This window comes from Aulonocara stuartgranti, assembly GCF_965226115.1.
Source record: "Aulonocara stuartgranti genome assembly, chromosome: 9".
NCBI lineage: Eukaryota > Metazoa > Chordata > Actinopteri > Cichliformes > Cichlidae > Aulonocara > Aulonocara stuartgranti.
Window position 1 is genome coordinate 8,039,864 of NC_138960.1, and position 72,089 is coordinate 8,111,952.

General features: G+C 40.0%; 1 pseudogene across 1 annotated transcript; it reads left to right on the forward strand.

The window, feature by feature from the left end:
• Positions 1-23,271: 23,271 nt before the first annotated feature.
• Positions 23,272-58,326, forward strand: LOC309714579 (outer dynein arm-docking complex subunit 2-like; annotated as a pseudogene). The gene is made up of 11 exons: positions 23,272-23,495; positions 23,817-23,974; positions 24,332-24,549; positions 29,199-29,315; positions 34,148-34,359; positions 36,919-37,037; positions 44,649-44,787; positions 45,487-45,685; positions 46,732-46,826; positions 57,108-57,145; positions 58,179-58,326. The product of its transcript is annotated as an outer dynein arm-docking complex subunit 2-like (transcript).
• The last annotated feature ends 13,763 nt before the right edge of the window (positions 58,327-72,089 follow it).

A 72,089-nucleotide genomic window follows, 5' to 3' on the forward strand; every position in this document is an offset into this window, starting at 1 on the left:
TATGCCTTCAAAAATAAAAAATTGCAGACTGAAAACCAAATCTGTACCATGTCCATTTTTGTCAGCTTTTACTTCAGTGTGAACTCCAGTAGAGTTGGTGAGCTGTGCAGGAAGTTCATACAGCCCAGACTCAGTGCTGTCCACAAGCTGTCATTTCCCCATCGTGCATATAAAATCCAGACTGGCAATGATGTATGTTTTACATGTCTGCATTTTGTAAAATGATGGTTATGTTTTGTCCTTAGCTTATTTTTAAGATATTTTCTTTTCTTTGTGAATTGGATGACCATGTGTATTTGGTGCAGGAAATAATGAAAATTCCTTGAGGTCAAGTTGTATGGAGAGGTTTTAGTGCGTGGTCTGTGCCAGGGTTCATGTGTGGGTGCCATGTCTTTGGGAGTTTATATCTGGTGCTTTGTGTTTATTGTGCGTTCAAGGTTGTGCAATTTGTGTTTACAGCATGTGAACTTATCCCCCATCTTGTTTACTATGGCAAGTGTTTTGTTTTTGCAGCAGATAGACTGTATGGGATTCTCATTTCAGGGTCTCTGCTTTTATCTGTTTTGTGTTTTTAACTTCCATCTATTTTGTCTCTTCCCTCTTTTCCCAGGAGGAAGATTTTCAGGAGATGGTGAACACGGCCCAGACAATGGAGACTCAGTACAGCCATCTCTTTGAGATGGTTATAGTCAACGACAACCTCGATGTTGCCTTCAGCGAGCTGCAGTTGGCACTAAAGAAAGTGGAGACAGAGACACACTGGATTCCAGTCAGCTGGACTCACTCCTGAGAGACATACTGACTGTAAAAGGAGAAAAGGGAAGTGCTTTGACAAAAATATGCAGGTTTTCTATCTTTTTAAAAAAATATTTGCCAGGTGTTGGGAAGTAAATCAGGAATAAAACAGTGCCTGGCTGCTGTGTCGCCATACCTGAACTGCATCGAGCTAAAAATAAGCTTCTGCCTGGGATCAGGTTGGATTTAGACCTCAGCTGTGGTCTGGAAGCTCCAGGTCTGACCAGATGTGATCGGGTTGTGGCTGCAGGCTTCTTTCCAGAATCTAAGACTTTGACATTGATCAGGGTCTCAGTCTGGGTCACACATCCATGGCCACAACTTGGAGCGCCTTGGTCCAAACCGGAATGTGGAACAAGTTTGGACCATTGTAGCACCAGCTGTCCTGCCAGCACATCAGTAATCCGGCCAACCAGGACTCCTTCTTTAGTGGTTTTATAACATTAGACCATTAGAAACCCAATGACTGATGTATTTCTTCTTCGTGGACAGCTTACATGTGTTTGTCTGTAAAAGAGCACAGCACCAGGGAAAGAGGAGAAAGGAAAACATACTTGCCTTCTGTCTTACTAGACTTTTGTACATCTAAAATTTTCCATGACTGTTATTTCAAGCAAAACACTGTCAGGTACACTCTTGAGAAAGGGCAATAAGTGTAATTTTATTTAAAATAAATTAATATATTTTCTAATATCTGCTAGTAGTTTTTTTTTAAAAATACATTTCATATACAATTATTGTGATTTTAACATTATTCTGTTCTTTCACTAGAAGAATCTCTTTTTTCAATCTAGTGTTTTGATCACTCCAGTCTAGTTTTTTTCTCTTTTTCTTACAGAGCACACACAGTTGTGTTATTTGGTGTTGTAATGTCCATTCAACAGCATTGCATCTTTATCATTTGAAGTTCCAAAACTGGACACTCTTGGATGTCAGGTGGAAGAAAATATTCACAACTATGTTTTATTAGGGTGGAGTCCTTAGTTTTACTTACATAAAAAAGCTTGATCAAAGCTGCTAATACTGACTCCAAGTACTCTTCCAGGACTTCAACTTAAGTAGCTGGATCTGATTTTATGACTATTAGGAGTTTATTGTTAATTTGAGTCACTCTCTCTAGGCCTCCCTTCCTCATTTTTAAACTAGCACTTTACTTTGTAAGATTCATAGATTAACATAACTTTAACATCTGGGATATTGATTTCCAACATAGCTAGCCACTTAGTATGACTCTATTATCAACATTGCTACAACTCTTGTAGCTTCAGATTTTTCTTTCTTCTCAATTCTGGTATGAGCTGATTGCCCTTTATGTCTTTAAAATCAAGTGGACTCATTTAGCTAAATTTCAGCTATATTCTTTGTTTTCTAGAATATAAGTCTCAGGAAAAAATCCACTCATATTTCATTCAGGAAAACTCCAGGCAAGTGTAATCTATTTACACCCCAGCGTCCAGCTATAGATGTGTGCCAAATTACTAACTCAGATGTGACTGGACCTTTGAGAACCAAGGTTGTGAAAAGGTGGAGTCGGTGGGGGTGGTAAAGGGGAGCTCTTGAGAAGTTCAGCTAGCAATTCACTGGAGGATTCAGCAGGCCTCCGCTTGATGATGTTCCAAAGAAATCCCTCACAGATCCAAATCAGGTTCCACTAGCCTTAATGTTTCCTCTTTTCCACAGTGCTCACTTTGAGAAAAGAACAGAGCAGAAGGAGAGGAGGGGGGTGTTACGGTCATGGCGGATAAGGACACAGCAAGGTGAGGGAGGAGGAGGAGGTAGTGGGAAGGTCAGGAGAAGGTAATGGTACTTACTCAGGCCAAAGGGAGGAAGTAGTTAGTCCATACATTGCTTCTTTTAAATGACTTCCACTTACTTTTTCTTCCTAATTAGGATAACAGAGAAACATATCTACTCTAAGGCTGCTTTTATATACAGTAATATGACACTAACCCTCCATGCTCCCCAGGCTAAACACAGTCTCAGTGAATGAATGGGCAAATAAGCAAAGTTTTTCTCTCCAAAAGCTATCAAGTTGTCCAGGGTACAAATACTTAACTGTGATAGCTTTTGATATTCTGGAGGTGTTAAGGAAGTAATATGAAAAGCGCTCCAGTGCTCTACATCATTTTAGCAACCATCTCTAGGCTAGAGACTGTCACAGACTTGAAGCAGCCTAGCTGCTACCTAGCTTTTATCTAAGGTCTTGTTGCACGTCATGGTTTTGCTCGGCATACTCCAGTTCATGTCTTTATTCACCTACTATCTCATCTGCTGCAGGTTTTTCCAAATGTTTATTTGACTCTGCCTGACTTAAGGCTGACAAGCTATGTTTTGATAGCACTACAGTTCTCCTAGAAAGGAAAGTTGCTCCCCACACCCCCGAGACATTTGTCAGTAACAAACGATGAGCTCCTTGATGCTGTGTCATGAGAGGTAGTGACTGACATACTGTTTTGTTTCCTGGTTCCTTGATGCAGTTAGCATGAACCTAAAGGAGCCCACACCATTTTCAGAGTGATGAGGGGTTACATCTGCCCAGATGCTGTGCTTTATTCACTTCCAGCTCTGGAGGCCAGAAACATGTGTTCACAGATTAGGTTTCCCATGAAAGTGGATAACAAAGGGAGGAGAAACAGCCACATATGCCAAGGTACTTTAGAAGAGCGATGATGTAATACTGAACAATACTATGTATATACATACGGGTCTGCATATATGATGAAGGTAAGTGGCAGTGCAGTTCTGTAAGTAGTAGCAAAGAATGATTTGAGCTCATAAATCTTCATATAAAAATTATAAAAGTCTGCCTGTAGTCCCTGACTGATTTATGGTAACAAATCTTCTTCTTCCTCTTTAATCATCTTTCTTTGATATTCCTTGAGAAGTGAGCTGCCATGTGAGTAAAAAGCCAAGCAGTGCCTTCTCCAGCTCTCACATGAACTTGCTCCCTCTCTATTCCCCATTTAAACAGAACTTGTAATGAATCTGAGGATTTATAGGAAGCAAAGTTCTGCTTTTACCTTAAATCTGTAAGATTAATGTTGCTCTGTTGCAGTGCAGTAATATCTCACAAATCTTTTGATGTACTTGATGTATTTATTTTCATGTCCATAAATCCATGCATTAACTGAACCCACTGTTTAGCAGATTATGGCCAGCGCAAGGAGGAGTAACATTGTAAAAGTCAGAAAGCCCATCCCATCCTGAGCCCAGCGATGTGTCACAGAGGTTCCTTGAACGTCCCTGATTCTGAAATTGTTAAAGCAAAATTTTTCTGCCTCGCTTTACGATATGTGCTGCAATCATTTTGATTTACTGCCTTAAAATGACTGTGTTGAGGCCAATATCCTAAAAGCGGCTCAATGAGATACGTCCTGCCTCTGTAACATAACAAACTGTACATCATGAGCATCAGAAGAATGCCGTGTGCGTAAGAAGGAAGAGGAGTCCCGCTGAGAGTCTCCATCCTTTTCCTGAATGAGCCTTTCTCTCTGGGTCTCCTTTTTCTCTTTCGTTCCACTATCGTCCCCGTGCCCAGTCTTTCATGTGGTGACTCAGTCCATCACCGCAGCTTTACCATAGCAGCCAGCCTGGGACGCTGCTCTGTTTTCCTCATCCCAAAGTAAATGCCCTTGACCATTGGGAGACTGTACTCTAGACTAATGGTGCTTCAGGCCAGGAGCTTCCGCCAACACTGTCTCCTCAGCCTAATTAGCCTCACCATTACCTCATGTCTGTGGGCAAAGGGTCTTTGGGGCATGCTACCGTTAGACGTATTTCTCAGTCGCAGTGCTTTAGGAACCTGAGGGTGGAGAGTAAGACGTGAACAGGGGATGCTCTTCATTCTCTTTTGGCATGAAAATGTGAGAATGTGTGGAAATCATAACAACATGTCTCAGTCATTGTGCAGTCGGCCATTCATTAACACAGGGCAGTGTATGTATACACTGATGATGGAGCTGAGCAGGTTAAATTAACTCTGCGCATGTTTGAAAATTAGAATAAGGGGTAAAAGTTCATCATGAGGGTTCTTGCAGATGAAGAATTCCTGCTACACATGCGGTGCGATAGAAGGGTCAAGGGACCAAGGCACTGTCTATGTTAGAGCTGTCCACTTGTATTTTCTTAAACTTTTGCTGTGGCCCTCCCCCAAGTCTTTTACTGGCCTCTGTTAAAGCAGTTTTAATTGCACTGATTTGGAAACGTAATCTTTAAGGTTAGAGTGCTCTTTGGGTCAGGAACTATCTTGTGTTTGCTACAAATTGGTCACAGTGTCACAATGAAGCATTCTTTTAGTAGTCTGTGTTATTCTGTTGGGTTTCTAGCAGCGTCCTCTTTTGAACAAGTTTGTAGAACCAAATATAAATTTAAGTAGCAAAACTGGTTTTCCATCTTCCAGCAATACATCACTCAAATGGAATGTAGCACCGTGTCCAGCTAGGGTATGAGAGCCCTGCAGCAGTAGCCATGCCGACCCTGTGTGACGATGTTAAGTGGATTACAAGAAGGCCACGGACACTGGTCATTAATACTAAGTCTTCTAGAGTTACATCCATGTGGCAGCAGCTATACCACAGGGATGGAGCTCAGGACCTCCAAGATGTGTTGTTCCATGTAGGCGCCTCAGATGAGGTTACAGGTTCACAGAAAGCTGTGTGGAATATTTTAGATTTTCATGTTTCAGTTTACAGTGATGGAATAATGATTCAAACAGCTTTTTATTTTAAAATTTTAACAAAAATCAGAACCTGACAGTCAAAACCTTTAACAAAGGCTGCTAAAGAACTCAACATTCAGTCTAAAAGAGAATTTTCATTAGTGAGCCCACATCTGAAGCAGACAAGCTGTATGTCACATGTGAAAAAGGCCAACGATGTCTTCATCTGACATTTTACAATCAATATTGTCAAATTGTCCAGTCCATAAGGGCCATGATGCATGGTATCACTAGTGACCTATTAATGTAGTTACAATATAGAAACATTTTAGTGATTAGATCTTAGGGTGGAGATTGTGCACTGAATCCTTTGAGCAAAACACAATTCTTAGAGCTAAGTGCTTATTTGCCCATTGCGTCACAGCAATTTTCACAGGCACAAATACTTATATCCTGACAGGTCACTGCCTGTAAACTACATGAAGGCCACAAATACAGTTCTCCAAAGGCAAACAATTATAGGTAAAATTCCAAGTTTGTTTATATGTTTATAGATGGTAATGGAAATGGAAACTGCTGGTATACGAACAGGATGTAATTTTACTGATGAATTTTGCAAGCCTGTGGTGTTTTGTATGGGATATTTATATCCAACATGGTGGAAATGTTATTATTTGTTCCTGTTCAACCCCATGCTCAAATTGATCCATACAACATGGACAAATATTATTAAATCTATATACATACTTTACAAACCTGGTCTCTCAAGGTGAATTCAGAGCATTTCAGGTTTCTTGTTATTTGCAACAATGTTGGACTCAATCTGGTTCCTCTGGTTTGCGACTCGGTCACTCACCACCCACAGTCTGCAGCTCTCTGCTGCTGTATTTTCTTTCTCTGGATCCAAAAGAAGAAATTTTACACCATGGCAATGGAAGACGTAAGACTGCAAAACCTATTCACACTTGACTTTCCTGCATGCAGTGGAAGATACATGTGGTGACGCTGATGTATGAACCACTAAAGATTTCACCGCCGTTCTCTTCCTCATCTCTCGCTGTCAAGCAAGAGAAAATGTAGCATGAAGCCTAGATGAGGTACTGCAGTCTGACTCCACTAGGAGATAGAAAATGAAATGATTAGAAGTCAAACTGAGTCGTAGTTTGTGAAGAAGACTTATCAATGAATGTAGCTTGATTTGGGTTTGACAAACATTAAGTAAAACTGGATTTATGTTTTTCACATCCAATTGAGTTTTTCCTCAGTTGTGAGAGTTGTGTGCATGTGCACATGTGGCACAATAATTCATGCACCACACACACATGTATACTCTCCTACAGTCATTTTTATAGTTATCTAATTTGTTAACAACAACAACCTTCCTCAGGCTGAATCGTGAACCTTTTGTAACTGATAGGAGATTTTTATTTACTTGCAAAAGTCACTAAAGACAAATATTATTTGGTACATGTTTATCAATTTTCAGTTTACCTTAAGCATCATGACCTTTTTGATTACTAAATTAAAAAATAATGCAGTAAATGTTTGGCTCACAGGGCATGACTTGTCTTGCTAGTTGCTAACATGTTAACCAGTAGCTGTTAGCAGTTGATGATGGCTAATGTAATGACTACCAATTCGGGTGTAATCATTCTCTTAAATAGTCCACTTGACCTTCTCAGAATATTTATTTATTGCTAACATGATAGTGTTAGCAATATAGTGTTAGTGTTAGAGGAAATATTTGAGCTAATAGTATGACAGTTTAGGATTTCCCATAGAATTTTGTAGACATGTTTGTTTTTAATATACTGCTTGTTTTAAAACCCCACGTGCCTTTACGAAAAGAGAGGTACACGTACTGAAACATATCCACAGATGTAACAAGCCTTCTTGTGAACCCCTAGAGATTGAAAAAACGTATTTCTTTTCACCAGTGTGAATTCTTGCTGCACTCAAAGACCTAGTAACAGTCAGTCAGACGTCAAGTTGTTATTACATTGTTCTGGGAAACATGGGGACATGTCAGAAGCTTTTGGCATCTTTATATCAACATGGTGCAGGCCCAACATGGACTCATGACAATCACACATGTATCCTTCATCATGTTCTCAAAGCCTTTGACCTCGAGGCCATGCACTCTACACATCATGTTTTGACATATTGTCGTCCTTGTTTATGGATAGTTAGGCATGAAGAAGAGCACGTGATGGCTGCACACACTTCCTTTGTGCTTACTTTGTGTGTTTCTAATCAAGTAACTGCCCTGGCTTGATGGTCTTTTTTTTTTTGCAAACTGCATTTCGTTGCCCTGTACCTGTGACATGTGCAATGACAATAAAGTTGAATTCTGTTTTAATTTATTCTATTTTATATCATTTGGTGCGAACGCAAATGATAAAAAAACAAACAAAGGGACTTCCGGTTTATGTGAACATGGCGTAGGTCGCACCGAATGCAGCTCCTACAGTGTCTAGTTATTATCGAGTGTTTCCAGGCACATTTTGACGTTTTTTTAAAATATATCAACTGTTTTGTATAGTTCTGAGACAAAACAGTTTTTGCTTTTTGCGTTTAGAATGTCGCGTAAGGTTAATAAGAGCGCAAACACCTCTCAGCCGAACTTGCGGCCTGCTGCTAACACTGCATCCCCGCCTCGTGGTAAAACTTCGCCACTGCCTGGGTCGCCCGACACGCTGCTCGTCGATACGGAGAAGTTCACGAAGGCTGAACTCCTCTCTGAACTTCGTGAAGAAATTTCAGCACTGTTTAAAAAGGAACTGACGGCAGCGTTTGAGGAGAATCTCAGGTCTATCAGGCATAACGTCCATGCGGCAGGAATTCGCTGGCCTCAGAAGCACAGTTACGGAGATGGAGCAGTCTCTCTCTACATGCACGGATGATATTGTCCACCTCCAAGCCAAAGTGAATGCGATGTCAAAGGAGTTGGCCAAATTGGAGAATAAATGCAAGCATTTGGAGTCCAGGTCTCGCCGCAATAACATACGCATTGTTGGTTTGCCAGAAGAGAACATCCTGTCTGCTACAGATGTGTCCGTGCTGTTGATGGAGACATTTCAGCTTGGGAAGGAGCCGCTTGTAGACAGAGCCCACCGAACTTTGGCCCCCAAACCTAACACCGGTGAACGTCCCCGACGACACCGCTAAGACAGCGCGGGCCCGTGCGGCTTTCAATGAGGTCCGTCGCCAGCTTCGTGGCATCCAGGAAGTCCGATTTGGGATCCTCTATCCGGCAAGGCTACGAATCACTTATCAAGGAATGCAGCGCGACTTCGTCTCGCCAGAAGAGGCCAAGGAATATATTAAGGCAATAACCACGCGATAAAGACATAGCGGGACAATGTTTATTTTGTTTGTTTGTTTGAAATAGCGAATGATCCAAATCCAAACGTCATTGTGGTAAGTTAAGTTTGTTACTCTGCCAAACACTTATTTTGTTTTACCTGTCTAATAGTAAAATATAATTGTGTTATTTTTATTTTATTTGTGCCTTTTAATCCATTGAGAAATGACTCTGTTGGAGCTTTAGTTTGACACGGTCGTTTTGTAGTCGGCAGAAGAGTACAGTTTACAGCCTCTGAGATTAAAGCTGACAAAAACGGGAGATATTTGGTTGTTGTAGGCACCATGTACAATGTACCCGTCCTCTTAGTCAATGTGTATGCGCCGAATTTTGATAATCCAGGTTTTACAGATGCACTTTTGAGTAGTCTCCCTTCCCTTGATACTCATCTTTTAATATTGGGTGGTGAGTTTATGTTCCAGGATGATTTTGAAGATCCCTGGAGGTTTTCTAACCATACTACCAGAGCGTACTCTTTCTTTTCTCAGGTACATCAGGTACTTTCTACGGCAGATGCTGAAAGCCTTTTACTTCGTGCGCATATTATGAACATGGTGATAAGCCCCGAAGGCCTCTTCTCGATTAATTTCTCAAATTAAAGATGCGGCAGGCAACTTGGTCTCTGATTCAAAGGAAGTAAATGAGGTGTTTAAGACGTATTATTCCTCCCTATATGAATCTGAATCTGCTGCTGACGCCTCTGAGGTGGATTCTTTTTTTAACGGTCTTATAATGTTGATCCTGTTATGTCTGAATAATTAGATGCCCCTTTTAGGTTGGATGAAATAGTGCATGCCATCAAGACCATGCACAATAGTAAGGCACCAGGACATGACGGGTTTTCAGTTGAATTTTTTAAAACATTTATAGACAAGTTAGCCCCACTACTTCTTTCAGTGTATAATGAATCTTTTGAACGTGGTCTATTGCCCCCTACATTGTCTCAAGCACTAATTACTGTTCTCTTAAAGAAGGGTAAGGATCCTACGTCTTGCACCTCATATAGGCCTATTTCCTGCTGAATGTGGATGTTAAAGTCTTGGCTAAAATTTTAGCAATTCGCTAAAATTGGTGGTCTTGCCTTGCCTAACTTTTTATTTTACTATTGGTCCTCTCATATTCACAAATTGACCCATTAGCTTCAATCTCAAGAACTGCTGTGGTGTAAACTGGAGCGCCTGTTGTGCACTTCCTCATCCTTAGAAGCTTTATTGTTCTCTCCACTACCACTTAAGCCTTCTCATTTCACGAAAAACCCCGTGGTACAGTGTAGTCTAAGGATCTGGTCACAATTCAGGAGTCATTTTAAGTACATCTCTGCATCAGTACAGATGCCCATCACACAGAATCATCTGTTTACTCCTGGTGTCATTGATGGTACCTATGTACAGTGGAAGCATCATGGTATTAATACCTTTAAGGATCTCTATAAAGATGGCACTTTCTTAACTTTTTTAGACCTGTGTTCAGAAACAAATCTTCTGGCTACCAATCTATTCTGTTATTTTCAGGCACGGCATTGCACTTCTGCTCTCTTCCCCTCCTACCCTCTTCTTCCAAATGTCCAACCGTGGGAGGAATTCTTATCCCTTAAACTGAATAAGAAGTCAATTATATCTTTAATATATGAACAACTTATGGATTTAAATGTCCATTCAGTTGTTAAAATTAGCAGGGCTTTGGAGCGGGAGTTAGGAGTAATTTTTTCGGATCAGCAATGGGAGAAAGCAGTATCCAATGTCCGTTATAGTACGTCCTGTGCCAGGTTGCAACTTATCCAGTTCAAGGTATTGTACAGGGTTTACTATTCAAAATGTCTTGTCTTTCTGAGGTTTACCCACAAGTGATGGATCAGTGTGAGAGATGTCATGCCACCCCATGGGACCTAGGTCATATGTTCTTTCTGTACCCAAGACTCCATGGCTTCTGGAGTCAGTATTCAGTTATTCTTTCCAAGGCTCTTGGGACCCAAATCTGCATGGACCCTTTTCTAGCTGTTTTTGGGCTTCCAGTCAACACTGGTCTAACCGACCCTACACACTTCAAAATATTAGCCTTTACATCATTTTTGGCTAGACGTTGCATCTTACTCCTTTGGAAATCTTCAAAGCCACCTTCAGTTTCTTTTTGGTTTAGAGATGTGATGTCATTTCTTAAATTGCAAAAGATAGGCCTTGTGGCGAAGGGCAAATACAGAGACTTTTATCGTATCTGGGGCCCCTTCGTAAACTATTGCAAGTCATTAAATGTTCTACCTGCTGATTAATATCATCTCCCCCCCCCCCCCCCCCCCCCCTTTTTGTGTGTGTTTTGGGGTTTGTTGTTTGTTTTGGTTTTGGGTTTCTTCTTAGTTTTTGTTTTTGTTTTATTTTTATTTTGTTTTTTCTCAATTTTATATAAGCGTGTGTGTGGGTGTGCCTGTGTGTGTGTGTGTCTGTTATTGTATCTGTTCATGTAAGAAAAACTAACAAATATGTGAGGGGAACAGATTGTATTGTCATTGTAAACTAATGCACATTTGTCTCTCAATAAAAATATTTATAAAAAACAAACAAACAAACAATTAAAAGGGGACCAAATGAAAATAGGATGAGAGACTTTCTTTTTTGTAAAGGAAAAATAACGACAAGTTGTGTGATTTTGTAATGGGTCATGTCCCTTTACGACGTGATGTAATTTCCAATAAAGAGCCATTGGTCCAGTGAGGATGCCAGTATATTATGTGTTGAGCAGACAGGAGACTGGGCTACCAATTCTTGTGCAGGCTAGATCTAGTGGACAGATGACAAAAATGTAAAAACGTCTGTTCCGCATGACATGTTAAACTGTCAAAGCAGTCATGACTCATATGAAAGAAACCATGTGGCGGGGTCTTAGGACAAACAAAGCCTAAAGCAGTTCACCTTTGGCAACTAATAATAGTTAGTTTTACACTCCAGTGTGATGACTTTCGGAACTCTAAGGCGAGTCTATGGAAATATAGCATGGGGTCAAAAAATCAAAAGTGGATCTAATGACGTGTAGAGGCGCCAGGAACAGAAAAAGATGCTTTGGGTCTTGTTAGGCAAAGGCGGGAGATCAGAAGGGAGTTCCTTGCAGCAGTCAGCTGGAGCATATGTGTCATGTGTTAGCAGGTGTTGATGGCGGGGAGTGGTGCTGCAGTGGCTTGGGGAGTGATTGAGGTTTGGCTGTGGACAACATACCGTAATGAGTGATTCTTCAGAGAGGCTGTTTTACAGCAGCCAGAAGTTGAGAGAATGAAGCACCCTTTTAACTGAATCCATCTGAAAGGAGGAAATGCCCACGGTCCAAAGTCTGGCTGCCTGGCACTCAGACGACTCTGCTAAGAGATCTCCCACGGGAGAGTATCCTGCCTTCGAGGCTGAACTCAACCCCCTCTCCAGTCTGTGTAGAAGGGCTCACACGCAGGCCACAGACAGACTGATTAGTCCTCAGAGGTTTGTGATCAGCCTACATTGTTAGCACTGGAACAGCACTGGCTTTGACTACCCTTTCTTGGCTTGTTGACAACTTGTAAAGAGCAATATTTATTTTCAGAATTCTTCAACCTCAGTAGCTAGTGGAATACTTCCTAAATACAGTGGTCCTTTTCTTTGACCACTTTAGCAGTAGAAATACAGAATGCTACAATAAGATATACCTATTAACAATCTTATAAGTACAGGGTGGGCCATTTATATGGATACACCGTAATAACATGGGAACGGTTGGTGATATTTAAGTCCTGTTTGTGGCACATTAGTATATGTGAGGGGGCAAACTCCTCAAGATGAGTGGTGACCATGGTGGCCATTTAGAAGTTGTATCTTGGATACAACTTTTGTTTTTTCAATAGGAAGAGGGCCATGTGACACATCAAACTTATTGGTAATGTCACAAGAAAAACAATGATGTTCTTGGTTTCAACATAACTTTATTCTTTCATGAGTTATTTACAAGTTTCTGACCACTTATAAAATGTGTTCAGTGTGCTGCCCATTGTGTTGGATTGTCAATGCAACCCTCTTCTCCCACTCTTCACACACTGATAGCAACGCAGGAGAAATGCCAGCACAGGCATCCAGTATCCGTAGTTTCAGGTGCTGCACATCTCGTATCTTCACACCATAGACAATTGCCTTCAGATGACCCCAAAGATAAAAGTCTAAGGGGGTCAGGTCGGGAGACCTTGGGGGCCATTCAACTGGCCCACGACGACCAATCCACTTTCCAGGAAACTGTTCATCTAGGAATGCTTGGACCTGGCACCCATAATGTGGTGGTGCACCATCTTGCTGGAAAAACTCAGGGAACGTGCCAGCTTCAGTGCATAAAGAGGGAAACACATCATCATGTAGCAATTTCAAATATTCAGTGGCCTTGAGGTTTCCATTGATGAAGAATGGACCCATTATCGTTGTACCCCATATACCACACCAAACCCTCACTTTTGTTGTTCCAACAGTCTTGGAGGGATCCATCCAATGTGGGTTAGCATCAGACCAATAGCGGTGGTTTTGTTTGTTAACTTCACCATTCACATAAAAGTTTGCCTCATCACTGAACAAAATCTTCTGTGTGAACTGAGAGTCCTGTTCCAATTTTTGTTTTGCCCATTCTGCAAATTCTGTGCGCCGATCTGGGTCATCCTCGTTGAGATGCTGCAGTAGCTGGAGTTTGTAAGGGTGCCATTTGTGAGTAGCTAATATCCGCCGAAGGGATGTTCGACTAATGCCACTCTCCAGCAGTGTTGGGGAGTAACGGAATACATGTACCGCCGTTACGTATTTAAAATACAAAATATGAGTAACTGTATTCCGTTACAGTTACCGTTTAAAAGGGTGGTATTCAGAATACAGTTACTTTGTTGAAATAAATGGATTACACTGCGGTACTTTCCTGTTTCATTTTGTCGCGGGTCAGGACTGTTTGGGTTTTGTTTGACAGCTATGTTCTGTTGTTCCAGGCGGCAGCCTTATGGTTGCCATGGTTACAGGGCGACGCTCTCTCTCTCTCTCTGCGACTGTGTGTTTCCTGGGTGAGAGAGCGCCTTTTCGTTGTTGTTGTTGTTGTGCTAAGCTAACAGGCAGAATGCTACAAGCATAGCTCTAAAGAATGTAGCATCATGGGCAGTGTAGTCCGTGTTGCAGGGAGAATGGACTGCCATACACGTTATGGGTCTGTGAGCGCGAGGAGGGAGAAAAAGGGGAGTGGAAAGGTACGAGTTGTCATCGAGCAAAAACGGGAGCTGGAAGCATGTAAATATAATAATAACCACTTCAGCCAAGAAGAGTGCCTGACGAGCCCAGTTGTAAGTAAGATATTAAGACTCGACTGTACACCGTGTTCGTGTTTTCCTCCGAAAACAATAAGTTCCGTTGGAGCAGCCTTTCAACACCTCTCTCTGTCAAGAAAAGTTGACCCACACAACAAAGTAAAGCTATTTTTCGGCTACGAGCCGACAGGGACCCCGCCGTATTAGTCAGAGGTCCCTTTACTACAGTTCGGAGTCGCGGACCTTCAGTAATAGTAATAAATCACACAGCAATAGTACATTCACGTTGTTGTAAAAAGCATGATAATATATTAAGTAATCCAAAGTATTCAGAATACGTTACTGTCATTGAGTAACGTAACGGAATACGTTACAGAATACATTTTGGGGCATGTATTCTGTATTCTGTAATGGAATACATTTTAAAAGTAACCTTCCCAACACTGCTCTCCAGTGACATGCGAGTGGCGCTGTGGGCTCTTGCTGAATGAAGCTAGCACAGCCACTGATGTTTCTTCATTAGTGACAGTTTTCTTGCGTCCACATTTTGGCAAATCCAACACTGAACCAGTTTCACAAAATTTAGCAAGCAGTTTGCTAACTGTAGCATGGGAGATGGGTGGTCTCGTAGGGTGTCTTGCATTGAAATCTGCTGCAATGACCCGGTTACTGCGTTCACCAGATATCAACACAATTTTGATCCGCTCCTCACGTGTTAACCTCTTCGACATGTCAATGGCTGTGAACAAAGAAAAACTTGTAAATAACTCATGAAAGAATAAAGTTACATTGAAACCAAGCACACCATTGTTTTTCTTGTGACATTACCAATAAGTTTGATGTGTCACATGGCCCTCTTCCTTTTGAAAAAAACAAAAGTTGTATCCAGATGGCCGACTTCTAAATGGCCACCATGGTCACCACCCATCTTGAGGAGTTTGCTCCCTCACATATACTAATGTGCCACAAACAGGACTTAAATATCACCAACCGTTCCCATGTTATTACGGTGTATCCATATAAATGGCCCACCCTGTAGTATAATAGCAATAGAGTATTAGAAAAATCATAAAAGATAAAAACAACCAGACTCAATCACCCTGATGGAAATAACTGTGTATCCCTTTTGCTAAATGATAGCCTGTAGTCATTTGTTGCAGTTTTCAACAAGAGTCACACATGCCTCCTGAGCATTCCCAATCCATTCTTCTTTGACAAAATGTCAAGCTCCTCCTGATTTGATGGACCTTGGTCTTCAGTTCACCCCACAGATTTTCAATGAAATTTAACTCAGGGCTTTGTGCATCTCAGTCTGGAGATAGTTCTTTGCCAGGAGTGACGTATGTTTTGGGTTATTATTATGTTGAAAGACTTCAGTTAGTTCTGTTTAAGTCTATGTTTCCCTATTTATGTTCCTCCCATGTCGGTGTCTTCCCTACTATGTAGGTTAGTGTTGTGTCTTCAGTGTGTCAGTCTGACCATGGGGTTGAGTGACCCAGTGACACTCAATCCCTCCGATGAGCTCCTAGAGGAAATAATCCAGACTGTGGAATCACTATGCAGTGAGTGGTTGGAGCTACCCTTCACGACCGGAAGGAAGTGAATTGCCAGTTGCATGGATGTATCTTAGGTTTTCCCTGGTTGATGGAGTCGGTACACCCCCTGGTAAGGGACTTCATATCCACCGCCTCGGCTTTCCCTCCACCGTCCACAGAGATAAGAGTCAGCTCACTGAGACTCTCCCCATTCCCAGGCTGACCTGCTGCTATGTCCATGTTACTACAGCAAAGGGACACCTTTGTCATTTTGGAATAGGCTTGGACTGCCTTGGGCCTCCCGTGATGCACTGAGCTGTTCTTCTTCACAACGTTAGTGCACTGTAGATCACTGTATTTTATCAATAGTAATTATCAAATTCAGGCTTTTCCTCCCATAGTGTGTCTTTTATTCTCTCTCTCGCTCTCTGCTCTTTTCTCTTTCCCCTCTCCCTCAACTGGTCATGGCGAATGCCTGCCCCTCCCTGAGTGTGGTTTTTCTGGCTTAACATTGCAGCTGCAGCCATGAAAGTGGATTCTTTGATCTGAGAAGTTGAAACCGTAACAATTAGGGCAGAAATCTAAGCACTATCTCTGTGGAACGACAGTCGATGCTTATGATCCGACTAGTCATGCTTACTAGTCACTACTGATCTAGATGGACAAAAACAGCAATTTCATTGAAGAAAACCTAAATCAAAGTGCACCCACCCGAAATTAGTGCACTGGTTCACTTTTTAATGTAACCAAAGCAGTCCACACAATCCAGAAGTGGCTCACCATCTAAAAATAATTGTATTCAAACAAAAAAAAACCATAGACTACCCTTTGATCAGACTGTATGGAAGTCAATGCTGATTTGTACTAAGGGGTCAGAATTGAAAGTTTTAAGTTAGATCAGATGGATAGTTTCAGAAAAATTAAATAAAAGCTAGAAGGAAAATTACAAAGGCCAACATTTATTCTGGGCTCAGAATAAATGATGTGATGAACAACAGAGTTGTCTCCAGGCAAAGTCTTCTTTAAATTCTATCTGTTCACAAGAAGTTCATATTTTTCTTTTCGTGGCCTGGCGGCGCCAACACTGGAAGCGCACCAACATAAAGGTCTCAAGCAGCACCTCCTCTAATGATGGGAGGACAGGAGACCAATGTTAAATAAGTTGCCCTCTTTGTCTGTTGTCGCTCCTTTTATTCCTCTCCTCACCTTTTCCGTTTACATTTTCCATTCAACATCTATCTTCATCTCAGTTCACGTCTAAGTTTTCCTCAACGTGTTCTTCTTCCCAAAAACAAGCCGACCACTCCTTCACTCTACCCTTCGGTCATTTTATTGCCTCTTGCCTAGCCTATTTTCTCTTTTTCAACACCTCAAACTTCCCATCTTTCAAACACAGCAGAGGGACAGAACAAATGTCCTCTGATGTCTATAATGCAAAAGTCAAATTGTATAATGATTAGATCCCCAAGCATTAACAAGTGTGGCAATGCCAAACAATGATGGTCTCTTAGACTGCTGTCTCAAAATGATAATTATAGTATAAAAGATGAAGTGAGGGGAACAGAGGAGCAAGGAGGCAAAGGGAGTAGGAAAGGAAGAGTGAAGATCTGTGTTTCTATTTAAGTGTTCTGAACATTTTAAAAGAGTAGAAGCAGCTGCTATCTGCAGGCAAAAAGAGGCAATCAGTCCAACAAAATGGATTTTGGCAGCTCAAGGTTACTCATAGGACTTTATGAACAGGTCAAGGTGGGGGCAACATAACCTCACATGAACTACACAAAAGAAAACCATTATATTAGTTTTTTTGTTCGTTTTTCAGTTTGTTTGTTTTTTGTTTTGTTTTTTTTTAACTTAATTTAAAAAAGGCCTTTTTTGGAGCATTTTGGCTATTACCTTAGCAGACAGACAGAAACAAGGTAGAGGAAAAAAGGCATGCAACAAAGATAACCAGACAAACTTGGACTGGGACAGCTTAATCTCCAAGTGATTAGTATATAGCACACATAGCCACCACTGCCGAGACCAGATTAATAACTGGCTGAATCAGATAGCTGCAATTAGCCCACTGATCTGGACATTTGATTAACTGCATTTTTTTCTGTGAATTTATACAACTTAATTATAACATAAACTAATTAGTGGTACTCTGGCAGAGAGGCTCATAATTCAATGTTAATTGTTTTAGTTTACTGGAATAGGGTTTTGGGATTATAATTTAATATAACTTAACTTAATATCAGTTGAAAAAATGCTGTTGTCTGATGTCAGAAGAGAATGGCTATATGTCCAGTTGCTCAGAAACACTGGAACTTAAAGCAGATGAACTACAGTAGCAGAAGACCAAGTCCACTAGTCCTCGGCGGTCGACCTGCCATGTCTATGTTGTGTTTGATGTCCTTCTCTCTTGGCATCTCGTTTCCTACTGTACATGTTTGTATGTGTCTGTGGTGGCATTCGCGTTTCTCTGCAACATCAAGCCAGAGAGTGTTTCCCATCTTGGAGCCATACACCTGTAGAGCAATCACACTCACCTGTTGCTGATCAACCAATAGTGTGCTACTTAACAGAGTAGCTGAGCTACGGGCAACGCTGGATCTTTGAGAAACACAGCCAGTTTTCCAGCTAGAAGGTGAAAGTGTTTTGCGTTGGCCGGTTATGTGGATTGTACTAACTGCAGTTAAAATACAGTTTATTTCTGGAAAACATTATTATTTTTAATTATTATTATGGGGTGTTGTGTGCAGAATTTTGATGTGAAAATGAATTTAATCCCGTTTCGAATGAGGCTGTAACATGACAAAATGTGGAAAATGTAAATATTTTTCAGATGCATTGTAAATTGACTCACTTTTCAGGAACATGAGAGAAATGTGAGAGCAGATAAGGTTGCAGTATTCGCCCAGGATACCCAAAATCTGCTGCAGGGAGTTTGCTTGGAGCTTCACCTAGCTACTTGGCATGAAACACTTCATATATGGATAGTTCACAGAAAATACCATGGATATGTATTTTACAACATGCTTACAAGCTTACAACGTGCAAGACTAAATGTTAAGTATGTCCAGTAGTGTTTAATATAGGTCACATATATAAGAAAATGATTGAAATTCTATAATTATAAAATTGAAATCCAAACAGTACTCGTGATCTGTTTTGCACAGCACAAAACTATGCTCATGACATCCATGATGTTAACATGGCCTCATATTTGTCCTACTATTTTTACATTAAATGACAACGTGCACATTTAAAGCAAACACTACATACCCATCAGCCAGTCAGTGGGTCTGAGAATATTCTAGTTCAGGGTGATATGATTTTCTCAAAGATATGTTTTGTGGTTGCATACGCTCATTCAGCCTCTTTGGAAATACATAAAAGTTCGAGTAAAGTCCCTCAATGAATTCCTAGAGGAGCCAAGTGTCGCCTTGCAGAATTGCAACCTAAATATACAATATATGCTTTAAGTCATGTAGATGTAGACTTTGTCATTGGTTTTCCCCATAAAGCCTATGGTCATAAATCTTGTATTACTTCTATATTTGACAAGAGTCTGTTCATTCCAAAGAAAGCACTGGCACTAAGCGATAGCCACTTGAAATACATACTGTACACAGTATTTGGAAGCCACAATTGCAGGTTTATGTCCATAAGAAGCTCAAGCAATGACATAGTTTCAAAAAAATACAATTTCTCAGCAGTATCGGATTATGTTTGCTGAGATTCGTTTGGAACAGATTTTTGATCATTTTCATGTAGTGATTGTTATGACTCCAACGCTTACCTCACATGGTTCAGGGGCGTTTCCAGGATTTCTGAAAATGGGAATTCACAGGGATAGGGGGCAGTCAAAGGGGGCCTATTAAATTTATTTGAATATTTGGTGAGATACAATTATTTGATGTTTCAGCAAATATACTGGTTCCATTTATTCATTGGGCAATATGGCTGCACTGCCACAATAAAAAACAAAATTAACATGGAAGTAATGGAGCTTGGAAAATAAAGGGAAAAAAGCAGATTATAACTATACTATTACTATACTATAGGCAGTTGAGACAACCACTGTGAAAAATATAACAGGAGTTGGTTTTTCAAAACTTCTAAAATGCATTGTTTCTCATCTATAAATAGCACAAGATAAATATGCACTGTCTGTGCATATTTATGGGAAGGCAACTAAAGTCCTTCCCATCGTAGGCCTGTGTTGGTTGGTTTTGCCTGAATTACCTTTATTTCAGTCTATTGTAACATCACAATATGATTGTTTAATGCGGGTAAAATCTCTGTGTGTGCTGAGGCATAATTATGTTCAATTTTCTTTGGCAGTGCTCTGTTTGCTTCTATCACTGTTCTTTACAATGTAATGGGGGACTAATGCATCTTTCCATTGGCCTCTTGCACTAGTGCCTATTTAAACAGTCAATAAGTCAGGCAGTTCTTATAGCCACCAAATGACCTCACCATTGTCTGTCATATTCAAACAAGATAACCAGAGCAAGGCTGCTCAATAGAGTAGTACATATGTGCCATGAACTGTTCCTTGGGGAAAAAAATTATATGACATGTCTTCAAGCTTCCTATCAATCATAAGTCACCCATGCTGAATCCAATTTAAAAGCACTTGCCCGCTGTTCTCCATGCCTAAAAACACAGAGGATTATGGGAAAAAACAGACAGGCTTCTGGAGCTTTTTACAAGTTGGGGATGTGGTCACAGCCTCTTCTTAGAGTCCCTTAAACTGTTTTCTATTTCAGAAACTCACATGAATTAGTGAGACACATCTCGCAGGTGCTCATTACAATGACCAGTGTCACCCTTTTCCTTTCCTGCTTTAACCGCACAGCTATAAGCTGCGCTCAACTGGATTTGACAAGATGCCTGTAAAAACATCAGAGCTCTTGCCTGAAAAACAAAGAAAGAAAGAAATACAGGAGACACGCTTTTCCAGCTCTTTTCAAACCAGGAGCAGGAGCAGGAAGGAGTCTGCGCACCTCCACATCATCACTCTTGTTACGCATGCACAACCTTAGTGTATGTTTAATCTGGGTGTTAATGGAGTGTTGTGGCGGCTGGACGAACAGTGAGCGGATGCAATCACGATGTCAGTGTGTACAGACACAACTTTGACTTTCTTAGTGTGTCGTCAGTGTGTTTCCATGCAGTCCAATCAGTAACTCAACTCACTCTGCAAAGAAAAAGCACAGAGAGCAGTTGTGTTTATTATGCTGTATTAGGTTTTAGTCTGAGAAGATCTAAGAGTGAGCAGGTGCTTCTGAGCACAGTGTATATTTGTTTTACTTTGTAAAAGACCCAGGCTGTGGGGAACATTTCATTTAATCCCCTTTAAGGAACAGCAATTAGGCAAGTTAATGAGACCCTGAGTATTAAGACCCTCATTTATCCTTCTTTTTCCTTCACTGTTTTCTTTTAGTCTTCCATCCGTCTTCACTAGATTTTTTTCTTCTTACTGCCTTACACACAGTTGCATGTGGTTAATGTCAGAGTTGGTGTCTGAGCTTCATTGCCTGAACCAACTCTCTAACTCAAGCAACATTGGAAGTGTTTTTAATGTACAAGCTGTCTAAATTAAAAACACTTCCAAATGTGATACCTGGAGGGCAGCAAATCATAAATCCACAACAACAACAACAGTGAGAATCCTCTCTCTTGATGCACTCTGAGGCTCTCTTCTCCTGAGAGACTCAGAGTGATTTGTTCAATTCAACTCACCCCAATGGTGTAAAAATAATTCCACTTTATTTAGGTAGGCATTGCACCAAGGCTGTAGACATGCTGGTTGGCTACCTGTCTGACAATGAAGACACAATTTGTTCCCAAAGACAGATAATTGCCCACCTATGAATCACAAATAAAGCACCCCAGGCAATGGAAAAAAATGCCTGGGGTGCTTTAAAATTTGACAAGAACAGCAGAGGTACTGTCAGTCTACACATACAAAGGTAGTATTTTATCAGAGTTCACATACCTGCATTGACAGGCATATTAATAACTTTGAGTGAATTGCGTGAACTTATTTGCTGTGCCTAAATACAGCATATCCTCTCAAATAGAATGTTTTCACTACCCAGTGTTTGCCTGCAGTACAGTGCCAAACCAGTACTGAGAGAGGAAATAGGCTCTCAAATATGCGGTCATGTGGACACTCTAAAAAGGAAAGCATACAGGGTTTTTTTTATTATTGTGACAACATTTGACTTGACATTTTAGAGTCTCTCACAATTGCAAGTCTAACTGTAAAGTTAGACTTGACACAGGAAAAGTACCACTGCTGATAGTGTACACACGCACACACACACACACACACACACACACACACACACACACAGATATGCAAAGCTGTCCTTAGTTTGGATTTGGTAAGTTTTGACTTAGCTCGTTTGCCATCATGTTTACCAGTATAGTGCAAAAAAAAATAAAAAAAAGAGGCAGAGTAAACTGTGTCAAAACAAAAACATGCCTTCATTTGTTTTGAATGAGTCCTCATGGCCAGTCTATTATCACCAGCAAAGTTTCAAATAACGACGTCAATGTATGTAAGGCAAAAACTCAGACTTCAAACTGCACTAAATACCCAGGTTAGGACATTTTTCTGCTCTTGGCTTTCTAAATATCAAAGGCCACATTCCTAATATGGACATCTAAATGAAGCTGTTATGATACCAAGCACAGTTGACTATGCACATAAAGATCAAACCTTTATAGGGGAACGTCAATCAGGAGAAAGATGGCTTGAAAGGAACCAAAATCCACACAGTCTGAACATGTAAAGACTTCAGTTCCCTTTTAAATATGGTAAATGGCCTGTATTTGTATAGCATCTTACTAGTCCCTAAAGACCCCAAAGCGCTTCACACTACATTCAGTCATCCACCCATTCACACACACATTCACACACTGGTGATGGCAAGCTACATTGTAGCCACAGCCACCCTGGGGCGCACTGACAGAGGCGAGGCTGCTGGACACTGGCGCCACCGGGCCCTCTGACCACCACCAGTAGGCAACGGGTGAAGTGTCTTGCCCAAGGACACAGCGACCGAGACTGTCCAAGCTGGGGTTCGAACCGGCAACCTTCCAATTACAAGGCGAACGCCCAACTCTTGAGCCACAATCGCCCCCAATATGACAGTGATATAGTTCACATGATATATTTCTAATCAGATTAATTGTTTAGAGCGAGAAGACCCTGGTTGGCGAGGCTGCCTGCATCCACGAGGTCTTAAAAGCTCTGCTATATAAGCCTGTCCATGTAGAGCTCTATGTTTTTATGCTAATAGTAGAATTTTAAAGTAGATTCTGAATTTCACAGTGAAGGGAAGCAAGGTTTAATATGTGACCGCCGGATATTTCCGTTAGCAGCCTTGCTGCTTTGTCCTGAACTAACAAGCTATGGAGGACTTTGAGATGCTCATGAAAAGTGAGGCAGGAGAAAATTAAAGTGTGTATTAAAAGTCCAAGAACACCGATTGACAGTAAAGGTTTGAATATGAAACAGCTGACCTTTATGTTTTTTTTAATGAAGGTCCACATGGGGCTCCAAACTCGGAAACGAAGAGCCATGCTGAATCTTTAAGAACCACATGCTGTTAATGTTAAGTTTTAGAGTATTCCAGACACAGCGATGGGGATATCATTGACCAGGGCTGCCCAGTGGACCATGGCCAGCTTTAGTACTGGCAAACTGGCATCCACACCAATGAATGAGTCCTTGTTGAAAGAAATCCTGCACTTTGTGGAGCGCTTTAGTTCCCAACACCCACAGGAAGCTGAACATGTGTTTGAGGAACCACTCCAGTGGAGTACCACTTTAGTGCCGTCTGATTTCAAAACAGACTACGACATCAGGTTGGTCTAATCATGAAGCGGGCAGCTGGCTGGCTCTCAGTATTATGTGTCTGTGCAGGATTTTCTGTCACCATGGTGTCCAAATGTTTTTACCTTAGACATACTCAAAGCTGCATGTGGACTGTAATTAATTTGTTTTTCAGCTTCAGTAAGATTGAGAACGTTCCACTGTATTTCATCAGAATGTCTGCTCTACTTTAAGTGTGTGGTTTCCTTTGTGTCTCATAGTATGAACCTGGAAAAGTACAAAAACAAAGACTCAGATCTCCATTAAGCATTTCAGGCAATTAAAGTTTCTTTTTTGTTTTATTTCCTACTTTGTGACTCAGATGTTCAGTCCCACGAAAGAGATAGTGAGGGCCATCCACTCCTGCAGCTCTCTCCACCGACTGTTTATGTACGCAGCTTCAGCCAGCTCTCTAAACTGCTTCATCTGGCAGATGATAAGAAGTTGGCGGAGGTTCGGGCATGTCTAGAAGGTAAATTTGAGTCCAATTTGCATCCTAAGCAGTCCAACCACCAGCATTCCTCCATAACCCACAGACTTAATTTGTTTGTCCTCCTTGTTACTCTGTACAGCCATCCAATTATGCCGCCATTGGTAATTCTTTACAGATATGCATTTACTTTAGGGCCACTGCCAAGAAGAGATAAAGTAATATATATTTCTTTGACAGATGGATACATGATGAATATAGTAATACTTATTTCATACTGCCAGTGGATTTGTTATGGAGAGATAATATTAGCTTAGCTTGTAAGAAAAAACAGAGTACATTCAAGACCAGCTGTTTTGATAGATTAAAATGAATCCAACTCACCTCTTGTGTTGTCAGAAAACAGAGAGCTCGTGGTTAGGATTCTTGGTAGGAGCTTTGCCTTTGGCCTGGAGAGAGAAGCCCGTGCTGATGCAGTAAGTGTGGTAGACAGAAAGGAGGAAGGCCTAGCCAACGACTTGGGGGTCAAGGTCAAACTGTTTCTGTTGTTCCAAAACGTGGACAAACAGATCCTTGAAAACCTTCTTAAAGAAATATTTGATATTTATTTGTATTCAGTAATCAGTTATTACACAGACTATGTAAAAACATTTTTAAATATATAAATTACCCTCTCACCCCTGCGTGCAGTCTTTTATGCTTCAAGCTTGGGTCTTCTGCTGGCAGCCTGGGAGCTTGAAGTTCCCATGCAGTATCTTTGCTGTTCCTAGGACTGTGCTCTTCTGGAGAGAGATCTCAGATGTTGTTCCTGGGATCTGCTGGAGCCACTCCCCAAGCTTTGCCTCTGTGCTGTCTTTCAGTCCAGCTTTGTCCAGCCACTGGTAGGATTTCTGGATGTCAGCCACTTCCTCTAATTCATTCAGTTTTTCATTATATTAATTCATCATTGAGATTCAAACTCATCCAAGATTTTTAATAGATACATTTGTGGTATCAATTTCAAACACCTACATGGCTTCGTTCTTGAGTTATCACATCCACAAAATTGGGTGTCCGCTTAGCCCAACCACTGGTCTGATGGGGTGATGACAATACCTCAGATTTTTTTTCCCATCTGCGTTTTACAAAGGGTAAGAATAAAGCACCTAGGCATGCAGACTGCTTTCTGCAAAGCAGTCTGTGAAAGAATGTGTTGCTCAGTCTTTTCCAGCATGCTACTGGATGCTATATGTGGATAGTCAACTGTGATTGGTATTATAACAAACTGGAAGCGATTGGGAATGACAACAACTCACCCATGAAGTTGCAGGGCATGTAAAATCCCAGAGTATGGTCAGAGAATGCTGAGGCACATAATGCGCAAAAGTCACCAACTTTCTGCAGAGTCAATCACTAAAGACCTCCAAAACCATATGTGGTCTTCCATTTACTTCAAGAACAGTGCGTAGAGAGCGACATGGAATGGGTTTCTATGGCTGAACAGATGCATCCAAGCACATGTTGATGCAGTGGTGTAAAGAATTTCCCCACTGGACTCTAGAACAGTGAAAATGCAATATCTGGCACAAATCAAGTGACTGGCGATTTGATAGATAAGTCTGGGTTCAGCGGTCACTGGGAGATCAGTACTTGTCTTACTGAATTGTGCCAAGTGTACAGTTTGGGGGAAGGGAGGATTCATAAAAGGAACTCTTATGCTTCAGTATACCAAAACATTTTGGACAATTTCATGCTCCCAATTTTGTGGGTACAGTTTGGGGTTGGCCCATTCCTGTTCCAACATGGCTACCTGTGCACAAAGCAAGCTCCATAAAGACATGGATGAGTGAGTTTGGTGTGGAAGAACTTGACTGGCCTGCACAGAGTGCTGACCTCAATCTGACAGAACACCTTTGGAAGAAATTAGAGCATAAACTCTCAGTCAGGCCATCAATGTCTGATCTCACAAATACACTTCTGGAAGAATGGCCAAAAATTCTCATAAAAACTCCTAAGCTTTGTGGAAGGCCTTCTCAGAAGAACTGAATCTGTTGTTGTTCCAAAGAGTGGACAGAATAGGTGTATCTGTTAGGCAATATAGGTGTATAGGTGTATCTGTTAGATTCCAGTTTTGCAAGTCATTTTTCAGTCACGCTATTTGCTTCATTGCAGCGGATTTATCATGCTCATAAAAGCATTCAGCAGCATTTATCACACACCAAGTGATAAATGCAGTCTATGTCCTGTGTTCTCTGGTTAAAGTGACACCCTCTACTTCCAAAAAAAAGTACTCTCCAAATCAGCGTTGAAAGATGATGTTGTCACTACGTGGCTTAGTTTTTTAGTGAATGATTTATATTACAAGTAAAACCATGGCTCAGCCTTGGGCTCATGCTGTTCTCCTTCTCCTCTTTAGCAGACCAAACACGTGATGATTTCACCTTTTCCTTTTCCTTCCTTCCTTGGGGACAAATCTGTTGTGAAATGATATCATGCTGCCCTTCATAACTTAAACAATTTAGTAGGAGTAGTAGGAGTTATTTTCCTGTTTATTTTTATTCATCTATTTATTTATTTATTTATTTTTGGTGGGGGTGGGGCTGTGGTGCACCATCTTGACAGGTGCAGGGTGAGATTTGCTACCTTGTGATTGAGCCCTGTGACAGTGCAGCACAGCTGGCACAATGTGCTAAAACTATGTTTAAAGGCATTGTGATCCACATTTTGATCTTTTATATTTCTATCCAAACCTACAACATAGTCACATTTTCACACAAAGCCAGAAAGCAAGGAAACCAATTACACAAATAACACAAAACCTTTAAATTATTTGCCTTCAGTGACTGTTGGTCAGTCTTTCACATCAGCTTGGAGGAATGAAAGTGCAGCTGTAACTCCAGGATGTTGATTGGGGGGTGGTGCGGGGTGGGGGGTGTTATATCAAATTCAAAATTTATTTGTCACGTACACAGTCATACACAGTACGATATGCAGTGAAATGCTTAGACAACTGCTCGTGACCTAAAGAAAAAAAAAATCAACTTCTTGAAGTGTTTCCACATCATTTCTGTTGGTTAAAGATCAATACTTTGACAAAATACAAAACATTTTCTTCATCCTTCTTTGACTATTCTCTGGCAAGATGGGATTAGTGCCTAGATGCTTGACCCACTTTCTCTTTATGTGTAATTCAAGGAGAACTGTCTTAAAATTTTCCATTAGAAATCACTGATGCAATTCAGAAGATCCAAACTTTGATACTTCCACCATATTTCACAGTTACAGTGAAAGTCATTCATTGCAGTGCAGTGTTTTCCTTTCATGGAACAGAATGATTTTCATTTAAACCAGCAGGATCTATTTTGGCTTTGCATTGTTCCAGATGTCTTCTGGCTTGTCCATGTGACCTTTCAGAAACTACAGTTTCTCATTGGGGTGAAGTCGCTTTCTTCTTGTGGTCATGAAATACAAACCATTGTTGTTTAGTGTTCTCCTGATTATGGACACATGGACACTGGCCAGAGTTAAAGAGATCTTTAGCCATTTAGAAGTTACTCTGGCTTCCATTTTTACCTCCCAGTCTACCAAAACCCCCACTGTTTAAATAACCTTGGTCTGTTAACCACTTCTGTGCAATAGAAGATGGGCTTCAGTTTCTTCCATTCATACACAGACTGTCATCATCAAAACAGGGTGATCACTGACACCTGTTTGTCATCCCATTTATTGCAATTGATAATTCAAATTTTATCTTTAAATTTGCTAATTTTCCTTCTGCAAACACTGGATTTTTTTTCTGGATTTAAAAAAACTGTAATTTATAAAATCTTTTTCTCAGTTCTTCAGTTGTCTTCTATTTAACTCATTTTAGAAGTCAAGTAAAAATTCTGTGATTGGGTTGCATTTAAACAGAAATTGTCCACAAACTTTAATGCTCTATTATTATTAGACTTTCCTTTGATCTAAGCAGAAATATTTTAGTGAGTTTAAGACAAGACTGCAGAAAGTACATTATTATAGCAACAAACAAACAATGTGTGTGACACATAGCAAAAGAGCTTAGACAATATTAAGTTGGGATGTATAAGCAGTTTCTAAAACTACCAGAACAAAGCAAAGACAATAAAGAAGCAGATGCATTCAACACAAGTGCTATTTTCCACACCATTAAAAACTGACACCACCAGTAATCTCTTCTGACATTTTTAAGTCCCTCTGTACATTGTTCCAGCTGGAAGAGGCAGCATATTGCAATAAAGCACAGTGCAAACGTATAATCAGATATGAAGCACTGTGCTATGCTGCATCTTCAGACAAGGCTATTCTGTAAGAACTGATTAAGACAGAATTAAGACATTTTAAAATATATTGAATTGCTCAAGACAACAAAAAAACTTACCACTGTATTTGGATGCTGGAACTATATCTGTTATAAACACATCAATGTGCAAAGTCTTGCTCCATCCCTGACTTTTTAAAATTTTCATTATTATTACCAAGAAGTCAGACTTGTGTTTGTTTAGAGTGGCCTTGAGGAGTACTTCTCCAGCCCTTTTAAAGTTTTTCTTTGGACATTGGCTGCTTCTTTGGTCATTTTAGTCTAGTTCTTATCCCTGGCCATTTTTGAGTAATTGTGTTTTGTTTTGTGTATTGGTAGGCAGCTCGACACACCACATTCAGAAAAGTTAGGAAGGTGAGAGATGTCATTATGGAGGCAGAGAGGTATAAAAGTGAGTGTATAGACATCTTAAATAATGTACTTCCATGTATGTTTGCACAAGTTACATAGATTTCCTATGTCCTAGCAAAATATGAAGAAACTGGAGACTCTCGCACACAGGAGTCTTGCACAGTACCCTGTCTGGTGAAAATATTGACTTATTGGCCTCCCACAATGCAACTCCCTCTTATCCCGTTATTGTAAAGAGAGCTTCTTTCATGCTTTGCACTCTTTTCTATTTGAGGATTTTACATGCCGCAACACCTTTCACTCCACCAGTGACTTAGCTGACAAACTTTAAGACTCCTATTACTGTTTCTTCAACTGAAAATGGTTCACACAAGTTGAAAAAAGTCCACTCTGAAACTGAAAAGGTGACATTGATGCAAATGAAACCTCAAAGAGGAGCTTTGTCATAACCGAATTCAGCAACTTGTATGATTTTACACTTCCTCTGCTTTCAGATACTTGGAGCTTCTAGCCTTAGCTATTCCAGCTGACATGTGGGCCACATTAAAATTGTGGTTTTTAGAATTAATGAAGCTGTTTTTCACTTTGTTTTCACAGGGCATAAAACAGCAGGGGCAGGAGCATGGATATGAGTGAACAAGTGATACTTACAAAGACCTGGTAACACTTCTGAAGAGCAGATCTCCACACTTTGCTGAGAACACAAACAACCAGGTGGAGTGGAATATAAGCAATTAACATCAACACATTAAGGCTTGTCTTTTTATTTTAGCTGTGAATAATAACTCTCAAAGCAAAAATGTGTGGGTGCTGAAACGCCTCTTTGTCTTATGAACAAGCTCCTTCTCTCTAATACTTCGATTTGATTTCTGATGCTGTGTGACTCATATTCGTAAACAGATTGTGTAATCAGCGTCTGTGCTCTTCCACGCTAGTGAGCTAGTGTCTGGTTGTCACTGTGTTGAAAAATTTCTGAATTGACCTCCTCCCTGTTCCAACATCAAAACAGCAGAGCCACATCCCTCCCACCACCTACCCCCTTCACACTCACACACTCTCACACACACACACACACACACACACACACACACACACACACACACACACACACGCACACACACACGCACACACACTTGCTCATTTCCAGACATTGAAATCTGTGTGATTTATTCAGTAGTGCTATTTCCTGCTTTAGAAATTTGACGACATAACAAATCGCCTCAATAATGGACTCCATCTGCTCTCGAAAATCTGTTAATCATTTAAAAACATATTTTTTTCTTGCTTGAGCTGATGTTTGTTGGAAAATGTGGCATCATCACAAGCTCATCAGGTCCTTTGAAAAGCACTTACTGCTTACTGTCTGCTTTGCATGGATATCAGGTCTGTTTGAGGTATTTCATCACTGTCTAGTTTTTTGTTTGTTGGCTGTCATTCTTATCCAAATAAAGTATGAGTGTAATTAAGAACAATAGTATTTGCACAGCTTTTCAAAGCAAGAATCAAAAGTAGATCAGTATGAGTAATAGCATTTACAAAAGATCAAACAGAATTGACATGTAAATGTATTTACAGTGTGGTTTTGCAGCACTGTGATACATATAAACTACATTTGAGATGAAAGCTTAAGTCATTTTAACAAAACAAAATGTTTCTTTGAATAATTTTTAATTTTTAATGTCGGGATTTATTTGGATGTTTGCTTTACATCTCATGCTTCGAACTGTCATTACCAGGTATTAATACTAATATTAGTATTGCTTCATAGAAATACTACACACTGGCAGCATGGCTCTGCGGATGTGGTGGATGTTTGTTGTCCGCCACCTCTTTCTAAATTTCCCAACGACTGTTGGACGGATTCCCTCAAAACACTTTACAGACATTAATGGTATTCATATGGATAATCCAAATATCTGCACTGACTTTAGCACAATTCTGTTCAATATTATTTATATAAAACTAACAACAGGCTTTTCAAGGTACATTATATTTATGACAAAAAGCCTACAATACTAGAGAGGAAAGTCCAACAATCAAAAAATCCCCCATAAACAAGAAGTCGGTGATAGTGGGGAGAAAGAACTACCGTTTAACAGGAAGAGACAAAACCACACCCAGGGCAACAATCTACTGTGAAACTGTGAGGGGAAATAAGGTGAACAAGGAGATGAAGAAAAACACAAACTATGGTGAAAGAAGGCAACGCGCATCAGAACCTTCAGCCTTTTATTTATCCAGTGAAAAGATGTATTTGTTGGACTGGAACAAAGTCCCATCAGGCTAAGCTCACTTTCTCATTCTCTTTGGTTTTCATCTTGCATCACATTCACGTCAAAATTCTTCTCTTTTTCAGTACTTTGTTTCAAGAACAAATACCTGCCAAATTCTTTAAATTTCCAACAGACTCTGTTGCTCTTATCGTAAATATTAGCACTGGAAGCAGATGGTTACTCTGATACACTGCATTGCCATTACCATTAAAGAGCTGTTCATGTTTGTAGATTTCTAGGCTACATCGGCGCAGTATCGCAAAAAATGGACACAGTTTTAAACACAAGTTTGAAAAGTGATCTAATGTGGAAGTGTCTTAGATCTGCATTGTTTCTAGCAGCCAGCAGGAGGCAGCTCTTCTACAAGCCAGGAAATCTATGGGAAAATATTCTTTTGCTTTCTCAATTTATGACCTCACCGAACACTTTCCTGATGTATTTATGGTCTTAACTGGTAGTTTCACCTCTTACTGAATAAAATATGATGTTCATTTTGTAAATTACAATTATTGTTAGAGTCCAAATAAACGACAAAGCAGGGTCTGCTTTTGGATATGACTACAGTGTGTTTGGGTGGTTATGGCATGAGCCTGCAGTGTCCCTTAGTTTGTCACATCCCACCAGGGTTTGCCACATTCAGTTTTTTGAAGTCACAAAGACAGTGATGTGACAATGCTTGACTCCTCTCTGAGGTCTCAAAACCAGACTTTGCTAATCAGTCTAGGATATGCACTTACTCTCAGTTTACACCAGCGTGGTGTTCTCTCAGCTATTTTAGCTGATTGTCAAAGTGTGATATTTTGGGGGGCTAAAGTGCATTTTTGCCTTTAAGAGAAGAACTATATATTCAGTGTACCAGTCACTTTTCTGAACAGTCATACTTTCTTTTGTGTTGAAATGAAAATATAAGTTAAATTCTACACGTATTAGGTAAGACTCAAAATATCAATCATTTAGATAGTTTTAGTCTTCATAGCTTTCCCTTTAAAAGTAGTTTCTTCATATTTGTGGCATAGTGGTGATGTCTGTATGTTTTCATACAGTAGGCAATGTAAAGATCTAAAGTGTTCTACGAAACCCATCATAGGGTTTATGATGACTACAATAAACCAATAAGAAGTATGGGGCTGACCTGTGTGAAAGAAAAAAAATCTATAACAAAGAAAGTTATATACACATATTCAGGCTTTTATGTTTCATGAGTGCTCTGTGAAGAATGATGCCTTTAGTCTGAACGATCTAAAAATGATGGACAACAGCCGTATAAATAGCTGTGAATAAGTGTGTGGAGGCACAAATCACTGTCAAGGTCTTTTTTCTCTTGGATTCTTTAACTCCTTTGATATGTGCAGCATGCAGTGTCCTGTAACTACTTCAGCTAAACCTTTTCATGTGATGCGGCTAGAATGCATCACATTGAAATCCATTTGACTTATTGCTGACAACATCAATCAAATCTATATCATCCATACAAGATAGTGAATAATTGTAGTCCTTCTTGTCAGTCTGGTCCATTGCAGTTTTAATTTGAGAAAGCAACAGTCAGGAACACAGTCTTCCACTGCTCCGCCTCAGTTCCCTGATTGCAGAATGGAGCCCAAACCCAAAAGACGATAGCCAAAGATAACAACACCTAATCTCCAAACATATCTGCTCATTTTCAGTCTGAGGAAGCAGGTCTTTTTTAACAGTTCTATTAGATTGGACAGCCTCAATCACATGAGCTGCAGCAGCCAACGGAGATGGTGGCTGCAACGCAGGGAGGAAGCAGACTAGCCTTCTCTGTTCAGTGTTGCGGATTCATTTTGACATCACAGCGTGATTGGAAATGGAACATGCTGTGTGTATGCATGCACAAGATGCTTACTGAAAAACACAAAATCCCTGGGTTGTCAATTGTTTTTGTTATTCACATCCTGAAATTAATACAGACTGCCTCACTGCCATAACCATTCACCAGCAGCTGCTGGAATTCTCACACTGACAGATGTTTTATGGCCACTGGCTTCACAATTTGTTGCCCTGCTGATTTTCCATCAGTATGGATAAAGTAATTAGATACAAATCTGCCCCAAACACATGTAAACATTTGGGGTTTAGGTTTTAGTAGTCGATTGCTTTATGAAAACGACAAATGAAGAAACTTGAAAAGTCCTAATGGTGTAATGTTACATGCTATAAAAATATTTTTTTAACTTCAGATTTCAGGCGTCAGCCCTGCTTAGCATTTGTCTCTGGACCTGTACTGGTTTAAGGTTTTTTTTTTACTGCAGCATGTTAAGAAATGTCGAGTGTTCCCTTCTGTGTAAGCAAATGGACTTTGTCCATTTCACATATAATGGAATTAAAGAAAGTTGGTTAGTCTAATAAAGTCAGGATGTGGGTCTGTGGTTGGGTGTATTGACTTATGTTTCCAATAGAAGGTCACTTTGTGTTTTATGAAAAACAAGTCTTTGGAAAAGTGATCAGGCAACTTGGCTCCAGTTTGTGCATGAACACAACCCAAAGAAATACGTTTTAATTCTTTTCCCCTGCCCTTAAAAATCTCAAGCTCCTAACAGCCAATGACAGACTGAGCTACTTCTGCAAAAGCAGGTGTCTGTGATTAAAAACTCTCATGCCTGCAAACCTTTCATATGTGTCTTACTGGCGTTTGTGTGTAGGTTGTAAAGTTTGGTATAAAGACCTTGAAAACTTTACCTGAATAACAGTGACACAAAGGCGTTACTTAGCCTGAGCCAAGCTGTAAGGTTTTAGGTGAATGTCGAGAAACAATGAACTTCTTGACATTGTTCAGCCATTTAACCAAGAGAGACCTCTTCTGTGCAAAGCAATGAGAGTTTGTTATTTTATTTCAATACCTCAATAAAGAATAATATTGAGAAAATAAAGATTTTTTCAAGTCTGCATAGGATTGAGAAGGGGCTTTTATGTGAATTTCATGTTTTTATTTGCCACATGTAGGGTTTTCCAGTATTCGCCTTCTGAGTAGCATGAGCAATTCTTTGTCTGACATAGATATGCGATGACTTTCCGATAATGAGACAAATCATTGCAAAGCGTAAGTGGAAAATACACCACATTGACTGATAAAAAGTGAAATAAATGCGAAACAGATTAATCAGAATAGCTATTTTTGTTTTAATAAGCATAAACTTGACAAATTTACAGCCAGATTACAAAGCACTTCACAATCAGATTTTGCTCATTCTGTTGCAAATTGGAAGAGGTATTTACACTCCGTCTTCAGCTTCTGGCTTTCCCCCTTACCAGCAGGATTCTGCAGTTCAAGAACTATCAACACAAAAGATTCAGCATGTGGAATCGGTTGATGGAGAGGAACAAGGCCAACCCCAGAGGTCTTACGAGCAACAGGAAAAGAATGTGCATGAGAAACTACAGCGTACACTCTACAGGGTAGACCGCGAGAAGATATATGAACCATGTCCACGATGGAGTGGACTTAGTGTCTTTTCTACATGTGGGTATGTGATAATTCCTCACGTAAGAAGTGTCCTGAATTTTTGTTGCATTGCAGAGATTCTTCTTGAATAGCAGATGAACTTTAGATGACTGTGATGCCAGGCCTTCAACACATGTGCTTAGTGCATCTGCCAGCAGTCACACATTATAAAGAGATGGTTATATGGTTTATAAATTTAAGGGCAAGTGCAAATATTCCTCATTACACAATAGTCAGAGTTAATAAATTCTCCATATAATAGAAACCCTTTCTGCTCAATTACAGATGCAAAACTTGGGAAAAAGTATGAGAAAAAATATCCCCAAAAGATCTATCACATATGGTCTTTGATTGATAAATAGATCTAGCAAGGGCTGAGCTGTTGCAGCTGTACCTTGTGATAACTGTACCCATTTGAGGAGAAACTGGCTCAAGATAAAAGTATCTCAATTGCTAAAAAAAAAAAGAAAAAGAAAAAAAAAGTCTGCTGAGCCCTGTCTCGAATTGTTAAATAATGATTATGTTAGAAAAATAACCATTTTCAAAATAGAAGCAGGCATAATGACTCTTATTTTACATCATTACAGTAAAACAGAGGAAAATAAAGGCCGTAAGAGCTCTGAAGAGGATAAAAGAGTCTAGGACAAGGGGCCAAGAACAAGATGAAAACAAAATTCTCTGTGTCTTCTTCACCTGCACACATGTCCTCCCAGACATGGTAAGATAGTTCTGTTTTGTCAGAACCTATAGAGGTTCCTTCTTGCACTGCAGCTGTGGTAAATTAAACTCAGTAGAGGTTAGAAGTGCAAGGAATCTGATTGTATGTCTAATTAAAAACAAAGAGCTTAGAGATTAGTTTGAAAATACAACCAAGATAAACGTGTCTCACTGGCTAAAAAAAAAAAATCTGCTGAGGTCTTTTTTGAATTGTTAAATAAAGATTATGTTGAAAACTAACCATTGCTAAAATAGAAGCAGCCATAATGTCTCTTATTTCACAGCATTACAGTAAAACACAGGAAAGTAAATGCCATAAGAGTTCTGGAGAGGAGAAGAACATTCTGAGACAGAAAAGCCATGACCAAAATGAAAGCAGAGTTTTCTGCATCTTCTTTACCTGGACACCAGAAACTTCCTTTTTTCTGAAACTATAAGGATTCGTTTTTGCTCTGCAGCTGGGGCAAATTAAACTCAGTAAAGGTTAGAACCGTAGAAGTTCTGATTGTACGTCTAATTAAAACCAAATAGGTCAGAAGTACAGGCAACAAAATGAAACAAATGTAAGTACACCTGTTGCCATGGTAACAAAAAGGAATAACACATGTAATTTCTGATTGAGGGTAATTACAATTACGAATGGAGTTATAAAGTGACCCATGAACAGCACAGCTCTCTTATAATTGTCTAATGCAACGTGACTTACCAAGTAAGAAACCAGACTGCCATCCTTGATGCAACAACAACGGCAGGTGACTACCCAAGAGTTACATCTCTGACTCTGCAGGTCTTAGATAACATTTCTTAGATAACAGGCTGCAAGAGAAGGGCATTTCTCTCTAAGTTGAAAACACTAAAGCTTGGCCCAAATTGGTAAAGATGAGATTCTTTTAAAAATCTAAAATCTTGGCTGAATTTTTATTGTGACTTCATTCTACACTTAAATGCATTAATATTACATGTGGTCTAAGTTAAAGAATTTTGACTTATTAACCATCCGTTTGCTATTTCAATATTGACACAGTTTGTTATATAGTCATATCCCCCCTCCCCACCCCCCCAGTGAAAACTGAATTAACTGGATGTTTTTCACCATTTGTGACTTCTGCTTTAAAAACTGTCAGCTGCTAAAATTGTTCTGAACAAGAAGCTAAGTAAAAGGTTTTTCCTTGTTTGGCTTTTGGCAGGTACAGCACATAAGCCATCTCCATACTTGAATGTTGTCTGTATACAAACTGCAAGTGTAATAAATCATTAAGTCACTGACATCAATCTTTGCTGATCATCATTTTCTATACATGCAATAAAGACTCCGGGGTGCGTTCACTCAGTCACACTCATCACCTCACATCAGTGTAGGCCTGACAGCCACAGGAAGGTCTTGTTCAGTGTTTATCATACTGTGTAGTGGAAAAAACCCCATCTATCAGCCAGCCCCGTCTGATAATACGCTCCCCTGGAAATGCTATTTGCATGTACCTGGGAACTGCCTCTCAGTGGGCCCATTTGAATGTGTACCAGATTTCATTGCTCTACAGTGCCGTATTTTCATGATACATTCATCCAAGTGGCCCATGCAGCTTTAAAACACCATCTGCATTTCTGTTTGCATCAGTATACAGCAAGAACTTTGACTCTGTATGATAACGGCTCCATTCCCCTCATGATATTGACTCCAATTTTATTTTCCTGCTACTTAAATTCTGTGAAGACTTGAATTTCGGTCTTTAATGGATCTTCTTGTGTGGGATAACCAGCTTTATTTCCTGCTTAAAACACCAGACAAGAGATTTTATGATCTTATATTCCATCCCTCTATTTATCTCTATTGTCTGTCCCAAACGTTTGGTGTTGTAATCTTTAGTCCAAAGCTGGAACTTTCCAGTGAGAGCTCCACTGAGAGTGAAGAGGAAGAGGAGACTAACACAGACCTGCCCTATGAATACTGGCAAGTCCAGTATTCAACTGGTCAAGTATCTCAAGGTATGAGAAGTTCACTCTGCACAACAGTGTTTCCTTCCTCTCATGGATTTCATCCAAAAACAGTGAATTGAACTGAGCCACAGACATACTAGATCTTTTCCTGCTGTCTGTACAAGAATCTTGATGTTGACCTGAATCAGCATACAAATTTCCACAAACTCTCCACAATTGCATTTCAAGGAAAATAATATTTAGCCATGGATGTGCACCAGAACTTATAATGGGATATTTTCCTTTCACATAATTCCACCTGTCTGTTTTGTTCAATCACATCAAGGCACACTCAGCGACAAAAGGGATGTCAGATGAAATGAAGTGTAGGTCTCTCCCATTTAAAATGGTGCTTTGCAGGGAGATGTTTATTGAAGTGGTAGACTCGGCTCGTGGATTCCTGGTTTCTGACACAGGCCTGTTTGGTTGCACATGCGAGCCAAGTGCACAGGGGGAAAGAGCTGTCTGACGGCAGCAGCTGCATGCATCGTTTGCCCACACCGCAGAAGCATAAAAATGAAATGCACTCGTGATAGGTCTGACGGGGCATATGGTGAATATTAATGTGTCAAAACATGGAAGGAAAAGAAAAAGAGGACAGAATGACAATGGCCCAGACTGGCTGTGAATACCTCCGACCGCTTGACTTGAGCAATTACCCTGCCTCACTCAGTGGGCCCAGTTATCTGTTTATGTGCACAGCATCATTCAGACAGATGATATTCAAGGAACGTATTTTGCTGCATGCCTGTCCTTTGGTATTTAGCCGTAACAATACCTCAAATGCTGTTTCAGTTGAAAGAAAATGAGTGTTATTTCAGTGTGTAACATTAGTCTAGATTTCATATTTTTACACAGTGTGGGATTTCCTGATGTTGCTGATTTGGCTTCCGAAGCACATAGCGTGGTGCTAAATAAGATCATTCACAGTGCAAGTAAAACTTTTATAGAAAACACTGCCATAAAGTACAAGCCCTGGTGAATATTTTTAGCTTAGCTAAACAGAATATAATGGAAGGAAATTCCCACTCTAAAAGCAGGCTGTTGCTCCGTTCCAGAAAAAAGAAAAAAAAAGATGTAAACGATACGAAATTCAGATTTAAAAAAAGAAAAACAAAAAACTCTCTGGTTTTTAGATTTTGTGCTTTTCAGTGGGATTGTGGCACGAGCTTTAGGGTTGTGTGTGCAATCCTGCTTCAATACAATGCAACAATGCCGTAACCAACATGTCCCAGCTTTCTATCTGTCTGGACGCCACACAGCACAGTTATTTATGGGGTTTGTCTAGTCGTCATTTTATAATATCATTACCATCAGACACTGAAAGCTACCATGAGCCAAGTTAAATATCTGTTTTATTTTAGGAGGAGATCTTTTTTCTCCTTCTCCTTCGCACTATAGACAGCCATTTGTACTCTAGGATGTTTAACACGTTCATAAAGTGACACATGGATGTTCTGTTTTGTGTTTTAATGATATTTATGTAAGAATATTTGCCGACGTGTTTGTTTTTGTACCCGCATAACGGTGACCTGTGGCTATGCTATGGTAACATGATTGTAAGTGTGTATAGATGAAAACTTTAATTTACGCTCCTTATTCATTAGTTGTAAACTACCTGTATCATAATGTGTTTATGCTTATAAAGGCTGTGCATGCTAGGACAAGAATTCTGCGAATTATTATAAACGCACAGGCTATGGAAAAAATGCAGAGGAGTCAAAAGAAGAGCTGCTTTACTTATCGGGACTAAGCAATGTTAAACAAATACAAATACACTAGCTGCTATCAGTGATGTTAGACATGTGGCTTTCTAAACACAAAACAACAACAAAACAAACACACTCTCACAAAATATTTTGTCTCATGTAAAATATGTTACCAGTTCACACATAAACTTTGTGCTGTAAAGATTTTAATAATTGTCATTTTAAAACAAGAAAATTTGCTTTTTCGTTTTTTCTTAACTAAATGTTTTTTGTCATCAGATTTTTAAAGTTTCTAAGGTGTCACTGTTAGAGCAGACTTTCTCCTTAGCTTTAAAATACATCACATCACACACACACACACACACACGCACACACACACACACACAACATTGTGCTCAGCCCTCATTATGGTTTCTCCCCCTCTGCTGGGCAGTCCCAGTACTACCAGCACTACTGCCCTGTGCTCCTCTAATGACGGCCGTCCTGCTAATGGCTGCACTGAAATTCATCTCCAGTGTGCAAAATCCCAATGTCATGTCATTTTCTCAACAGCAGTGAATTTGGAGTTAATTATGTTGTACTGTGAATAATTATCTGTTCCTGATGCTGCTTTTAATAACTGCAGCACTCAGTTAAAACAATTGTGCTTTTAGTGCCTGTAATGCATTTATAGCATGCCTAATGTGGAGATTTATTTTTACAAAAAACATTGCATTGGTTCCTGAGTCAAGCAACTGTTCAGCTCAACTGGGCAAAGACCCGAGTCTTTGCAACCCAAAGACCCGAGTCTTTGCAACCCAAAGACCCGAGTCTTTGGGTTGCAAAGACTCGAGTCTTTGCCCAACATGTACTGTGCTCATTTTATGACTGCCAACCCTATTAAGTGATCAGGTTTAATATTACAGGAGATCAAATATGAGTCAAGAAACAACGTGTAATCAGTCATTCTGTCCTTTTAGTACTCTTCCCATGAAAGGGATGGGTTTGTTCTCTCTATGTCTGCTGTAGACTGCACAGAGGTATGAAAACTGCTAAGTCTGAATCATTTTGTGTTACAATAATTGGTATGAAACACTCTGAGTGGCCCAAGTCCCCCTGTCTCCAATCAGGCATTGCTGAAACATTCCTATGTATTTGAGCACCATGCTTAATATGCATGTTAACCCCTGCTGAAAGGAAATATCCCACTGAGCCACACACACACACACACACACACACACACACTAATACACAAACATACACACATACACAAAATGTCTAAATGCCTGAGGTCAACAGGCTATCATTGACAGCACTGTTAACCCCATCCCAGCTCCCACATACTCAGTGCTGTGATTTATAGACCGAGAGAGGCTCAGCCAGGGCAGTCTGTGTCTGCAGTATCTAGTCTGCTGCTCCAGAGGAAACCAGACTAGAATAAGACCTCCATTCAGTACTGTGGAGGCTGCAGCTATTTAGTAGCTCAAGGCCGAGACACCTGCAGTAAAGGAAGAGAAAAAATGTGTAAAGCATCTTTATGTGGCTGATATCAAGTTCACCATTGGAGCTTGTGAATGCAATTGGATCCTCTACTGCTTAATCCCTTCTTAACCCATTTTCTACTGCAATTCATCAGACATTATTATTATTATTACAATTATTGCTATATGATTATTAATGAAGCTTATTAATTACATGGTGACAAATCCAAAGTGTTCTTAATAGGAAAGTGGTTGGGATGTATCTGTCCCTGGTATTTTAATACATTAACTAAGCTGTACAGTATATGTAGTATGAATTTATTTGTATTATGATTTTTTTTTAATGATTTTTCCCTAGCCTCACTGTATGGCTTTAAACAACTCAATGTCAAGGCAAGTTCATTGCCAGGTTGACCAAAGAGCTGTGCAAACTAAAAAAGGCACTTTTTTCTTTCTTTTCCATAATTAATGCAGCTAAAAGGATTCACAGTAATGATACTATCAGAAGTAATTCACATGATATCGTGCTTTGATAAAGTGTTTGCCGCTCTCTGAGTTTTTTTTTTTTTTGGGGGGGGGGGGGGGGATTTTATTTTATTCTTTGCATATTTGCATATTACAAACACGTAACCTGTCTAAATACAAAATACAGTTTTTAAATAAAGATTTAATTTATTAAGGGAAAAAAAAGTTTAAAGGGACCCAGGCCTATCTGACAAAGTATTTCACACAACATTGCTGTAAGAGTGCATTGATGACTAATACAAAAAAAACAAAAAAAAAACCAGAACGGCATGTGAAAAACTTCAGGCCTCACTGGTTTCAGTCAAGATCAGCATTCATGATTCAGCAAAGACAAAGACACTGGGCAAAATGTTCCAAGCCAAAACAGCTGAAAGGCTCATCTCACATTTAACAAAAACATCTTGAGACTTCTGGGAAAATATTCTGTGGTCTGATCAGACAGAACTTTTTGAATGGTTTATGTCCCGTGACATGTGGCATAAAACTAACAGCACTTCATAAAAACTGCATCATACCAACATTCAAACATGGAAGTGGTAGCATGATAGTCTGGGGCTGCTTTGCTGCTTCAGGACCTGTACAATTTTACGCTATTGATGGAACCATGAATTCTCCTCTCTACCAGAAAATTATGAAGGAAAACGTTGGATCATCGGTTTGTGTCTCAAAGCTCAAGAGAATTTGGGTTATGCAGCCGAACAATGACCCAACAATACACCCGCAAGTCCATCTCTGAATGGCTCAAAACACAAATTGAAGGTTTTGGAGTGGTCCAATCCAGACTTGAATCCAATTGAAATGCTTTGGCATAGCCGTAAACAGGTCGTTCATGCCTGAAAACTCTACATGACTGAATTAAATCTAGTCTGCAAAGAAGAGTGGACCAAAATTCCTCCACAGCGATGTGAAAGACTTGCCGGTTTGCCATTTATCACAAATGTTTGATTGCAGTTCTTACTGCCAAGGGTGGCACAACCTCTTGTTAGTATTAGATGTTGATTACTTACATAATGCCAGGTAGGTTTGGATAGCTTTTTTCTCTTTATAAATGAAATCATCATTTAAAAACTGCAATTTTGTGTTTACTCAAAGGCTCAGTCCTTAAAGAAGTTAAATAACTATTTGTAGCAAAGCAGCTGAGAAACATGCACAATGTTATTTCAGTCTGGTAATCACATAGAGGCAGTCCACCAAATCATTAAGCACTTAAAGTAACATTATTCAGTATAGACACTGGAAAATCACCCTTCCACAACACAAACTGTTTTGGAATTCATACAACCTCTCCCATTATTATGCAGACTCAGCACAGAGCATCATGTAAACAGATTTGTAGTCGGACACATCAATGTAGTGGCAGCCAGCCTCTTTGAGCCATGTTCAGAGTGGTAGGAATCCTATAAAATGATAGCATCCATATCAATATGCTATATTTAGAAGAAGTATAAGTAAAAATATAATGTTATAATAATTTTTATAAGAGAAAGTTGACCACAGGACAACACACTTCTTACATTTGTGAAATCCTCATCATCAATGAATGTGGGTAAAATGGAAGCTACAGCTTTATAATTTTAAATAAGCACCACTGATGTGTGTCATGAAATTACCTCAGCATCTTCTTTCTGCAGCAACAATGAAAGTTATTAGGGTAATGATAAAAGATGCTGCTAAAACACCAACACCTTTTGTGTGAGAGACTTTAACATGATATCAATCTATCCTGTACTGTCGTTAATAGGAAAATTAGGAACGTCTAACATTTGAAGATAATTACAGAAAATAATACTAAAATAAACTATTGTTAATACTCTTAATAGTTATCTTTAGGGGTGCTCTGATAAAAAAAAAAAAAAAAAGGGTCTTAAATTGCCTATGGCTTCTAGTCTTTGATATTAAAGACCTTTGCAGCCTACTGGTGAATCATGTAGCAGAATTTGCGTGACGGCTGTTGTTACACATTGTTGACTCACTTGTCTTTGCCCCCTCCAAACATGCAAACACTCACCAGGCCTCATGAAACAGATATTAAACTTGCTGGAACTACTTTGAATTTCTTGTTCTGAGGTCGAATGGTGGTTGAATTTGTTCCATCTTGAGCATCTGCCTGTATCACGCTTGGAGAAAGTCAAAGATCTTTCACCATAAAAGATTGTCAGATGTTGTCGGTATTTTAAAGAATGTCGACAAAACTTCAAGACCAAAGCTACCAAGACTGAAAGCACATGATCTGTTTTTCTCCCAGCTATCACTCCTAAACACAGCTTTTTTTGTTGTTTTTACAAGGTACGAAACTCGCCCGCCAAACCCTTTGAAGAGTGAGAGTGAAGGAGACAAAGGAAGCAGTAGATCCACTGCTGTTAATGGACAAATGGTTCACATTTAGGCTCGCGTCATGATATGGGGAACACATGTGCCTGTTATCCTGCTGAGTACTGCTTTGTGAGCGAGATATGATCAAACACTACTTGAGACCATGCTATAGGCCTGACCAGATCAGCCAGCCCCTCCAACAGCTGCTTAAAACTCGCTGGCTGTTTTCTACATATATGGGTAGCTGTTAGCAGAACATGATAGATTCATGTCCTGTTTTTGCGTGAAATAACTCGTGAAGTCTCACAGTTGTTTGTGCAAAGTTTGCCTTGGAATCATAGAGGCAGCCTTGAAGTTACTATAGGAGAATCTATCAGTGCCATGTTTTAATCAGTGCAATAAAGGGAGCAATATTTGATGGTTCACTTGCCAGAATATTTTAGACTGGACGTTTCAGTGACATGCCTGACCCCCAACCCCAAGCCTCCCTGAGCCTGGTTCTGTCAGAGGTTTCTTTTGGTTAAAAGGGATTGTTTATTCCCACTCGGGCTCATCTGGCTGCTGGGGTTTTCTCTGCATTGTTGTAGGGTCTTTACCTTACAATATAAAGCGCCTTGAGGCAACTGTTGATGTGATTTGATGATATATAAATAAAGCTGAATTGAAATGAATGTCAAAGCTGAATAAAACTTTTGCATTTTTTGCTGTGAACACTCAATGTCATGATGGGAAACATTGTATGTGAACCAAGTTTGTTACATAACTGCATGTGATTCAGACTAAACACAGTCATAAACAAGCAAAAACACCACCACTGCCTGCATTTAACCATCACAAAGCAAGAACTGTAACGCTGGTATTTCAAGTGCTGTAATGCTGTCATCATCCATCCACAGCTAGGACATTATGTGGATTTATGTAAAGAGTATATGAAAAAACCAACAAAAACTAGTATTTGGACTCTAAATTTAAGGAAAAAACAATAAAATAAAATTAAGGTTCTGCAACTGCGGCGCATGACAGCATTTGACCACACATGCACTATTTTAAGTCCGTATTGTTTCTTTCTTCTTTTTTCTTTTTTTCTGTTTTTTGTGAACACATTGAAGTTAAGTGGCAATAAAATCTAATCAGTTCCATTTCCTCTCCCATATTTGTCGAGGGGCTTGAACTTAAATCAAAGACCAGACTTTCCTCCCTCAAACCACTTGTTGACTGAGTAGTGTTGTAGTTACTAAGTTGCTAATCACTGGTCTAAATTGATTTGTGTGTATATAGCAACTGACAAAACACACAACTTTTGAATTCTAACTTAAATTTAGTGTCAGGGTTTCAGTGTTAATACTGTCCTTTTTTGCATGAAACCAGAGCACCGTGCTCTTTGTTAGCAAATTATTTCATTCCATCAGTGTTAACCACGACAACGCTAAACACATACAGAACAAGACCATGGCATAAACAAAACAGCAGGAGTAGCATTATAAAGAGAAACAACACAATGAGTGTAAGAGGAAGGAGAAGTCCGAGGGAATGGAGGGAGGCTTTTCTTAATGTTCAGTTATTTCCTCCTCTCCTACTTTTTAATTCATTTGTGTTTGAAATTATTGTTTCAGGATGGTGACCAGACTGTTGACACTCTTTGTGCCATGATGGACTAATTTGATGCAGGAGTCATGCCAAATGGCTATCCAGGACACAGGTGGCCTTAAAGTCCTCCTTAACTTGCTGGATACAGATGAACACAAATGCAAAGTGAGTTGCCATGGCAAAGTTGGACCTGCATGGCCTGCTGGCATGAACAGAGCTGGCCATGTGTGCCAGCCTGTGTTTTAGTTTCAGAAACATGAGTGCAAGGTAGAAAGCATGCTGTTTAAAAAATGGGGTAGCAATTATTCTATAGCATTCCTAATGAGATGTGTGGGTTGGTGCTTTTCAACTGGGTTGTACTGCAACATTTTATCTACTTTTAGTGGAAATGAATATTTGGCTGCTTAAAAAGTTTCTCTGTCATAAAACAAATTTAATTTTTAACTATCCATCCATCCATCCATCCATTCGCTTCCGCTTATCCTTTTCGCTGGGGCGCTGGAGCCTATCCCAGCTGTCACCAGGCGAGAGGCGGGGTACACCCTGGACAGGTCGCCAGTCTGTCGCAGGGCCAACACACAGGGACAGACAACCATTCACACCTAGTGACAATTTGGATTATCCAATTAACCTATCCCCACAAACTGCATGTCTTTGGACGGTGGGAAGAAGCCGGAGTACCCGGAGGGAACCCATGCAAACACGGGGAGAACATGCAAACTCCACACAGAAAGACCCCGGCCTGACGGTGGAATTGAACTCAGGACCTTCTTGCTGTGCGGCAACAGTGCTAACCACTGTGCCACCGTGCTGCCTAACTTTTAACTAGTCATATTTAATATTAATGTGTGTTCTTGTGATTAGATTGGATCTCTAATCCATCGGGTTATTGTTGACATGAGAGGCGTGCAGAGCATAGTGAAGATCCTGGACTCACCAGTCAAGGAACTGAAGGCCTTAGCTGCCGAGACCATCGCTAACGTGGCCAAGTTCCGCAGAGCAAGAAGAAATGTCAGGTTATATGGTGGTATCAATAAACTGGTGAGTGTAAGCAGAGTAAAATGTAAGTTCAGAGTGTGACATGGCTCAAGCTCTACAATCCCATGGTGAGGAATGCAGCAGGAAAAAACACTGCAGATTTGAGCCTGATCTTTCTGTACTGGTAATAACGAAAAATGTCCAACAGTGGCAGATTTTCCTTGAAAACACAGGTCAGCTTATTTATGATGTAGTACTTTTTTGTACTAACTTCAGAAAACTTGGACACTTTTGTGAAAATATGTGTTTTATTCTGATGAAATCTATATATTAACATAGTTCAAAGGGTAAAAAAATTTTGTTGTTGTTTTAGCTTCCTTGAATCAAAGAATTATGTTCCCTTTTCACACAGTAAATGCCCGATAGTGGTCATCCAGTTTTTTTAAATTAGAAAGTGGGTGCTGGGTACCAGATAGAATGTCTTCTACATCCTCTAACCTGCATTTATGTTTGTTGATGGAGGGACCTTTGATTAAAGCCACCATGCCTTGTATATTTTCCTCAGCCCCAAATCGGATGTTCTCATGTGCAAGTTGCTCACGGAGGCAGATTAATTTCACGCTATGCCACAAGACCACCTTTGAACTGTGCAGTCCGTAATAGCTTTGCCTGGTCTGTCTTGCTGGCCAGGAACTATGGATTAGAACACAGAATGATGGCCATAAATGGTCACACTGGGCTTTTCAGACCTAACATCAACATCTATCCTGACAGTTTTCCACTCCTAGCATCTCTGGTGTTTTCATCCTCTCAGACCCAGTGGTAATAGAACTTTAATTACACCTGTAATCAGGGCCAAAAACTTGCTATTTCCATCTGGAACCATCAATTATTACCCAAATCTTGCAGACAAACTTTTCAGTTTAGTTCCTGAATTTATATCAGTCTCACTGAGTTTCTATGTAGAGATTTTACTCGGCTTTAACTGTCTATCTACATGTAAGTTTAGGGGCGTCTATATCTCCAATCAGGTGGACTGCCTTCCTAATTTAGCCAGCCTGATTCCCAACCAGGAGGACGATATAGAGGTGGCCTGTTGTGGGGCTTTAGCATTATGAACCATTTGTAAAGCTGGGGGTATCCCTCTGCTGGGACCCCAGCTCAAGTCTCCACTTCCGAAAATGCTTATTCCAGTGACTGGCAACCTACAGGAATATGCATCAGAGGTGAGAGGGGCCTATGATTGATAACAATTTGTCAAGTCATACTCTGCACAATAGTGTGATTCTATATTGAATTAACCATCTATTAAAAGTGTTAAAACATATACTGCAAAGGAAATGAGAAGGCTAACCATTTCCCTTGATTTTTTTATTGCACATACATTTATTGAAAGTCCAGAACCAACAATGAGCTGATCCTACTGACATGGATTCTATGCCCAGAGCTTAATGTTCCTAATCCCTTTATACTCCTGAGTTGCAGTGTCATCAAAAAATAATGTAAAGACCTAAGCTGCATGTGTGACGTTAACATTTAACAGAATCTCTGTACGACTCAAGTGCTCAATAATTTAGATGTGAACCAATGTGCCCCAAGTAAATCTGTCTGAATTTCACTTTGGACCAAAGTGCAGGTGTAATCATGACCTACTCTAGAAGAGGTTGTTTTTCTTTTGCAGTCAGTAGCAGTTCCACATCAAAAGCAATACTTTTGCTTCTTTGCCTGCCTATCATTAACTTGTATGGAGCATGGCATTGTTTGAACCTACCATCAGCAAACACTACTATAGCATCAGTCAGCTAACTTGGATGATGACATGCTGAGAATCTTCATAGTCCTGGCTTGCTGTAGAGACTAGGCCATCACTCTGGTATTAGCTGATTTGGGGGTAGTGCAGCAGGTGCAGCAACAAGCGCGACTCTGAAAACAAAACTTGGTGCATCTCCTGTAAATTCTGTTCTCCAGTGGTAGTTTGACAGAATTTCATCTGACATTGCGTTTGCTGTTTTGTTCATTGACTTTCTTTGAGATGATTGAACAGAGCACACAATAAGACACTTTATAAGAAAGAAAAGAAAAAGATAAAGATACAAACACACTCAATGTTCAGATTAAGTATGTATTAAGTGGTGAAATTGTCTGTCAGACGGACATGCTTCTGACATCAAGTACATCAGAAGCATGAGTCAGCAGCTTGTGTATAATAGCTCTGACTCCCGGAAGGAGAGCACAGATCTGGAATCTTCCATTTCTGTCTTTGCTTGAATTAGTAAGTGCAGGCAGTATTAAGAGACGATGATTCCATGATTGTTGGATACGGTCTTTCCATGAAGTTTTATTGATCCCCATCTAAACACATTTTTGAGACATATTAAAATACTCGGCTTTAAATAATAACTCCTGTCTGACAGGTTATTTCACAAGAAATCCCCGTTTTGTTTTTTATTTCATTAATTCTGCTTATATGTAAAGTTAATTGAAAAGTGCTCCCAGTGTGTGGTGGATGTTTCAAGTTTTCACATTACAATCAGATAAGGTGCCTTTTGGCACCTTAAAAGTTTAAACTATTGTGATTTCATTATGCTTGTACACTTTTCTTCTATTAAATGCTACACATCTAACAGTCTAGACAGTGAAACTAAAACAACCAGTGATATAAGATTAACAAATATATATGAGCTGAGCTGCGATAATGATAATAAAAGTCAAGATTAAGTTCAAAACTTAAGACCGGTGGTATCATTCATGGTTATGTGATCTGTTTATTTTTGTCTAACTACAGGAGAGCTACAGGACTGACATTCAGACTTTAGGCATGATCAAGGAAACCTAAGCAGTGACAACAATTAGTATGACTTTGACAAATCACTTGATGACCCTCAGTGGAAAAGCTGGTTGATAGCAGTAAACCATTGCATTATCCACATGTGCCCATTACTTTTGGATCATATGTTTGCCAGGAAGATGTTATTAACAGCAGTCTGTGAATACATCAATAGCAGCGATGGATATAGAGCACCAACTTGCGTGCATCAAGGATGTTATACCATCACCACATGTTATTTTTATGGGGGCTTTCACTCATTCACGACTAGCTGTGTCACTTTTTCCACTCGCATGCTGTTGTCATATCTCTCCTTTACTATTGTCTCTCCTTGAAGTCATTATTTGTATAAAATGTAAAGTTTTTGTATGGATTCTATCCGCTCTGATCTTTTATGCAAGTCTTTGCGTTTAGATTTCAGTCTTTTCCGCTGCTAACAAAGGATCAAGCGTGCGTGCTGATTTTATAGACATAAGTGATGTGTTGGTTAGGGCCTTTTAGAAATGAACCAAAAATGGGCATACTGAAAGAATCAGCTGCAGACTGACTTTCTCTGATTTTCTAATGTCAGTAGATGCAGGCTGACAGGGCCTTTAATCATTTGTCTTGATAGGCAGGGGTTTGTTTAATTGTCATCTAGCCTGGTTCCTATAGTAATGACATTTGTGCGATGGTTTTGGACTTGCACTTTAGTGTCAGATGATTTTTAAATCAGTAATTTTCCCTCTTAAATAAACAATGTCCTCAGAGCATGCCCTGGCAGCTCAACACATTTCCACTAGTACTCTCTTAAAAGAACAATTTAGTTTTATTTATTCTCTTAGTCACTGTGAGTGTGGGACTATAATATACAGCAAGCAGTGACTTAACACCTTGCTACCACATTAATCAATTCAGAATCAAGTCCTTTCAGTTTAGCAAAGGAGCTGATAAACTAGTCTGTTTTAATAATTGCTATGATAAAAAAAAAAAGTACTATACGAAGTTGAAGTCTTTTTCCAGAGGTAAGATTATGTGAAAATCCCTTTTTTCTTATGTGTAGTTCCGATTTCAGTGGAATTCTAAAAATAACAAGAAAAAGGGTTCAGTAGCACTCACAAGGCTTTCTGCACTTCATATATCATAACTGACACAATGATATCCTGCATTTAAAGTCTAGGTTAAGTCCTCCCAACTGAAACTGGAGTGTCTGCTGCCACACTGAGTTAGCATGAATACCTTCACTTGAAGCAAAACTACGAGAATATTATCCTTTTAGAACAAGATGGACAAATCAGTATCTCCTTAACACACACTTTATACTTAATGATAGAAGCATAACTGCTAAAGAGAGAAGTTCCCTCTTCATGGAACAAAATAAGGCTTTCAGCGGACGTCTTAGTCATTTCTAAACAAATAAGGCTTTAAAAAAACAACTAAAATTGGGAACCAGGCTAACTGCAGCTTGGCATGGTGATAAAACATCCTAACTGCCATGAGTAATGTGGCAGCTTAATACACTTGCTGCCAGTACAGGCTCTCTGCCATACTTAATGACTTGTCACACTGTTACTATGTAAAACAGTTATCCCGCTACTGATAATAACAATAATAGAAGTAATTATAATGATGCCATTAATCTTATGTAAAGCACATTTAGTGACACTTCATTTACAAACACTAAAAAACACTTTGGTTGCCCTCACTCTAAATTTAACATGTCACAAAGGTATCTTAGTAAGAGTATCAACAGGCCGTAATATGAATAGAGTTCTCTCATTTTGTGGTTTGGTTCCCGTGTGTGTTGTGTTATATTTTGTTTTTTGGATGACATGCACAGTTGGATATGAATGAAGGTGAAATTGGCCACCTCTTCGGGAGGAAACCAGCGTGATGCACAGCAAATGTTTTTAATGCCCACTTGAATCTGTAAGTGGATCTGTTTTTTCGTACTCTCTCAGGCTTATTTGAATCACTTAAAATGTCTAGGTCAGGCAAAAGCTTGGAATGAAGCGACAGAGCCATTACTGTCAAAAAGGAAAGGCTGTTAATGGTAACAGGGTTTTAGGGGCATTTGCTCATTTCAGAATCAATCAGAGGCTGAGTGGCGTACTGAAATGAAAATCATTTTGGAATATGTTTTGTTACAGCAATAATGAGAGGCAGAGTCTGTTTTCTTCTCTTTTCTTTCATTAAGTTCATAGTCAGAGGAAACAGAGCCTGTGGCCCACTGCAAACAACAGCACTCTTAGCTACTTTTTCATTAAGTCAGCTCCCTTTTGCCTCCTGGTTGTCTTGGTCTCGTCTGTGTTATGTCACCCTCTGTCTCTCTCTCTGCTCTCTGCGTCCCTTGTTCTCGATATTTAGTCAGTCTCGTCTCAGTGTTTCTTTCCCCATCTTCCTGTGCCTGAGCCATAAGCTTCCTGTTTTATTGTGACAGTCTCTTGTACTGTGTGCATTATGTTCAGTTCTATTTCCCTTTCTCGTTAGTCTGATTTGGTTCACCTGTGTTACCTTGTGTCTCCCTGATTGCCCATTGTGTTTATTTAAGCCCTCAGTTTACTTAGTTCTTTGTCACATTGTTGTTGGTCTTCCTGTCACTCTCTGTGTTCTGTTCGTAGTAATGCCCCAGTTTGTGTAGGATTCTAAGCATATGTAACTCAGCAATAAAGCTACACTCCAGTGCACGTCTGTCTCCAGAGTCTTGAGATGGGGTTCTCACGCCGTCTGCCACACACCTGGATACAACACTGTGACTGATGCTTTGCATGCTCTGGACAGTAGAGAATGAGGCAGGGAGGACTTGCAATCAAGACAAGGAGCAGCACTTATTAGCCATTTTCTTGATTAATGATGGATCAAAATGAAAGATGATTGATGTCCTGAAATATAATTAAATTCATAATGTAAGTGCGTTTGGAAAAAAGCCACATTGCCATAACCTCATGTTATTCATAGGAGTACCACGATGCCTGGGTCAAAGCTATATGTATGAGGAAAACCTTAGTAGAAAGCCTGCTTGGAAACACTGCAACATTATTTTGTGCAGATTTATGGATGCATCCAGATGTGGCTCCTTGAGTCTGTATGCTGAGGTGTTATGGACACACAAAAATCCTGTAAAAAGCCTCAACAAAAGGGTGAGGGAATAACTTTGCAATGGAAAGTCACAACTGCCAAGTTGCGGACTGTGTTTGCCAGAGCAGTAATGCTCGGGGTCAAGATTGTGGGGTTCGCTTCCAATTACTGACTACCCCTCCATCTTACCTCTGTTCCAGCCCTGTGATGAGCAGACCATAATTGCCTGGCTAAATGATTCTTCTCCTTACCTCACAGACACTCTATGCTCACCTAAGTCATTCAATGCTCTACAACATTTTTTTTTTAAAATAGATTGATTTATCTGTTAATTTCAATCTCAGCAGATAACTTTCTCTTTCTAAGTTCATCATTCCTGTAATATCTTACTTTCACTTCAGCCTGCCTAAAAACTCTATAAAACATCTATAAAGCACAATTTCATCTTTCTCCACTTGGTTAGACTTGGTCACTTGGTTATGACTAGAACAAATGAATGAAAACAGGAAAAGGCAAACAATCAATCATAAAAAAAGAAAATCTGCTCCACAGAAGCTCCACTGTGATTCCTGCGTCTTCAGATAAACTTCCAGTCCTTGCAGTAAAAGCCGCTTCGGGCAGTTTTGTGTAATGTTGCTCTTGCCATCATGTGATTACTTCAGCTGGGATTGGGTTAACAGAAACAGACACAGCCTACTGTTCATTTATCAAAAGCTATGTCTGTGATTACAAGACAATTCTACTGTAGTCAAGTGCAGAAGACACTTCAGCAATGGCACAGGAAAACCATTGTTTTTTGCTATGGTGAATTTCACTGAAGTTATCTTTGGCAGCTCTTCTGTTCATTAGCTGTGTTTTCACTTGCAGGAATAGGCTGTCTGTCAGTGGACCCTGACCAAAACCAAATGACCTTGGCCATCTACAATAGCTTACAGGCCACGATGCCAGCAACCGTAACTGTGAATAAAAACAGTCGTAGAACTTAACTGTACATCAGAGGTTTGTTGAGGTTTTTGCAACCGCATTATATCCCTTTTAAATGTTTACTATAGTTTACCACTCTATAGCAGTGGCAAACAGGAAAAATCACAGCAAAAGAGGGAGGAAGTGTTTCCAAGCCGCAGCAAAGCTTTGGTTATGCAAATAATGTACAAGGGACAACTGTGAGGAACCATGGGAAAGCTGTCTGTACTGCTGAGTTACAGTAAGATATAGGACGTAGTGTGGCTGAGAGCTCTTTATGTTGATTTAGTCAAAAACAGCAGTTACAAAGGAGCAAAGATGAGGTGGGTTGCAATGTGGTTTGCAGATGCAATTAAGCCTAGGCATGCATGCCTTGTGTGGGGTAACACTTTACTCAGTCCTTAAGGACCCCAAAGCACTTTACACTATATTCAGTCATTCACCCATTCACACACACACCTTCACGCACTGGCAATGGCAAGCTACGTTGTAGCCACAGCTGCCCTGGGGCGCACTGACCAGAGGTGTGGACTCGAGTCACATGACTTGGACTCGAGTCAGACTCGAGTCATTAATTTTATGACTTTAGACTTGACTTGAAAAAATGTTCTAAGACTTGTGACTTGACTTGGACTTTTACACCAATGACTTGGGACTTGAATTGGACTTGAACCGGTTTACTTGAAAAGACTTGATATTTTACCCCAAATATAAAATTTAACATGCATATTATATAGAGATTGAAAATGTGAGGTCATTCACGGGTAGAACCGCAAAGGATTCTGGGAACTCGTGGCAAGCGGTACTAGCGCACGCAGGCTTTCAATTAAAATCAGTTATACAGCGATAAAAAGAAACACAAGAAGCTGTTGTATTATTAACTGCAATAGCCGGTCGCATGACAGCCACGGGAAGCCGACGGGTAAAGAGATCGGTTGTTATCGGATTACGTCGTTGAAGAGAAATTGTTCAAGCCGTGTTTCCGAAGTAACAAAGACGCGACGGATGGCCTGGATTGCAGCCATTCAAAGACCAAATATAACGTCCCAGAACACTCCAGCTCACAGGTTAGTCTGCTCCAAGCATTTACACGAAGGTCAGTGTTTTTTAGTAGTTAATACGTCATTTTCATAACATAATTAGTGATATAGGTTACAAGCAAGTCTGGCGCTGAACAGAAATTGTCGCGCTATGCTCCTTTATTTATTGTGCATAAATAGTGAATTGTCCTGACACAATATTGTGTTTCGCTTCTGTTATTATGGTACATTGACAAAAACATATACTTTTATTCACAGGATAAAACAGTTGTTTTGTATCACTAATTGCCCAGTACGATTACAGCATACAATATTGTTGTCACTGCTACATTTCTGTGATGGGTACCAGAAATTATTTCCACTACTAATTAATTACCGTTGAGCTCAAAGGTCCTATTAATAAACAGTTAACGAATGTGTATTTATGACGACAATTTGTGAGACTGGTAAACTTATGATACGTACGATGGTCTTTACTTTCTACACGGTGCATTTCAAGGTCCTGTACCCATCCGTCGGTAAACTGTACCTGGGCTTGTTGCAGTGACCTGAAGTTACTAAACTTCATGAGTGTATGCACTCACTCCAAGAACCGTATGATTATAAATATGCATATAAATATGCTAAGATGAGATAGCTGACTTCATCTAACTAGCAAATGTTTTCCAGGCTACGTTGGTGATACAGTTTTTTTAATGTGTATGATATTTTTGTCATGTGATTTTAAAGCCGGTCCTACAACCGCATCCAAGAATAACATGCAGCTTATCTCAGAACTGTCGGTGAAAATTATTCTTGGAGCTAGGTTTAATTGAGCTGCATTTTAAAGAGGTGCAATTTCACAATTTGTGTATATTTTCTAAGTTCACTATTTTGTCATGTGTTGAGAAAAACACAGATTTTAAAATTACATGGTCTAATATTTACATTTAGCATAACTGCAACATGCTTTTTTCGTTTTTTTTTTTAAAGACTCGAAAGGACTTGAAATTCTAAGTTTCAGACTTGTGACTTGACTCGGACTTTTACACCAGTGACTTGAGACTCGACTCTGACTTGCCTGACATTACTTGAGACTTGACTTGAGACTTGAGGATAAAGACTTGAGACTTGCAAAACAATGACTTGGTCCCACCTCTGGCACTGACAGAGGCGAGGCTGCCGGGCACTGGCGCCACCAGGCCCTCTGACCACCACCAGTAGGCAAACATGGGGTTAGTATCTTGCCCAAGGATATTTGGCATGCAGCCAGGAGGCAGCGTGGGATCGAACTACCAATCTTCTGATTAGTGGCTGAGCTGCTCTGCCACCTGAGCTACAGCCACCCCGTTGGTTAAACCACTTCACACTGTGGTCTAGAAATTTCTCAGCAACTATTAAACGTATTAGAAGGTGATTGAAGAATCAAGCCTGTCAAATAAAGTGAAGTAGTCTAAAAAATCTAAAAAAAACCCAACAACAACACATCATGCCACCATCCAAAGAAACTCATAACAACCAACAGAACAGAGAAGATGATAGTGTAATGTCAGGGCCTGCTTTGCTCCTTCAGCACCTGGGCGACTTGCTATACTCAGTGAAACCATGAATTCTGCTCCCTATCAGAAAATCGTTAAGGAGAATGTCTGGCCATGATTTCATTCCCGAAGCTTAAGCACAATTGGATCATGCACCAGCACAGATTAAAATTTTACTCTTGAGATGTCTGAGGAAGGAGTACCCAGCTTTAGAAATACTCATTGGGTCCGAAGGAAGCCTGCAACCCTTATTAAAAGATATTTAAGTTTGCTTTTTTGCATGATTACATTTCATCAAATCTTGGCTGCTGGCATTACCCAATACTGCAACTCTGATTTACGTCCTCCTACAGTCAAGCGCTGCTCTGTCACTGCAGAACCACAGTTTCTCTTTGTCACTGCAGCTGACCATCTGCTCATTGCTGCTCCAACTCAGACCTGTTTCACCACAGCTGCTGCTTGTCAACCACAAAGGAGAAAAAGAGAAAAAGACATGGCTCTTGGCAGAGAAAACAAGGTCCCCAATACGTGACTTCGATAACATCACATGAACTGGTCTTCCTTTTTATCTTAAGGGTGATGCCATGTTTTAAACATGACATACTGATTTATGCATCCACTTTAGGCAATCTCACCAGCCACTGTGATTGGTTAGGATAATATGTTGTAAGGCTATGTCTCTCTCTGTACATCCAATTAGCTAACATGATCTTTAAAGTTTGCAGTATAATTTACAGACAAGACAAACAGCCTCATATGAGGTGTCTCTTTTTTTTTTTGTTTTTTTTTTTTGTTTTTTTTTTTTTGTTTTTTTTTAGAGGTGTCTCTTAAAATGTGATATGTCTGACTCACTGTTATTACTAAATTAGGTCCAAACATACATATTCCCAACCTTGCATTGATGTCATACGGTTTTACAAAAGAATGACATCAAGTCTAGGATCTAAACACGGTATCATTAACTGGTCATGCATTGATGCTTCAAGAAATCTCCTGTTTTTAAAATTTGTAATTATGCAGGTAGGTTACCCTTTTATCCCCGGCTTAATGACAGATTTTAAAAGCTTTGTTTATTGTACCTGCTGTGTTAAATATGGTTGCGGTTTAATTCCTAGTGTTTTACTATAGGCCTGCGGTCACTGTTAGGAGCTGAGCTGGTCAGACTAACATACCTAAACCCTGCCCTGTCCAAGACTACATGAGTGAGAAAACACAGTGAAGCAGAGGCCAGAGCACTCTTTATTCTCTGCTCATTTAACCTCACCCTCAATACCGCCGAGCTTTGCGGAGCTTCCATCTGTACCTCATTGCTTTTACGAGGCTGTTAAGGACTACAATACCCGTCTTAATTAGCAGTGGACACAAATGCAGCCTAATGTCAGAATTCCCATTGTTAGTTGGCTGTTAATGCTGTTGTGTGAACCTATTACATTTGTTTGGAGTCAAAAACCAAGGAGCTCAATAAAAAATTGTCAGCACGATAAAATATAGCCAGTTACTGTGGTAAGTCTCACACAATGGGGAAAAATGTGTTACATTTGTTCATCACGCTCTCCATGTTTTCTCACGATGATCATATTTAGGCCAAAGTGTGGAACCTTTCTGCCTTCACACTTAGCTGTAAACAGACATTTCTTTATTTCAGCAGCCACCTTTTTATGTTCTGCAGCTATAGTTTATTTTGAGACGTGTGAATGTGTACGGCAGTTTGCTGAGCAATTAACATAACTCACATTTGGCCATTTCTTGCTTCAACCCAACACAGCTAGCACTGTTTTTCAGATTACCAATGATAAACAGTGTTTGGCTAGCTAACACTTACGATGATATATGAATGATACCACACAGTTAGCTACAACAATCCTGTCAGTTAACATGAATTCATTATAACTAAAGAAACTTTTTCTCTAAACCCCCCTTTGGTTGATCATCACAATCATTTTCTCATCATCATTGTCGTTTAGGTCATCCATAACTACAGAAGACCCAGAACAAACATTGATTACTTTCAAGTTTTCCATGAAATACTCACATGTTTGTTTTCATTCTCAACCAGTAGGCAATGTGTGGTTAATGACATAACACTTCCTGAATCTTGTGTAGCTACAAGAGCGAACACACGTTGTTTTAATGCCTCCAAGGTTTGTGGTCTTCTCCTCTAATCCATCACTGTCGGCTGCAACTTCATTGCTAATCTATTTCATACCTGCTTCATGGGAAGACGGAGCAGTTTTGGCGGTCGATATGACGCTTCACTTTTGTTTTGGGGCCGGATTTAAGAGGCCCAGCAGACTCGAATCTGATGTTATGATCCCTCTAGACTGATTTATGTGCAAACGGAAGACAGATGGCGCAAGGGACGTCCCTGATGAGTGTTCACTCGTTGCCAGTCACGGAGATACTGTGATTAGGGAGTGTTTAAGTAATTATGACAACATTCAATGTCGGCCTTGTTGGTGGAAGCACACATGGGGAACACGTTACATGTTATTTATACCAGACAACGGGTGCACTGTGGCGTAATTCTTTGAGTTCTCAGACCTTGACTGCAGTTTTGAAAACAGGCATGTATACTACATGAAATACAGCTCACGCTTAAGTAAACTTCACTCAGACTGAATGAAATATAGAACGACCTGTCTCTGGCTCTGTTTGATTTGGAAAGTGCTCCTCTTTTTGGTTCTGGTTTAAAAACAAGCCACCAATGTAAAGTGTAAATTTGTCTCGGGTTCTATTTATAAATCCATGTATGAAACACTACACATAGATGTATGTGAGTTAACCTCTGGCCCTAGCATCACTGATCTTTTTCCATGGAGAATGACTTGAGTGAGCACACAGTAGAAGGGTTTCAGACCCTGGAAAGAAACCTAGATAAACTGAAGGCAAGTTGCGATGAAAAGCCACTGCTGAAATCGATTGACGCTTTGATCCTGTTTGGTTGTATTTGGATTGAGCCTGGTGCTGGCTGGGCTGATACAGCAGGGGCTCTGAGAAATAAACATGATTAAAAAGATATTATCATATATCTTTCAAGCAGAGAATTAGCTTTAGTGAAAGATCTAAATGAAATCACAATGTAACACTTTTTAAGATTTTCTATATTTGCTTGTTCATTCTTTTCTTTCATTCCCTCTTTTCTCACAACACTTTCATGTCTTTCTCTTTCTTCAGAATCATTGACCAGCTTGATGGAATCCGTCTGGTGTGGTCGCTGCTAAAAAACCCCAGTGCAGATGTTCAGTCTAGTGCTGCTTGGGCTCTTTGTGCGTTGAGAATGCAGAAATACAGTGAAGTGCATATTTCTTATAGTTATCCGTGACTTAAAGTTAATTGGCCTTCTGCCTCTGTCCTGTTCCTGCGAAGTGAGGCACATCACCAGCACATATTTATCCTGTAAATCAAAGAGTTCTGCAGTGTTCGTGTCATTTCAGAAGGGTTATCCTTCTCACAAAACAGAAGCCATCTTATATCATCAAGCTTGTCTCCTAAGCCCTTCCTTCAACCTGCTGCTGCTGGGAGGTTAGCAGGGGCAGAGCTGTGTCAGAAGAGGCTTACATGAACCTTGGACTAATATGAAGCAGAGAAGCTTCCTTGGCACAAAGGGATTGGTGAATTAGGAAGCAGGCGGGGAGAAAGACTGAGTAATATCCTGTGGCATGGCTTCTGATTTCCCAGCTGAAAATCTTCCCTTATCATGCTACTAGCTCCAGAGGCACACAATCCACTACATGGTTTTGAATGTTGTTCATATATGTTTAGATAGAACCATGCACAGAATAGGAATACATAATAGTTTTTAAACAGGACATGTTTCTTATAGAATATACAGCTGTAGCCACTGCGTGATGCACCTATTACAATAGCATAGCTTCTCCAGGGCTCTCCAGAGCTTTCACGAACTGAAAATATTTGGTGCATTAGTGTCACAAAGAAGACCCAGGGCTGTTGAGCTGCTGTATTGTACAAGAATGGGACATGGGAAAAGGTCAGTAATGGGTGCCCCCCCATAAGAAAAAAAAAGAGAGGATGCTACACAGCGGTAAACATTGCTCCGTTTACCAGGTTTTCTGAGATGTGTTGCTGCCATCCAATTCAATCTAGGTTTTTTTAAGTTATAATGAGCATCTTTATGCTGTTGTTTGAGGTCTTTAGCTTACTATTACAAATCAGTGTCGTCAATCAACCTTAATTTGGGTTACATATCATCTGGTCTTTGATCTCCTGAGCAGCTGTATTGTTTCCAGCCACACCTAAAGTTGTTCTATTAGATTATAGCAGTGATTAAAAGTAAACAGCATGTCAGTAGAACTGTCTGGTTAAGTTTAAACATACTGGACCCAGGCAGGTGTCTTCGGGGGGGGGGGGGGGGAATCTTTTTCTAGTGGGAATTTTTCTGGCCTAGAAGTGTACGCATGGCAGCCATGTGGAGGGTGAGGGGGAACTGCAGACCCACCGTTGAGTGCTAACAAAGTTTGACAATGTTTGTCTGGATGTCAGTGTGCCAGTTTTTAGGGAAATTCATGAACATGCTTTTTGGGTGATTTTCCTGGGACAGGAGCAATGAGAAGAGCTAAATAGCGCTCTTTACCCATTGACATGGGAAACCTGATACTGCTGCTTTGGTGCATTTGTTATTTAGATAAAAACTCCATGTGGTTTGAGTTAGCAGTTCCATAGTGGATTTATGAAAGAGCCATGGTATAAATGCATCTGCTGGATGCCCCATACGGTACTTTTGCCCCTCCAAGGACACAGACATAGACAGACACTATGCTCTGTGTCCACAGGTCTACAACTTAAGTTGATTTAGTACCATAAAAGTACTCTAAAGACTTAGAAGTGAATCATTCATTTATCTTTGTTCTTAAATCAAGGAAATACAACCTTCCCACTCACACGTAATGGGGTGTATCATTAATTTGCCTTGGATGCTGAGGCACATTTAGATGCTTGATTTATTTTTCCTTTACATAGTAGCCATGTATGCTACAGAAGTCTGATTGCTCTAGAGATGGGGTCAGGGCATGCTGCTGCCATTCTGGGCTTGGCTCACTCCCCTCAGCTTGAGATCACGCACAGCACATAATGTGTTTTCTATTTCATTTCATCCTGGGTAAGAGGAGGGGAGAGAGAGGATAGCAAGAAAGGCCTTTCCGTGTGCAGCCTCATAATGCTGTGGTTTCAAATCTGGGGGCCCGTCCAGGCCATGAAAGAGATTCTGGCTAGTCTGTCGCAGCTGGTGGCTTGAGAGAGCTTCCTCTGTCGCAAGGACTCCTGGCCAGCCATCATCAGTATTCCTGAGGAAGAGCTTCCTGTGCGTCGGGGGGTCAGCTCCTGGCTCTGGCACCCCCCTCACTGGTCTGCACTGCACACATGGTTCATCCTCTGGCACAGCATCACAGGGCCCATACACCGCATCCTGGCTTGATCTCAGCTGTGAGCTCTCTGTAAGAGAGGAGAACACAACAGTACATTAAGCTCTTCCAAAGTAGCTGTGCACTAAAACTGTAAATCAGCTCCTGCCTATTTTTCATTGCTGAATTTGATAGAATCCCATCATCAGCTCTGGATATGTAGATTGATGTCAAGACAGACTCAAAATTAAGCGTACTTTCTGATTTGCATCCAGCGATCCATAATTGTATGCTTTGGAGAAAAATTCGGTTCTATTTTCAAAGTACTGAACATTACAGACTCGGGCACCTTGATGTATTCTTCCGTGGCTTACGATATGGTGAGTTGTGATTTTAAACAGCGGTCTGATGTGCCAAACCAAACTGAAACCGGTGTCTCTGCCAGCTCTTCCGCTGTGGTTCGCTCAGCGCTCCCCACCAGCTTTTGGTTGTTTGGTAGGCATCACCCCACAAGTCGAAGAGAGTACCGTGAACTCAAACCATGAAGCCATGAAATGTACATTGTTTCACACTGAGGGAAAGGTTTTAAATGTCACCTCTAAGCTTTAAATTCTATGTTTCTTTTTCATTATGACAAATTATGGCCGGAGTAAGGAAAAGGTTGTGAGCATCTGGCTTGCTCAACAAAAGCCAATACACAGGACAGGAAACTGGAATACGAATACACTGCATAGCATCCACCAGTGAGATTAATGACACTGAATATAGCTCTACTTCCAAAAAGGCTGGAATATGGTTCAAAATGTAAATAATAACAATGCACAAAATTAGTCTTTTACAGTGGATCCATGCTGTTGTAATACGTGTACTTGATTTAGTTTTATGTTGAGAAATGTTATTCTGTTGTTGAACCGTTTTTCCAAAGTGGTCTGAAACAGAAAGGACAGTCCTTCTGCATGCTAACTCAAGACTCGGCCTCTTTTGGGATACTTGTTTTACACTGAATCATCATCATCATCATGCAATGGCCTCATTGTTTATTAACTAATCATTTCTGAGATGTGATATTTTTTAACATTACACAACCGTTCCAGTTTTCTCTTGTTACCCATTTCTCAACTCATGAATTAAGTTTCAGCATTTGATCATTTCTCTTTGTGTAAATGATTTGTAAATGCTTGCATTCTGTTTTTATTTAAATTTTAAAAAGGATCCTGCCGTTTTCATCTCTTCTTTCCTCATTCATTGGACTGCTCCCCTCTTCATCATCTTCTGTGTTTGTTTGCAGCTAATAACAGACTTTTTGACTCTAGGATGCAGGAGAAACGGCACGCTCAGTAATCGGTGGATTCCAACTGATTGTTAAATTGCTGATTTCAACAAACAATGAGATGCTGGCAAGTATTTGTGCAAGTATTAGTATTTATTTCTGCAAAATAGCCAAAGACGAGGGGAATCTGGCAATCCTCAATGATTTCAAGGTCGTCCCATTGCTGGCCAAGCTGACTAACACAGTAAGAACACCTCACTGCTGGGGAAATTCAGTTCAATTTCATTTCATTTATACAGCACCAAAATTGTAAAAATTGCTCTCTGGGATTCAATAGAATCTTATTTCTCTCGATACTGATAACAGGTTCTGTCACCATCTTGCTGAAACATGCTCACAGCGATGACCTGCTGTGAGCATGTTTAAGTCTTTACTCAAATCACGGCAAACTTTTGGAGAGAGAAACCACAAGAGGTGCCAGAAACAGTCGATTGATGGAAGTTTCTGCCTGAATTTGAGTCACTTAGCATCATTTGGTGAGGTGGAGCTGTGGCATAGCAAAGCCATTTCACATTACTTGTTACTTTTCATAAAAGTAATGAACCGCTGGTTCCTCCATAAAATGACCTGAAATGCGTTGTCTCATAATTACCAGTTAACAATATAAACTTGAGGCTGTGATGCTGTGCCAGAGGATGAACCATGTACCTGTTTATGACAAATCAAGATAAATCCCTTGGCCTGTGACTGAAGAAGCCACTTGGATGAGTCCCTTGGATGAGTGAAAACCCTAATTTTAGATGAACAGAATTAACTTGTGTGGAGGCTCAAATAGACTTTAAAGCCACAGTGAAACACAAACATACTCATCACTGCCTTCAATGCCTGTTTAAGATGAGGCTCTGGCTGCTGTTCTTGGCTAGCTTAGTGTTAGAATGCTGTCTGTGCAGATGCTTGAGAAGTTGTATTAGCAGCATAATGCTGAGTGTGCACTTTACCATTGCACATTTGTCCTTTTCTTCAATAAAAATAAAAGTCCACATGTGTGCTATAGACTGTTCCACCACTTTGCTCCTATGGCACACTTAGTAAACTGTATTTATTTAGTCTACTTTTTTTTTTTATTTATAAAGTTTATTTAAATTTTTAATTATGTGCAATTTTGTTTTCTTTTAGATGCAATATTGAGAGGACTCTGAGCTTAAGAATTTCATTGCCAGTAGCGGTATGCCATTGTTACCTGTATATGACAAATAAAATTTGAACTTGAAATCAGCTAATTGTAATGCAAGTATGCAGGAATAAAAAACAACTTTGTTTCATGATTTTCTTTCTTTCTATTCACCCACCATGCAGGTAACTGAAGAACCTTTGTGATGGAAGTAATAACTGTAATGTAAGTACTGAGTTCAGTACAGTCACTTGCTACATTACTGCATTACTAAAAATGTAATTTAAATACAGTAACACGTTGCTTTGTAACACATACATTTAATGTATGTCACGTCCCTGTGTCAACTGTCCAAGTACCCCAATAACTGCATTACCATCAATGAGAAAGGAGTAGTTACAGTTACATTGCGGTTGTACCTGGATTTCTGCCTCCATATTAATGCTTTTTTGGTAGAGTCAAAAACAGTGATTACTTGTAGTTTATATGGTGTCTTTTAGTATAAATCTAGCAGGATTGCACCAAGGAAAATGTGCTTTGCTCTCCCACCGCCCTTGTTTTACTGATGTGTGAAAAACACTTGAGTAATAAACTTTGAAAAGCTGTGACTATTTTCAGAGCCTTTGACCGATGGAGCAGAAACAAAGTGGGTTTTTATTCGACGGCGGAAACATGACTCCACTTTCTAGCCGTCATGGGAATTCAGAAAAGCAAACAGCTCAGTGTGTGCCAAGTGCCATTTCTACGGTAGACCCTAGATGCCATTACAGTGCAAGTCAAAGGGCTGTAGCTGGGGGTAACTGTTGCTAAGGACTGTTCCTGGACATGAGGGTAAAATGCAGCAGCAATACGGTTCAGGCCAAAGAGTGGGGTCAGAGCTGTTCAAGACCAACAGAGAACAATGTTTTTTTTATGGTCAAGTTTTTCTCCTCTGTCAGCCTACATCCGCCAGCTTTCCTCATCGTGGCAGTTGTGTAGCACTCTTCCAAAAAGGAACAAGCATTGTTTTGTTTAACATTCGAGCCTGTCGGGCTGTTTCCATGCTCAGCTCCAAAGACTGTTTATGTTTGTCTCTGCAAGTGATGCAGAGATTCTGTATTAAGATTACACTGTAACTGATGTCTTGTCACAGATGATAATACACACATAGTTCAGTATATTGGGGAAACATTGTTAGCTTCCTCTCTAATTCAATAATGTTTCACAGAACAACTTTATATACAACTTTCACATGAGAAGTCTCCCTGTGAGTATGAGTGAGCATCCCTAAATAATAACAACTATATATATATATATATATATATTTAGTGGTAATGCTATTGCAGCCAAATATTTTTTCCCATGTTCATTAAAAGGTCTGCTTTTGCTTGATTTGCTGTTACAGTGTATGTGGTTCCACACTAGCCATAAGTGGTTTGCTGGACTCAGCAGTGGGTGTTCTGAACACGTTATGTCCAATTTGCAAAAGTCATTAAGCTGGATGCCTTTTGTAGTTAAAGCAGTGACAAAAACTGGACAAGCCCTCTTTTTTTCTGCTCTCAGTGTGTCTATATTTGACATTCTAGTGTGAGAAAATGGGTGTATGTATGTGCAAATTCAAGAAATGCCACCCTTTTTAATCTGTCTCTATGTTTGCCCTTATTAATGTACCAGTTAAGAGTTGCAACACTACTCCATAATGTATTTTTGGACTTTTAAAGAGCTTAATTACCAAAGGCCACATAACTGCACCAGCATTACATTTGTTCTTAATCTCAGACATGGAAACACAACACAGGCAGCCTCATTGTTCAGTGTGACCACGGTCTTAACCAGTCTGGACGGGGAAGGCTGATACTTACCTGAGTGACCCCGAGGAAACATTACAGTGAGGGAGCTTGTCAATCTCCAGCACTAAGTGTGCACGGCAATGCTGTGGTTCATGATATACAGACAGCTGCTAGCAAGAATGTGTTAAAATAATATTTCTAATAGTTCTGACTGAGCTGGAGAGGGTTTATCGATTTATTGGTGCAGGGCTCTGTTTTTAATTTACAGCCCTGTGTAAAATTCTGGTCTGCCTCTTGTATTATTGCAACTGTATTTCAAAGAGTTTTTCTGTGCATTTGAGAAGCTCTAAAAACATGTGCAGTGTATAGTTTCAAATAAGCAAAAGTTTCTTCTGCTATGGCCCAGTTCCTAAGATTCATGAGGGAAATTAGGCACTGAAAAGAATGTATTTCACACTGGAAAACACATTAGTGACCCGTCCTTGTCTGTTGGTGAGTCTGTCTTAACCACACAAAAAATGTTCTCTAATTTATTTACTTTGCTCTCCAAATATTAAAGATTGTAAGTAAATGAGTTTAAATGTTAGCTTTTTTATTTTTGGTGAATGTGCTGGATCAGATCAGATCTTGTTTAAGAAAAGTATTTCAGGTGCTCTCACAATTAACATAAGACGCAAGTTAGACTGAGATGAGTTTATTTGACGACCCCTCTTGGTGTCTTGCAGTTTCATATGGACGTGCTTTATTTTGTGTTGTACGCAGAATCAGTGTGCTTTCACCCTGTGCTTTACATCGCTTCCATGGGACTGGGGATTGTTTGCTGAAACCATAAATCCTTGTAGACAGCTTCAGCCAGCTATTTGTACTAAAGAGGCTCTTTCATAAGAAAAGCTTTGTGAAGTAAATTGATGAAAATTACAAAATGCGACTGGTAATTATTGGTAATTTTCAACTGAAAGCATTCCAAAGCGCAGCCTTTGCCAGGTCCTGGTATGTAGTATTTTAAGGCTTTTACTAATCTAAATGAGAAAAACGTTTGCACTTTTGTTGCCATGAGTACACTTCTTACCCGGCAGAGTGAAATCATGTTGCTCAGTGGTTGTGGAAGTGTGCAGCTTGGGTGTTTGGGGGGGGGTTTCAAATAAATCCAAGTCGCACATCACAGGTTTACTTCTGCAGTTTCTTCTGGGTTTGTGTCAAACATGCTTCTCGTGGGTGCAGTGAGCAGATGAGACGGGCACTCTGTTGCTCAACATGTTTTCGGCATCCACGGAACCTAATGTCGCCTTAAGCCGTCACGCTTCTTGTTGTGTTCTTCAGATTAAGAATTCGAAATATCTGCCCTGAAAGTTAAAAATTTGAATGGTTCCCTGCTTTTCCTCTTCCTCTTTAGAGACACAGAAAAAGCAGTTCAACAGTCTCTGGCTCACTGGAGACTACAGGGAATGTTATTTACCTTGACTTCCCTTACCCGCTTCCCCTCGGCAAAACATTGCTGCCTGTTTGTGCTTTTTGCTTCTTCAGTGGAGTCTGCAACACTGAAATGGAGGAATGGCCTGTTGGGGGATGCTGGTGAAGCTGTAAGGTCTGCTAGACCTGGCACAGGAGAATTTGAACCTCAGATCCCACAGCCAGGCACCATCCAGCAGAGCACGCTTAACACCATGACACCTCCATTGGTGACAGAATGTGCATACACGTGCAACAATATGTGCAGCCCTCCCAGACTGCATGCCTGCTCCTCCCACACCTCACCTCAGGAGGGGGAGCATGGTCCACATGTCCCTTCTTGGAAGTCAGGACTCACTGGAGCTCTCTGAAGTGCAAAAAGCTCGCGGTTCAGTTTTTAAATGTGGAACGAGTGTTCATGTTGCCACAGTCAGGGAGTAGCTAACAAGTGGAGTATTATATTCCTCGAGATCCCAGCTGGGAGAGAGAGCGAGCAAGAACAAAGGGCAGTAAAGAGAGATATGATGTCTTATCCTAGCTGTGCACTTCAGGAGACTTTATTTGGTGAAATCTGAGTAACGTGAGGTTGGCAAAAACGCTGCCTCTGGCACCTCTCAGGCATCCTCTCTTCTCACAGGACAGACTTGTTTAGTGAGCGTCATGTGGATGTATGTTTGCTTTTAGAGGTCTTTTGGATGCTATTTAAAAATCACATAAAACTGGAGGGCAAATGTTTTGCACACACTCCTCGACACTGATGAGACTGCTCTTTGACTTTTTCCACAAAATAATGTGGTTATAAGTAGAAGAAGAACAGCAGTTTCTCAGATTTTAACTGGACATGTGCTGTAAGTTCACAGCCTTTTCGTGCTCATACCCATAGGCTGGCTCACTTTATCTTTCGTGTTTTCCTTTCACGGTTTGTCTTTGCCCTGAAAATCCTGGAAATGCCTTGTCTCTGCTTCTTTGCAAACCACACTGATGTGTAGAGCGGTCTTAAATTTGCATGTAAAACATAGAAAGGTCGGAAGGTGTTTCTAATGCATGCTTTGACCTGGGAGAAAAACTGGTTTTAAGTTGAACTTCCATCTGGAATTAAACGTGCTGTAAAAATGAAGCTTTGCTTGCTCAATTGAATTTTGAATAAGAGGCAGACAATGAGCAGGTGGAGATTAGCCAGAAGTAGAGTAAGACTGACTGCTTCTTGGATCATGTCCTTTGGACAGTGACAGTCTAGATATTGTCCCCTGTGCTGCTCCCGGTCAACATGGATGTGACATTGCAGCAGTGAAATGAGGGGAACAAACACACCACTTAAGCCTGCTGCTACACAGTTTGTTAAAGTCATTTTTTTTTCAAAGTCCACCAGAGAGCACAGCTTTTATATGTGGACCTTAAAAGTGCATCAGACTTCTAAGCAATGTATTCATTGGGGCTTCATTATGTTCAGGAGCTGGCAGTGTTTAAGTGCTTAGCCGAGGGATGTAATGTTGCCATTGGTTCGTTATCTATATAAACAAGCCTATGTGGAAGAACTGGAAGTGTGTCACTGGAAACCTCAGTGGTACACCATTGTAATTTTACCACACAGCACACATTGTACAAATTTAGATTCATCCATTGAATCCATCCATTTACTTTTATTTTGATTCAGCCCCACAGCTGCCCACAAACATAATGTAGTGATTTGACTGCAGATACAAGAAAAAAAACATGCCACTCTGTGGTACTCCATATATCCAGTTTGTTCCTTTTTGCTTAGCTCCACATAATAATACCTCTTTGAACATACGAAAACATTTTAAATGTTCAATTTTATATTAGCAAAAAATAAACTTCCAAACTTAGAGATTTCTGGAGAGCTCAAAACTTTGTTCTGCAATAAGACCTAACGAGATCCATTATACAAGCCACTAATAGTCGGATATAATCTGACCTTTGGAGCGGCGGAAAGGCTGTCGAGTGTTGTGGTTCATGCTCAGGTTTTTAATGTCGAGCCTACCCTGCACGACTTCCATGTGAACAAACTTGCAGAAGCATGTGTGCATGCAGCTGTAACCCCTTTGCTGAGCCACGGTTTGGAAGTGGGATATACACGCATGCACACTGAATGCACACAGGGGGACACGTGCCAGTGCAGTTGGAGACAGTCGTTGCACAGCCACCGCTCTGCAGGCCCCTCTGGTCAGTGGGGGTGTGCAGTGATTCCTGCTGACACGGAAACATTAGGAGGAAGTTATTTATATAGGCACTGGATGTTTTAGTGCAGGGGTGTCAAACTCAAATACACAGTGGGCCAAAATTCAAAACTGGAACAATGTTGCGGGCTAACATTAATATTTATTGAAAAAAAATCTTTCTCCAGATATAAGAATCAATCTTTTCTTATTGACTCAAACAAGTTTTGCTGAAAAACTGAATATGGAACAAGCAAGGCTTAATACTAAACGATATATATATAGATATTAGCTGTATAATACCAGTAGGCCAGCTCTAGTAGTAATTTGGTATGGCTTCGCGGGCCAAATGTAATTACACTGCGGGCCAAATGTGGCCCACGGGCCAGAGTTTGACACCTATGTTTTAGTGGGGTTTTTTCAAAGATGCAAAGATGTTTTTCCAAAGGTGTATAAGTTCACTAAATAGGTGTAGTAGTCCAGTGGAATTTTTTCCAAAGATGTAATAGTCACCTGGCTATGGTTGACTTAATGCTTTTCTACTGTTTCGATTCACTTTGGAGAAACTCTGCTTAGGAAATGGGATTTTATGGGTATCACACATTAAGATGTGGTGGGGAAAATGGGAGACATCACTTTGACTTGATTTAACAGCAGATGCTGTCAGTTTATTGCCTTCTAATCATTACACAAGCAGCAACTTCCAAAATGTCAACCCATCCATCCCCATCTCTCACTCATCCAAAAGTCCGCCTTCTCAATTCAAACTGGCCTTTCACAAATGTTAGGAATCACTGTGTTCATCCCTAACACAGTTCATCCCTAAGGATAGACTTTAAAGTTCTGATGCTGGCCTATAAAGCTCTGAATGGTTTAGGACCAAAATACATCAATGACCTCCTGACCCAGTATGAACCATCCAGATCCCTCAGGTCATCTGGATCCGGTCTTTTATCAGTTCCCAGAGTCAGAACCAGACACGGAGAAGCTGCATTCAGCTTTTATGCTCCTTATATCTGGAACAAACTCCCAGAAAGCCTCAGATCAGCTGAAACACTCAGTTTATTTAAATCCAGGTTGAAGACTCACCTGTTCTCAGCTGCATTTGAATAAAGCACCAAATCCACACTTTAAGCTTAAATTTCAAAACTTACATTTAACTACTGATTTTATCTACTGTTCTGATTTTATCTGTTTTGATTTTATATACTGTTGTTTGTTGTTTGTTTGTTAATTAGTTAGTTAGTTTATTTGCTTGTTTTAATCAATTTTAAATCATGCTTTTTATTTGTTCTTGTTTCTAATGTCTCTGTAAAGCACTTTGAATCACCTTGTTGTTGAATTGTGCTATACAAATAAACTTGCCTTGCCTTGCCTTGCCTAACTCCCCTATAGTGGTTCTCAAACATTGTAAAATGAGTGCTAAACACACCTCTGTGGAGCACCGCATAAACAAAATGTTTAGTTTAGGCCACTCAGGTCAAACCTCTGTGGCAAACATCTTGTCTTGCAGGTAAAGTGGACGCCCGCCTCAAATGGAGATCTTTTATAGGACGTGAGTTGGTAAGAGTAGGAGTTTGAATTTCTAGAAATGGTCAACCAATCAAACTAATTAAATGATGTGTGGAGTTACTTGTAAATTCTGTATGTGTGAATATGATAGGTTTCCTTTATATTTCATTACTGACAAATAATTGATAATGGTGGGATTATGTGTGAAAGTTAATCTTCGTTGTTTTTCCTTCCCTCTGGAAGGATTATGTGATAGGCCAGCAATTAAAGCAGGCAAACACTTCCACAACCATCATGAGCAACATGATTGGTTCTGATGACGAGGACTGTGTGCACAACGTCTGACTACTGTGCATGGCCAGCAGGAATTATTCACTTATAGACACTGATCACAGCAGCAGGGTTATTAAATTCAGCTTGAATTGTTTAATTGCCATAAAAGAAAATATCTGCAAAAGCCCAAAATACAGTTTGACAGTAGTCAAATTAGCATTTGCGAAATATTGGTAAACATGACAAATAGCGTGATCTTTTTAGCTATTTTAGCTTTGTTTTTGATCATTAGAGGAAGAAATCCTTTGGGCTGCTACTGTTTCATAATATTTTCACTTCACACACATTAAAGCTGCTTTGTTGGCACGTTGTGTTATGGTTTAACACTAAGTAAATGTTCTGTTGTTCTGTTATAATACAGAACTGACGTGCTCATTATGTTCAGTCTCTACTAATGATACTTTAATGATCCACATCTACTGCTTCTGAAAGCTGCTTAAGGCAGTATGCAGTTTCATCCACAGCACATTCAAATGGCACATCCCCTATTTTTGCAAGTGTTCAGATTATTTTACAGCCAGTATTGTAACAAGAGAATATATTTTAAAAAAGCAAGTTTGCCTTTCATTAAGTACGAATGTCTACTGTTACTTCACATCTTCCCTGCTATAACGTTTGTACTAATACTGTTTATGTTCATGGAAATCTTTTGTCTTGTGGTTCACTGAAACTGTTGACTAAAGTGCTTAAGATACATTGTTACAAATATCAATACCGTAAGTCTTTTTAAATATGTTCATCTGAGAAGGGTTTCAAATAAAATGCTTTACCTCGATCGATCAGGGTGTATTTGTTTGCTTTCTTGTTTCCATTGTCGCAGGGAGCTTTGATCCTGAACTCCTACCTTACATCATTCACCTCATCTGGAGCTCGAGCAACCATTTTTGGAAGCCCTCCTCGCTCTCTGACCATCTCCACAAAAATAAATCTGACTTTCTCACATTAGTTCTTTCTCCAAATTCATACGTATGTAAGAGTAAAACTCTTTGGAGTTACCTTCTCTCCACTAAGTAACTAAAAGAGACCTCGAGGTCAAAACAACATCTGCTTGCTTCTGAACACATCGTCTGTGAAGGTTCTCAGTCATCCAGCTTCTCGGATGAGAGGTGAAACGTCTTCAAGCAACTTAAAGAAGTCCAGACGCTTTTCTTTGCAAGCTCCTTTGACTTCTGAACACATCCAACCACCAAAACCTGCAACAAAGCACTGAAACAGAATAACTCACTGTTGGTCGTATGGCGTCAATGTGGAATACAGGACATCTTGAGAAATGTTCTGGATAAGTACCCTAAAACAGTCTGAACACATAAATTCAAGTGCTGTTAGCACAAGTGGATAAGAAATGTTTATAACAGTTAGGAACACAATAGAGTGTTTTTTCTCCACGTCAGCAACCAGCAGAGTACCAGAATTTAAATCATAATTTTCCACTGTTTACTTACAGTATTTTCAGATTTTGTAGGGCTTTTATTATAAATAGTAAAATACATTTTATAAACAAGCTCATTATTTTTCTCAGTAAAAACTAGAATGTTGTAGATTTTTGGCTAGTTAGGATCATCTCTTTACCAAAGCAGTTGCATTGGCCTGAAATCAGCAGCAGCTATAAAACAATCTAATGAAGGATTTTTGTGAAAAACACTGAGCTTTTTCCCAAAAGTAGTTTTTTGTTTGTTTTGTCTGCCTTCGTTGCTGAGTTTATTTTAAAGGTTATTTCCATAATAATAATCCAGTACTCGCCCCCCCCCAATGCAGTAGTAGTAGATCCTTCCTTCGTCTGATCCTCCTGTTTTCTGTTCCTGTTTCTTATAAACAGCCCATGTCAGGCTCAACAGTCTTGCAGTAAAAGACTGCTGGCTTCTACTGCCTCTCGCTGCCTCTCACTTGTTTCTCAGTTTCTTCTGCTCCCGCTGTCCTGGTCCCAGTTAGCTTAAATGCAAAGCACTCAACCACAAAGGGCTGCCAAAAGTTCTCACGGGGCTTCCATCATTAATATCAGCCACGTGCAAAAATTAAAAATTAGCAAAAGGCTGAAAATGTGTGGTTG